This window comes from Apodemus sylvaticus, chromosome X (genome assembly GCF_947179515.1).
Source record: "Apodemus sylvaticus chromosome X, mApoSyl1.1, whole genome shotgun sequence".
NCBI lineage: Eukaryota > Metazoa > Chordata > Mammalia > Rodentia > Muridae > Apodemus > Apodemus sylvaticus.
The window spans coordinates 107109416-107181504 of record NC_067495.1 but is presented as its reverse complement, the minus strand read 5'-3'; positions in this window follow the sequence as shown (position 1 = coordinate 107181504).

The following is a 72089-nucleotide window of genomic DNA, read 5'->3' as shown; positions in this document are numbered from 1 at the left end:
TCCTTAGCTGAAGACTTTCATGGGAAAGTCCCCTTTTATGGTCATTGTTTCTGTTGATAGGTATTCATGCCACATAATCATAGGTCTAGTCCATTATTACAGTGCTGGGCATGTATCTAAGGAGCATGATCATTCCAGGCAAGCACTGTAACAATGAGTTATATACCCTTAAACCTTGTAAACTTACTTGAGGTTGGATCTTGAAGAAGGAAGGAGAGGCGCCTGTTCCTGGAAAGGCTCGATGCAGCAGTGGAGGACAGGGAATTAGGAGGGGTTGATTGGGGAACAGGGGAAGGGAGAAGGCTTATGGGACTTTCAGGGAGGGGAGAGTCAGGAAAGTGGAAGTCATTTGAAATGTAAATAAAGAATATATCTAATAAAAAAGAAAGAAAATTTGTGAGCTATGATACTTTTTCAATGTACCCTCAGTGATAGGATTTTAGACTTGCCCAAGATTCAAACTTATTGGATTTATCTATCTGTCTTTTCTGCTAAGGTTGCGAAAATTCTGACTAAATTAGGTTCAACCAGGTGACTTAATTTTGAGCAGAAATTCCCCCCTTTAATTTAGCATACCTGTAACTGCATTTATTAATTTCTCTTTTCCAAGTAAAATAACATTAACAGATTCTGAGAACAGAGCAGATAGATGACAATGAATAGTTTGGGTTACCATACTAACAGACCCAAGACCAGAGAGCTAGAAAATAATGTAACCACTTTATACAGTTCTTCACTATACAGTTGGTCAATGCCAGTCCAGATACATAACAATCAATTAATGAAATTCTTAAGATATTAAATATCCTCTAAAGGCCATGTACTTGAGCCCAGAATCACATGACTACAACATTTTAGGAACACAAGAATGTGAGGCATAGAGGGAGACCTTCAGGTTTTTGAGAAAGTGGTGTTGACACTATATATGGTACCTTGGTACTTCTACTCTCTTTGTTCATGCCACATGATAATAGTGGTTTTCTCTGGCTATTAAAAACTACATCCAAAATGGTTCTTTTATATAGGGACAAGTTTCCAAGTAAAACTAATTTGTTCCCATTTTTTTTAATATTCAAGGTCATTGATGGAAGACAGTATTAATAAATTATAGCCAGGAATTGATCCATCCTTGTCTCCTTGTACTAAGCTCAAATCCAAATGGATCAAGGACCTCCACATAAAGCCAGACACTCTGAAGCTAATAGAAAAGAAATTGGGGAAGACCCTTGAGGACATCGGTACAGGGAGAAAGTTTCTGAACAGAACACCAATAGCGTATGCTCTAAGAGCAAGAATTGACAAATGGGACCTCATAAAATTACAAAGTTTCTGTAAGGCAAAGGACACCATCAAGAGGACAAATCGGCAACCAACAAATTGGGAAAGGATCTTCACCAATCCTACATCAGATAGAGGGCTAATATCCAATATATATAAAGAACTCAAGAAGTTAGACTCCAGAAAACCGAACAACCCTATTAAAAAATGGGGTACAGAGTTAAACAAAGAATTCTCACCTGAAGAACTTCGGATGGCGGAGAAACATCTTAAAAAATGCTCAACTTCATTAGTCATTAGGGAAATGCAAATCAAAACAACCCTAAGATTTCATCTTACACCAGTCAGAATGGCTAAGATTAAAAATTCAGGAGACAGCAGGTGTTGGAGAGGGTGTGGGGAAAGAGGAACACTCCTCCACTGCTGGTGGGGTTGCAAATTGGTACAACCACTCTGGAAATCAGTCTGGCGGTTCCTCCGAAAACTGGGTACCTTACTTCCAGAAGATCCTGCTATACCACTCCTGGGCATATACCCAGAAGACTCCCCACCATGTAATAAGGATACATGTTCTACTATGTTCATAGCAGCCCTATTTGTAATTGCCAGATGCTGGAAAGAACCCAGGTATCCCTCAACAGAAGAGTGGATGCAAAAAATGTGGTATATCTACACAATGGAGTACTATTCAGCCATTAGAAACAATGAATTTATGAAATTCTTAGGCAAATGGATGGAGCTAGAGAATATCATACTAAGTGAGGTAACCCAGACTCAAAAGGTGAATCATGGTATGCACTCACTAATAAGTGGATATTAACCTAGAAAACTGGAATACCCAAAACATAATCCACACATCAAATGAGGTACAAGAAGAAAGGAGGAGTGGCCCCTGGTTCTGGAAAGACTCAGTGAAACAGTATTCAGCAAAACCAGAACGGGGAAGTGGGAAGGGGTGGGTGGGAGGACAGGGGAAGAGAAGGGGGTTTGCGGGACTTTCGGGGAGTGGGGGGGCTAGAAAAGGGGAAATCATTTGAAATGTAAATAAATTATATCGAATAAAAAAAAATAAAAAAAAATAAATTATAGCCAGTTCACAACAGAAATTTCAAATTGGCTAAATGAACTCTAAATTAAAATCTGAACATCTGGAAGGAATAGTAACGAAGATGTGCCATGTCTCCTGTAAACTAAGCCCTTCAAGAGACTGTTCCATATTATAAAAAAAAAAAGGTAACAATCATAAAAATCAATAAGTCAAGAGGGAATTTATTATTTACTTTCATGTCTATTTCCATTAATTTATTAACTATAAATATTAAATTTAATAAGATTAACTCTGTACATTGATCATATCCAACCACCATTCATTTACTCTTGCCCACCACAACATGCTGACTTCCAGTAATCACTAAGTAATGATATTGTAAAGCACACAAATAGCAGTGATGATATTGCTATACTTCATGTACATAAAACTCTGGGTTTGAGATACTTTAAACACACACCAATATTGTATTAAAATAATCTCTCTCACCCATTTATCTTTTGAGTAGAGGAAGGCTACTGATTTGTTAGAGTGAATTTTGTATCAAGCCACTTTGCTGAAGTTGTTTCTCATCTGTAGGAGTTCTCTGGTAGAATTTTTGGGATCGATTATGTAAACCATATCATTTGCAAACAGTGATATCTTGACTTTTTCCTTTCCAATTTGTATCCCTTCTATCTCCATTTGTTGTATGATTGCTCTGGCTAGAATATCAAGTGCTACATTGAATAGATAGGATGAGAGTGGGTTGCATTGTCTTGTCCCTGATTTTAGTGGGATCGTTCCAAGTTTCTCTCCATTTTATTTGATGTTGGCTATTGGTTTGCTGTATATTGCTTTCTCATTCACAATAGTCACAAATAATATAAAATATCTTGGTTTGACTCAAAACAAGTAAGTGAAAGATCCATATGACAAGAACTTTATATCTCTGAAGAAAAAAAAAAAACAAAGAAGATCTCAGAAGATGGAAATATCTCCCATGCTCATGGATTGGCAGGATTAATATAGAAAAAATGACCATCTTGTAGAAAGCAATCTACAAATTCAATGCAATTCACATCAAAATTCCAACTCAATTCCTCATAGAGTTAGAAAGAGCAATTAGAAAATGCATTTGGAATAACAAAGAATCCAGGATAGCTAAAACTATTTTCAAGGACAAAAGAACTCTGGCAGAATCACCATCCCTAACCTCAAGGTGTATTACAGAGCAATAGTGATAAAAATCACATGGTATTGGTATAGAGACAGGTAGGTAGGTAAATGAAATATAATTGAAGACCCAGAAATGAATCCACACACCTATGGTCACTTGATCTTTAACAAAGAAGCCAAAACCATCCAGTGGAAAGAAGACAGCATTTTCTTTCTTTTTAATATTTTTTGGTTAATTAATTATATTTTTATTTTCCATATTTTTTGTTTACATTCCAAATGCTTGCCCCTTTCCCAGATCCCACCTCCCCATCGGTCTCATAAGCCCTCTTCCCTCCACCCATTTCCCAATCACCCCCCTCCCATTTCCCTCTCCTGGTACTCCCCTACAATGCTGGATCAACTCTTTTCAGAACCAGGGCCCTCTCTTTCCCTCTTCTAGGGTATCATTTGATATGCTAATTTGTCTTGAGAATTCAGAGCTTCTGGGCAAATTAATATCCACTTACCAGTGATTGCATTGCATGTGCTGGCTGACATGAGTCTGATATAGCTGTCTCCTGAGAGATTATGCCAGAATCTGACAAATTCAGAGGGAGATGCTCTCAGCCAACCATTGAATTGAGCTAGAGTTCCCCAATGGAGGAGTTAGAGAAAGCACTGAAGGAGCTGAAGGGATTTGCAACCCGTAGGATGAACAATATCAACCAACCAGACCCTCAAGAGCTCCCAGAGACTAAACCATCAACCAAGGCATACACATGGATCTACGCATGGCTTCAGCCACATATATTGCAGACAATGGCCTTGTTGGGCATCAGTGGGAGAAGAGGGCCTTGGTCCTGTGAAGGCTTGGTACCCCAGTGTAGGGAAATGGGAGGGGAGGGAGACAAGGGTGGGTGGGTGATGGAACACCCTCATAGAAGCAGGAGTAAGGAGAATGGGATAGGGGCTTCTGGGGAGGATGAGGATACAGGATAACATTTAAAACGAAAATAAAGAACATATCCAATGAAAACAAATGACTCAATGAAATTTTTAGGCAAATGAATGGAACTAGAAAATATCCTGCTGAGTGAGGTAACCCAGACACAAAGAACTCACATGGTAGGTACTCACTGATATTAGCCAAAAAGCTCAGATAACCCAAAATACAACCCACAAGCTAAAGAGTTTAAGATGAAGGAAAAGTATGGATGCTTCAATCCTACATAGAAGCAGAAACCAAATAATCTCAGGAGGTAGAGGGAGGGAGGAACTTGGGAGGAATAGAATAGGAAGAGGGAAAGAAGGAGGCAGGATCAGGTATTGGAAAATACAGGAGAGAAGTACCTTAACCACATCATATGATTATCCTTACACTATTGCAAAAAAAAAAAAAAGACTTCTTTTTTTCCACATTTTTCATATATATCCTTCAATAGAGCAGCTCAGTCTGTACATTATTACATGAATTTGTATTCTCAGGGCTGAACATTTGATATTAAATAACCATTTGTTGTCATATTCTTTAAGGGACCATTACTTCTCAAGATCTCTACATTCCTTATTAACTTGTAGATTTTTGTTATAGACTGAGGCCTTATGGGCTTTTCCTCATCCACTTTGGAATGTCTTTATTATTGTCTTGTCCAGCTCATGTTTGGATAGTCTTGATGAGACTTTTTGGATGCAACTTTGACATTAGTTGGAGGCAAAATTTCATAGAAAACTCCCTTATCATCTAGCTCTTAGAATCCTTCTGACCCTTCTACAATGTTTTCTGTGCCATAGAACCAGTAGTGTTTTATAGGTGTGGCAGACTGAGCTGTATATCTATATTTCCATTGATTGTGTTTTTCTCTAACAGTCTCCTTCTGTTACAAAAACAATTTTCCTTGAAGTCTACACTTATCTGTGGAGAAAAGGACAGATATTTAGATTGCTTGTTAGTTAGGGATTATGATGGTCTTGCAAAGTTGTGGTTGTAAGAACTGACTTGAATATTTCCTCCCTGAGGATTATCTTTGATGGTACTGGAAGGTAACCAAGAGTCCTACCAAGTTGTGACACTTGTGAAACACATTGATGACCAGGATGACACACACACACAATCGTAAGGGTACATACACACCTTGTGAATAAGATCCATTCAACACAAGAGAATCCACACCTGGTGCTGGAAACCTAGTTTGTTTCTTATGGATTTCATTTTTCTCCATCATTCTCCCTTCTTTGCCTCCATCCTTCTTTAGTTCCTTCCTTCCTTCCTTCTTTCCTTCTTTGCTTGTGCTTGGGTATTACCTTTTAGTGACTCAGACATGCTCAGAAAGCACCATATTCTTGAATTTAAATTACGCTTCCAGCATACAGTTCTTCATGTACTTTGTACAATGAATTTAAAATGGTGTCAAGAACAATATATGTTCAAAAAGTTATGAAATAATATACTTTAATAAATTATTTTAGCTAAGATAATTAGCATCATTGAAAATTTATGTTCATTATACTTGTGATATAAAATTAAGAGTGCTTCATTTCTTAAATCATTACACTATTCACAAAGTTGGCAGGAAATGATATATTATACTTAACTGATGCTGTAGTATTATATCAGCATAGATCACTTCAAAGTTCACAGGGAATTGAGGAAACCAAAATAATTATGCTCTTGTTTTCCTGGCTGTGTTGTAATTTTTTCTGAGTTAATGACCTGATCATGGGTACAGAAATTATAACAAAGTTGGGATAGTGTATAAAGATACAGGAGGTTTTGACATTTCAATATTTGTGAAAATTGAAGCAAGATAATTTCTCTGAAGCTCTCAACTTCTTCAGCCATAACTACTTACTTCCAACCTCAAGAGACTAGACAGAAGTCATAGCAAATAAAATAATTTCTTCTTATATAACAAAACTACATCCTGGAATATTTCAGTTTATACAAGAATAACTTATTAAGTGTCAACACTTGTAGAATCAGTCACTTAGAATTGTTTTGCAACAAAAAAATCCTTACAATACCAAGCTTTTAATATAGGTTTTCAATTAGCTAACTATTATGATTCTATTTATTCTCAATTCAAATAAAGTATTACAATGATACATATGAGAATTCTAAAATTTTATGAAGTTGATTTTATAAAGAACATTTTCAAAATTTCATAATGAATATTTTAAAATCTCTGAGAGCTAGGATCCGCTTAGCCTTTACCCATTTTTAAGTGACTTACCTACATTTTCTGTAATAATTAGTTTATATTTTATGTTTCAGTTATTGTTATTATTTAGCAAAATTAGAAATACTAGGTTTTGCTTTTATACATGGGAAGCTTTTAATTAAGAATATAATCAAAATCAAAAATGAAAATATCATTATACAAATTTTGGAGCAAATTATAAACTTACATATAGTAATATAGTACTTCATGTTTAATAACACATTACTAAACATAATTCAGAAAGAACACTCTCTTTCAGAATATAGTGGTATCTCAGGTTTTATTTCCTATAATAAATTACTACTTTGCCATCAACTTATGGTGATAAAAGAAATAGCTTCTATATTGGGTGTCATTTGGAAATTGTAACTAGTTTATACAATAACAAACTTGATAATAATTATAATAGGTTTGTATTCTCATAGAATATTATGATAGGCTTCAGACATAAGCCTAAAATTAATAGAGATTGTCGCATGGATAAGAATTCAAATGTAAAGCTTTTTGATGATGCAATATCTAGATATATTAAGTTCAACTTTCATTTAAAAAATTGAATTGTATATATTCCTAAATTAGTAATATGAGTTACAATTTCCTCAATATATTGAGTAGCTGGATCAAGCCAAATGCCTCACAAAAATCACAGGCATAAATATTTGGTGATGTATGCTGTGTTGCCTGTATTTTTTCTTGAAATAGTTATTCCATAAATTACATGAGATAACCAACATTTTTCTATACATACTGCATAAAACTTTTCATAATTACAGTTTAATACAGGTGTTTTGAATATATTTCTAGTAAAAAAATCTATAGTGATATTTTTCCTTATCTATATTAAATGTGTTTTTAAAATATCATGTTTTTAATTCATGATGGATTTATTAATAGCAACATTCATTATAACAAAAAAACACACCATTACATAAGTATTAATGTTTGCTCTTTGAAATATGAATAACAGGTATGCCATGAAATCTTAAGCCTTGGTGACAATTCTATTACTAGTTGTCTTATGTTCTAGATCACAACTGTTCAGTGCTTCCTCTTCAAATATTGGAATTTTCAAATTTTATGTTTTTCTTAATGTTGCCAACAAATGCTGTATTGACTGGAAATATAGGAAATAAGATGACAGTGCAATTTTAATGTGACTCAGAATGTAATGAAAATGCATGAAGTTCATATTCAGTTCCTGTTGTGTGGCCTTTGCTTCAGGATCAGCAGTGCTACCAGCCTCTACCTGGTTTCCCTTGAATTTGCCTACAAAACACACACATAGTTTGCTCCTTTTCAACTTGCATCAAGACACGATTGCTGGGCACAGCTATCTCCCACCTGAAAAAGCTTGCCCTTAAGAATATCTTTATCCTTGTTCCTCCCACATGCTCTAAACATCACAATCTAGTCCCACCTAGTCCCTTTCAAATATCTCTTGCACCAGCCTGTATTAGTGACCATGGGCCTCAGCTCTTCCTGAGACCTCACATGGTTGCTGGCTTTTCCTCTCCTTCCAAAGCATGGCCACCCCCCCCCAAAAAAAAAGCCCAAATCTTCTCTCCTTCCTTGCATCTGCGTTTTCATCCTGGGAACCAGAAATCCCATCTATACCTTCTGCCTAGCAATTGGCCACCAACTTTCTTTACTGATAGATCAAGACCCAATTGGGAAAGAGGACCTTAGAACCATTCAGGTTCCAGATCATGGTCTCTTATTTTACCTCTGTGCTATTCAACACTATTAGTAACAACTTGATATAGCAAGTTAGTATATTAATATAATTTCACTCTCAGGAAACAATAAATTATCCCTGTCTAGAGATGCTCTCATTTTTAGCATCTCATAGCTATATTATATTCCTCATATTTATCTCAAATATTACTCTCTGTATGAAATTTCATGGGAATCCAAAACTATGCTAAAGTTTCATGTGAAGCATAAATTAATGTTTTAGAGGCCTTAATATACAGGTTTATAAATCATATAGTATCTTTTCTTGTGTTATCCTACATGTTGTGGTATATCACAATATTTGAGGCTAGAAAACAATTAGATAAAAATAAATTAAGACAAAATGTGAAGGTCTTTTACTTCTGTGATATTCCTAAGACCAGATCTGATAACTTTTTAGGGACTTCTATATGTAATTAATCAAATTGTAATAAATTATTTATTATTCACAATTGCAATGAGACTAATTTCTACTGTTAAACAAGGTGATACACTAAGAACTGTCTAGACATTTTCTACCACAGTTTTTGGAGAAGGGTATGGGGCCAACTTTCTTTCTGGGAATTACAGAGAGTACATCATTTATGGAATGAGATGACCTTGGATCAAATATCACATTTTTCTACTCTGCCATTTTTATGATAGAGGCATGTTAACTTATTCATTAAGCAGTTATATTTTTTGTTTTAGATGTATAATATTTATATTTTTAAATATGTATTATATATGTCTGTAGTCACTTTTTAAAATTGAAAAATAGGTTTTTATTACAATATGTTCTGATTATGCTTACCCCTCCTCTAACTCCTCCCAGGTTCTCCCTGTTTCACCCAGTTAAATTCAAATGCTTTTTTCTTCTTTCATTAGCAATCAAATAGGCCTATAATGATAATGATAATAATAATAATGATGATTATAATAATAATAATAATACATGCATTAAGTAAAATCAACCATAGTGCTGGGCAATGGTGGCCCATTCCTTAAATCCTATCACTCTGGAGTCAAAGACAGATAGATCTCTGTGTGTTGGAAGCCAATCTTGTCTACAGAGTGATTTCCATGACAGCTAGGGCTATACAGTAAAACCTTGCCTTGAAAAATAAAGGACGAACAAACACAACCAAAAAAAATTAGGTGTACACAAATAAAGAAACAGAAGAAATGGAGCCAAAGAAAAAGCTCAAGAAAAACATACAAAAGTATCCATACACAATTGCACATACAGAAATCCCATAAGAAACAAAACTAGAACCAGAATACATGTGCAAAGGACCTGTAAAAGAGAGGTGAGTATTATGAGACTAAAGAATCCTATCATATTTCTTATTCCAATTAACAGAATAGTTGCAGTTTTACAAAACCAAGTTTGATACTTTAAAAAAATTACAAACAGTAGTTGTGGAAGAGCTAGTTTAGTACAGGAACATCATCTTCTTAATACTTATTTTTATCTATAATATGTCAAGTCCTGTGCAGAGGATGAAAAGATAATTCTTGACATGTCCAGCTTTGATAAACTTTTAAAAACTGTTAAGATTTTCTAAATAAAATATAATTGTGTCACCTTTCCCTCTTTCCTTCTGTCAGACTCTTCTGTATCCTACCCTACTTGCTCTCAGATTCATGGTCTCTTAGGCTTTTAATTATTATAACTACACAATGTGTGTGTATGTGTTTTTGTGTAGGTGTGTGTATATGTATGTGTGTGTAGCCTGCTGAATCTATTTAGTGTTTCATATATGTATATGCTTATAGAGCTATTCATTTGGTATTGGCTAACCAATTAGGGAATTCTTCCCTGGGAAAGAATTTTTTTCTGCCAGAAGGCAGGAATTTCCTGTAGATATTCATCTTCATCTAGGTCTCGAAACTCAAGACTTTCCCTGTTAATATAGGCATGTCACTTAATATTGTCATTGTTCATAAAATTAACTCAAACAAATCAGTAGCCTTCTTCTACTCAAAGGATAAACAGGCTGAGGAAGAAATTAGGAAAATGACAGCCTTCACAATAGTCATAAATAATATAAAATATCTTGACATTACTCTAACCAAGCAAGTGAAAGATCTGTATGACAAGAACTTCAAGTCTCTGAAGAAAGAAATTGAATATCTCAGGAGATGTAAAGATCTCCCATGCTCATAGATTGGCAGGATTAATATAGTGAAAATGCCCATAAATCCCCAATCAAAATTCCAACTCAATTCTTCATAGAGTTAGAAAGAGCAATTTCCAAATATGTCTGGAATAACAAAAAACTCATGATAGCAAAAAACATTACCAGTGAAAGAATCTCTGGCAGAATCACCATCCCTGACTTCAAGCTATACTACAGAGTAACAGTGATAAAAACTGCATGGTATTGGTACAATGACAGGAAGTTAGATTAACAGAATAGAATTGAAGACCCAGAAATGAACCCACACACCTATGGTAACTTGATATTTGGCAAAGGTGCTAAAATCATCAAAAGGAAAAAAAAAAGAAAATCTTTTCAACCAATGGTGCTGGGTCAGCTGGCAGAAGGATGCAAACTGATCCATTTCTTTCTCCCTGAACAAAGCTCAAGTCCAAGTGCATCAAGGACCTCCACATAAAACCAGATGCACTGAATCTAATAGAATAGAAAGTGGGGAAGAACTTGAAGCACATGGGCACAGTGTTGGTTTCTGCGCAAATGTCCTGTCTGCTTGCAGCACTTGCTCGCGCGTGCGTGCCACACCGCACAAGGGGATGCGGTGGAGTCGTGGGCTACAATGAGATACACCAGGCCAAACAGTTCCATATGGGACTTTATTTAAGATAGGGAAGGGGTAGCAGGCGGGAAGGAAGGAGAGAAAGAGAGAAGAGAAAAAGAGAACGGGGAAGAAGCGCTGCCTGGTTATATGTGACATAATTACAGGTAAAGGTAGGCTATGGAATTCTGGGTAAACAGCAGCTGTTGCCTTGGCAACAGACCTATACATTGTCTTAATTGTCGCTTTTATGGCATCACAAGCTTTGCATGCCTCGGGTACCTACACACAAGGGAAAACTTCCAGAGCAGAACACCAATATCCTATGCTCTAATATAAAGAATTGACAAATGGGACCTCATAAAATTGCAAAATTCCTATGTGGTAAAGGACACTGTCAATAGGACAAAACAGCAACCAAGAGATTGGTAAAAGATCTTTAACAATCCTACATCTGATAGAGGGCTAATATTCAATATCTAAAAGAACTCTAAAAGTTAGACTCCAGAGAACCAAATAACCCTATTAAAAATGGGGTACAGAGATAAAGAATTCTCAACTAAGGAATACCTGGTAGCAGAGAAACACCTAAATAAATGTTCAAAATCCTTAATCACTAGAGAAATGCAAATCAAAACAACCCTGAGATTCCACCTCACACCAGTTATAATGGCCATGATCAAAACCTCATGGGACAGCAGATGCTGGACAGGATGTGGAGAAAGAGGAACACTCCTCCATTGTTAGTGGGTTTGCAAACTTGTAAAACCACTCTGGAAATTAGTTTGGCAGTTCCTCCAAATATTTGATAAATTAGTACCTGAGGACCCAGCTATACCACTCCTGGTTATATACCCAGAAGATTTGCATTCCCTGATGACTAATGAAGTTGAGCATTTTTTAAGATGCTTCTCAGCCATCCGAAGTTCTACAGGTGAAAAATCTTTGTTTAGCTCTGTACCCCATTTTTAATTGGGTTATTTGGTTTTCTGGGGTCTAACTTCTTGAGTTCTTTGTATATATTGGATATTAGCCCTCTATCTGATGTAGGGTTGGTGAAGATCTTTTACCAATTTGTTGGTTGCCGATTTGTCCTTTTGATGGTGTCCTTTGCCTTACAGAAACTTTGCAATTTAATGAGGTCCCATTTGTCAATTCTTGATCTTAAAGCATAGACTATTGGTGTTCTGTTCAGGGACTTTCTCCCTGTACCGATGTCCTCAAGGGTCTTCCCCAGTTTCTTTTCTATTAGCTTCAGAGTATCTGGCTTTATGTGGAGGTCCTTGATCCATTTGGATTTGAGCTTAGTACAAGGAGACAAAGATGGATCAATTCCCATTCTTCTGCATGCTGACCTCCAGTTGAACCAGCACCATTTGTTGAAAAGGCTATCTTTTTTCCACTGGATGTTTTCAGCCCCTTTGTCAAGGATCAAGTGGCCATAGGTGTGTGGGTTCATTTCTGGATCTTCAATCCTGTTCCATTGATCCTCCTGCCTGTCACTGTACCAATACCATGCAGTTTTTAACACTATTGCCTAGAAGATGCTCCAACGTGTAATAAGGACACTTGCTCTACAATGGTCATAGCAGTCTTATTTATAATAGCCAGAAACAGGAACAAACCCAGATGTCCCTCAAGAGAGGAATGGATACAGAAAGTGTGGTATGTTTACACAATGCAGTGATACTCAGCAATTAAAAACAATGAATTTATGAAATTCTTAGGCAAATGGGTGGAGCTAGAAACTATCATCCTGAGTGAGATAACCCAATCACAAAAGAACACATATGGTATGCACTCTCTGATAAGTGGATATTAGCCCAAAAGCTCGGAATACCTAAGATACAACTCACAGACCACATGAAGTTCAAGAACAAGGAAGACCAAAGTGTGGATACTTTGATACTTATTGGGAAGTAGATCAAAATACCCATGGCTCTCAGACTGAGCATAGGGTCCCCAATGGAGAAGCAAGAGAAAGGACCCAAGGAGCTGAAGAGTTTGCAGCCCTGCAGGAGGAACAATAATATGTACCAACCAGTACCCCCAGAGTTCACAGGGACTAAACCACTAACCAAAGAGTACACATGGAGGGACCCATGCCTCCAGCTACATATGTTGCAGAGAATGGCCATTTCAGACATCAATGAGACAAGAGACCATTGGTGCTATGAAGGCTTGTCACCTCAGTGTAGGAGAATGCCAGGTTAGGAAAGTGGTCAGGACGTTGGTAAGCAGGGGGATAGGGGTTTTTTGGAGGAATAATGAGGAAAGATGATGCCATTTGAAATGTAATAAAGCTAATATCTAATAAAAAGAAAAAAAGCAATACAAAAATTGTTATTGTTCAGATCTTGTTTCGGCAGCCACATTATTGAGATTTCATGTCAATAATGCCCTGCTTATATTGTCTAGAAGGTGAAATAGTGGAATGGTCTTCTTGGTCTTGTGTTTCTTACATTCTTTTCACTATTATCCTCACCCTTCACTGTCTTCTGCAATGTCCCCAAAATCCTTCATTATTTTAATGGTCATGTTATAGATATACAAACGTGGTTGGTCAATAGTTACGTTCTGTACTTTGGAAAATTGTGCCTTTCTGTAATGGTATCAGTCTTTAAGAATTTTGTTGATGAGGGGTGAGAGTCATTCTTATCTGTGTTTGAAAGAATAAGCATGTAAAATTCAGATAGAAATTATTGTGGTTTTATTAGATTTTGAGAATGTCATATAATATTTTTTGGTCATATTCTCCCCCTACTCAACTCTTTCCAAATCTATGTGCCCCTTCCCTACCCACTAGTTTTTTTATGCTTTTTTCAAAAATAATTGTAGTATAGAATATAGTTTATTCAGGGTATGAGGAGGGCAGTTAAGAAGGTAGTAGAGGCAAAGAAAGGAGAGCAAAAGAGATAGAGAGAGACAGAGACAGAGAAAGACAGAGACACAGAGAGAGACAGAGAGAGACCGAGAGACAGAGAGGAAGGAGGAGGAGGAGGAGAAGGAGGAGGAGAAGGAGGAGGAGGAGGAGGAGAAAGAGGAGGAGGAGGAGGAGGAGGAGGAGGAGGAGGAGGAGGAGGAGGAGGAGGAGGAGGAGGAGGAGAAAAGTAGAGGTTGGCCATAAACATGTGGAGAGAGTGGGGAAGGGAATGGGAGAGAGGGGAACAAGAAAGAACAAGAGGTAAGAGAGAGAGAGAGGCAAGAGAGCAAGAATATTTTTACCATTTTATTTTTAACTCATCAAGACTAATTTCTGATGTCCAGATATTTTTAGATCTCTGGTCTTCTAGTAGAGAGTGGTCACCTTACTGGAGGATACCCTCTTAGAGAAAAAGTTCTCTCCATTTTCCAGAAGCTAAAAAATGCCACTACTTCCACAACTACCAGTGAATTATATATCCAAACCCCACTATATATCCAAATCCTAACTTTGTGTTGGGAACTTATCTGGCTTGTGCCAGGTTTTGGTCATGTTGTCATGGATACTTTGAGTTCATAAGTGCAGTTGTCCTGCTGTGTCTAGAAGATGTTTCCTTGTAGTCATTCACACATTCTCACATTCTTCTTTTTCTTCCAAAATGATTCCTTAATCATGAGAGAAGGGAGGTGAAATATATGTTCCTTTAGGGCAGAGCAATTTGCAATCTCTTATTCTCTACACTTTGACCCAGTTGTGCTGTTATCTCCATCTAGGGGACTAATCACTACATCTGTGTTAATTGATCCTTCTCAGACTAAGTTTGGATGATTCATTGAGCTATAGTTTTAATATGTGTTGAAGAATACATAAGTTATCTGATAATTTGAAATACATTTTTCAATAATGTGTAAGATATCCATGTTTGTAATTTCTGTTCCTGTGTAGAGACATCATGACCAAATAAACTCTTATAAAATACAGTATTTAAATGGTTCTTGCTTACAGTTTCAGAGGGTTAGTCTATTATCATCATGCACTGGAATAGTAGATAGGCACTTCATATCCTCACCCAGAGAGAGAGAGAGAGAATGAGAGAGAGAGAGAGAGAGAGAGAGAGAGAGAGAGAGAGAGAGAGAGAGAGAAGAATAGGTTTTTGAAAACCTCAAAGCCCAGCACCCAGCGTCAGTGACACTTCCTCAAACAAGGTCATACCTACTCCAAGATCACATCTCCTAATCCTTTTAATCATTATTGAAAATCATGTTTTATCACTATTCTGTTGACTTTTAATTCTACTGTACTTTGAGCTTCTCTTTGTAGCTTGACTGAACTATACATGTAGAGATTCTCAGGACATTATTTATACTGATATGCCATTCAGTATCACAGCAGGCCTTACAGTGTATTTTAGAATCTATATCACCACACAAAGCAAGACAACAACTTTATATGTAGCTGCTATGTATGCAAAATTAATGCACTAGGCATAACCTTGAACAAATTGAATGTAGTACTACACAAAAGATATTTCACTACATTAAGAGCTGCATATGTAACAAAAGAGTTATCTGGCATCAATTGGAGGGGGGGCCTTGATCCTTTTATGGCTTGATGTCCCATTGTAGGGGAATTCCAGGGCAGTGTGTTGGCAGTGGGTTGGTGGGTGGGGGAGCACCCTCATAGGAATAGGGGCAGTAGGGGAGGGGACAGTGGGTTTAACTGGGATGGGGGATGACATTTGAGATGTAAGTAAATTAAAAAAAAATAAAATAAAAATAGGAAGCATCACTTGTATAAGACAGTAGTCAACATGCACTTTTTATGAAAAGTATATAACATGGCAAGGAATACAGAATACCTAGCATTTTGAGGAAGAGAATGTAGTATGAAATCTATGGAAGCATGGTTGCAGGTAGATCATAAAAGTGTTATGCTTCAAGTGACTTGCCTAACGTGTGTTATCCCCCCAAATTAATATCTATGGGAATAGTGATGTTTATTTTATACTTGATCTTTCAGCTCTATGGTATAATTTCATCATGAAGGAAAACTTGAAGTCTCAGGTAAGTTTAGTCTCTGCTAAGCCCATAAGTATGATAGAAATGAAATGTGTAATTAGAAAATAAACAGCTTATTTTACAGGCAAAAGAAATGCCAAATCAAAAGTCCACATGGATACTCCCTAGTCAGTAATAAGCATCATCTGAACACTCAGAAGCACATTTCAACACTGAATTTACAAATTCCTCTTTTCCATCAAGAGCAGAAGCAATTCATTTCGTTGACAGAACTGCCATGTAATTGTACAAAGACTTCATGTTTCTCAAACATTATGGGTTATGGATTAGTCTGATCTTCCCATACCTGAATGGATTTAATCTACTACAGTGGCTTAGTATATGCAAAGAGGTAGACTGAGGATAACTCATCATCTGTTCAAATCTTTTCTCATTCCATTCTTTTTCTATCTCAACAAAGTCAAATACACATTTTTTCCTTTCTTAAAACACAGGGAAAAATGACTCAAGCTTCTTTTTAAATGTCAAGGGGAACATAATAGGTGAACACAGTCGACAACTGTTTTCTAGGAACACAAGTAACATATTGCTTGATTTTAAATTTTTGTTGTCTTTAATTCACAGTTTTTACCTTTCTCTTATTACAAATAGACATGTGTCAGAAAGGTATATGTTCAGTATTATATTGTAATTTGTCAGGAAAAATAAAGCAAATAGGCATACATAATTTTATTCACTGCTGTGAGTTAGGAGAACACACAGGCAACACGATATTTAAAGTTCTTTATAATAACATACCATTAGCAGTCTGTGGTATGTTGAAATGAATCGAACTTTGTACTGCAACACTGGTTATTTATTTGAACAATATATGAAAGTACTCTGTTGTGGACTTTTTAACAGAATAGATTCCATATCTCTCATTGCTAAAGGAATAATCTAGAAACAACATTCTCTAACAATATCTTTATTTCATTCAAACAAGTTTCAAAATGTATTTTCAATAAGATGGCTTTGCACTTTGAATTTTACTTTATACCCTTGAATTCTAGGCAGAGAATTAATGAAATGTTTTATATCTTACCCAGAGCTTTTTAATGTATGAATTGATTGGTAGATCTTCTATATCAGGCATTTTTCTGTTCACTGTTGACCTTCCTGTCAAAATTGTGCTATGGTCACCATTTATATTTGTCCAGCTCAGTAATATTGCTACTTTGAGCTGCTATATCTCTACCCTTTAAAAGGTTACAAGTAATACTGATGGCCTAAAAATTAATTATCAGCATCAACATACTTCTCTACAAATAACTGAACATATCTCATAAGCTATCCATTACTTCTATTTTATTTATGCTTGGCGTTTCCAACAAATAGATATTTTAATAGAAAATGATTTCATTGTTTTTTTACATTCTGTGTTAACAAGGGTTATTTGTGGAGAATAAATTGGTGGGCAATATTTGATAAATGACTAAAATGTGTGTGTTCCAATCCTACATCTACACTAAAGAACTTCAAATCTTGATTAAATTTTGCCTTTCTAGAACTTGTTTAGTCTTATATCAGACCACAGTTGTGTTTTCTTAAAAGGTACAGGGATAATGCTAGAGTTGCAGATTAAATTCATATCTCTTCAACTTAATCACATTTATGCAGTGGAGAGGATAACTCCAATACATAGGGTTAGAGGAATGAAAAACTTTAATAAGGAATAGAAAGTTGAACTATAGTATTTACAAAACACTATGAATTAGCTGTACTAATCTTGAAAATCTAATTAATAATCACATATGATTTTGAATCTTCTAATTCTATATTTCACCTTGTATGATTAGGTATAACCTCCTTGACAGTAATGGCTCTTTCAAAGTGAATTGCCAAAGCATTTATTGTAGCAGTTTATAAACTATGTCAGAAAGTAATGCAAATAGATTAAACATATTACAGAAAGAAAAAAATGATGCAACTCTCTATTACCAACTGTTGCCATAAAATTTTTATATAGCAGTTTTTCAAAAGGTTAAAGAAAAATATATAATATCATTGTCAATCAAGATAAGCTGTTTGAAATTGTTGACTGAATTTCACATTCTAATTCCAATTTGGGTATTGACAGGCTATCATGAGCTGAAGTTAAGAGTAACTGAAAGGGTGCTTTAAACTTGAGTGGTAAGTATATTTATTAACTTATTGAACTTTGGCAGTTGAAAAAGGAATGCTTGTTGCATTAAGAAAACAATTTATCAATACATAATAATTCTGACATTTAAAATTCACTTTGTCCACCATTTATAAATACAATTACTTTATGTTTTGGAAACTTTGCATCCTTTTTACAGATTGAGTAGCTGAAAATAGATCTTAGAAAAAGGAATGTCGAAAGAAAACTATAAATCATTCTCTGCCATAACACACCATATCCAAGTGGCGCAGGGAGGTAGCTAAGCACCAAGGAGTGCAGAGAGGACAGTCAGCACAGGTAGGACCTGCCCTGCCGCTCAGAGGATCACATCTGGAGCTCTCTGGCAGAAGCCTTCAGGTTTCTGTCTCCAGCTTGGGACCATCCTCTGCCACAGCATGCCATCCCCAAGTGGCACAGGGAGGCAGCTAATCACCCAGGAGTGCAAAGAGGCCTGACAGTACAGAAAGAAACAAACGTGCCTCTCAGAAGATCACGTCCAGACCTTCTGTCAGAAGCTTTCCTGTTTCTGTCTCCAGCTTGGGACCATCATCTGCCACAAACACACAGGTAGGACCACTCCTGCTCCTCAGAGGAAACAGCTAGGAACCCTGAGGACACAAAAACCTAGGAGCAGCAGCCTGGGACAGGAGTAAGTCTTCTGAATTCTGCCTGCACCCAGAGCAGATCTGGGCCACAGAGCTACATACCCAAATACAACTACAAGAGAGCTAGTCTTACAGAAGTAACTACATACCTGTTTAAACAGGTCTCCTAGGAGCACAGATGCAGAGGATTACAGGACAGACAAGCCACAGTCAGAGATAGCAACACCACCTAACACCAAAGATAACCAGATGGCAAAAGGCAAACACAAGAACATTACCAATAGAAACCAAGGCAACATAGATAACTCCCTTAAAGAAATACAGGGAAACATGTGTCAACAGGTAGAAAACCTTAAAAAGGAAAAACAAAAATCGCTTAAAGAAATACAGGAGAACATGTGTCAACAGGTAGAAGCCCTTAAAGAAGAAACACAATAATCCCTTAAAGAATTACAGAAGAACAAAAACAAACAAGTGAAGGAACTGAACAAAACCATCCAGGATCTAAAAACAGAAGTAGAAACAACAAAGAATTCACAAAGGGAGACAACTCTGGAGATAGAAAACCTTGGAAAAAATCAGGAGTCATAGATGCAAACATCAACAACAGAAAACAAGAGATAGAAGAAAGAATTTCGGGTGCTGAAGATACCATAGAAAGCATTGACTCAACAGTCAAAAAAAATGCAAAATGCAAAAAACTTGTAACCCCAAACATCCAGGATATCCAGGACACAATGAGAAGACCAAACCTAAGGATTATAGGTATAGAAGAGAGCAAAGATTTATAACTTAAAGGGCCAGTAAATATCTACAACAAAATTATAGATGTAAACTTCCCAAACCTAAAGAGATGCCCATGAACATACAAGAAGCCTACAGAACTCCAATCAGACTGGGCCAGAACAGAAATTCTTCCTGTCACATAATCATCAGAACACCAAATGCATTAAACAAAGAATGAAAATTAAAAACAGTAAGGGGGGGAAAAAGCCAAGTAACATATAAAGGAAGACCTATCAGAATTACAGCAGACTTCGCACCACAGACCATGAAAGCAAGAAGATCTGGGCAGGTCTCATACAGACCCTAAGAGAACACAAATGCCAGCCCAGACTACTATACCCAGCAAAACTCAATAAACATAGATGGAAAAACCAAGATATTCTTTGATAAAATCAAATTTACACAATATCATTACAAAATCAATTTACACAACAACTTTACAAATAAATTTACACAACATCTTTACAAAATATATTTACACAATATGTTGGCTAGGATATGGAGAAAGAGAAACATTCTCCAGTTGCTGGTGGAATTGTGAACTGATACAACAACTTTGGAAATCAATCTAGAGATTCTTCAGAAAATTGAAAATAGATCTACCTGAAGAACCAACAATACCACTCTTGGGAATATACCTAAAAGATACCCCAATATGCCACTGAGGCACATTTTCAACTATGTTCATAGTGGCCTTGTTTGTGATATCCAGAAGCTGGAAACAACTCAGATGTACTGAGACAGAAGAATAGATACAGAAAATGTGGTTCATTTACACAATGGCATACTACTCAGCTATTAAGAAAGAGGACATCCTGAATTTTTCAGGCAAATGGCTGGAACTAGAAGGAAAAGTTCCTGAACAGATCACCAATAGCTTATGCTCTAAGATCAAGAATTGACAAATGGGATCTCATAAAATTAGAAAGTTTCTGTAAGGCAAAGGACACTGTTAAAAGGACAAAATGGCAACCATCACATTGGGAAAGGATATTCACCAACCCTACATCTGATAGAGGGCTAATATCCAATATATACAAGGAACTCAAGAAGTTAGACCCCAGGGAACCAAATAACCCTATTAAAAAATGGGGCACAGATCTAAACAAAGAATTTTCACCTGAAGAAATTCAGATGGCCGAGAGGCACCTTAAGAAGTGCTCAACATCATTAGTCTTTAGGGAAATGCAAATCAAAACAACCCTGAGATTTCACCTTACACCAGTCAGAATGGCTAAGGTCAAAACCTCAGGAGACAGCAGGTGTTGGCAAGGATGTGGAGAAAGAGGAACACTCCTCCACTGCTGGTGGGGCTGTAAGATGGTACATCCACTTTGAAAATCAGAAAACTGGACATGACACTTCCGGAGGACCCCGCTATACCTCTCCTGGGCATATACCCAAAGGATTCCCCGGCATGCAATAAAGACGCATGCTCCATTATATTCATAGCAGCCTTATTTATAATAGCCAGAAGCTGGAAAGAACCCAGATGTCCCTCAAAGGAGGAATGGATACAAAAAATGTAGTATATTTACACAATGGAATACTACTCAGCAATTAGAAACAATGAATTCACAAAATTTTTAGGCAAATGGTTTGATCTGGAAAATATCTTAAGTGAGGTAACCCAGTCACAAAAGAATACACATGAAGTACAATCTCTGATAAGTGGATATTAATTAGCCCAGAAGCCCTGAATACCCAAGGCACAAATCGCATAACAAATGACTCCCATGAAGAAGTATGGAGAAGGTCCTGATCCTGGAAAGGATTGATCTAGCATTGGAGGGGAATTTAAGGACAGAGAAAAAGGAGGGAGGTGATTGGAGAATGGGTGGAGAGAAGAAGGTTTATGGGACATATGGGGAGGGGGGATCTGGGAAAGGGGAAATCATGTAAACAAAGAATATAGAAAATAAAAATATTTTTTAAAAAAAGAGAATATCATCCTGAGTGAGGTAACTCAGACCCAAAAAGACATGCAGAGTATGTAGTCACTAATTGGTGGATATTAGCCAAAAAAAAAAAAAAACAGAATACCTAAGATACAGTCCACAGAACTCAAAAAGTCAAGAAACTGAAGGGTTCAAGTTAGTACACCTCAGACCCATTTGGGAGGGAAAAGAAAGCAATCATAGGAGGGGAAGTGGACAGAGGGAGGGACCTAGGTGGGAAATGGGACAAGGATGGGAAGAGGGAACATGATGAGCTATTGATTGGGTTAACAGGATTGAAGCCCTGAAGGCCAGTAGAAAGAAAAGAGTCATTTTAGGGATTGGGTTGCCATCCCACAGTCAAAAACTCTGACACATAATTGTTCCTGTCTGAAAGAACTCCAGGAACAAAATTGGGGAAGAGCCTGAGGAAAAGGAGGTCCAGCAACAGGCCACAAATGGGATCCAGCTCAAGGGGAGCACACAAGGCCTGACACTATTACTGAGGCTATGAAGTGCTCACAAAAAGTGGCCTAACATACAGCAGAGGACTGCCAGTCTGGACTCAGTCAGAGGAGATGCATCTAACCCTCAGTAGACTGGAGGCCCCAGGGAGTGGGGAGGTTTGGAAAGGTGGGAGTTGGTGGTACGGACATCCTTGTGGAGATGGGGGCGGGAGGCATGTGATCATCAGAGGGTGATCCAGGAGGGAGATAATATCTGTATTGTAAAAAAAAAAAAAAGATTAAATAAAATTTATGTATACTAAACTAGGAGAAAATGCTATTCTGTATGAATAAAGAAAATGCTTTCAATCTTCTTTTGCAATTTACTGTCACAATTTCCAGACTAACTCATCTGAGATCATTTAATCTTACATGCATATCTTGATATTTTCAATCATTCTGACTTAACCTATATTATACATACATGAAATTCCCTTAAGAAATTCTCAAACTAACATTAGAACTAAATTAGATAAGAATTTGTACCACATAAGATTTTATCATTTTTCTGTTTGGGTTAAAAAACTATCTCTCTAATCTCCATTTTAAATCATATATTGCAAAACTATATTATATCAATTGGAATGGGAAGACTTAGGAAATGAAAGTAAAGTTTATTTCTGTGTCAGAAAAGCTTAACAGGGAACCATTGTTTATTCTGAGGACCTGTGTAAGTTGAATCTTTTTCTTTTTGTAGCTGCCAATATTTCCCAATGTTTACATTTTCAAATGTAGCTACATTTTCATGCAATTTGAGTGAAATATAATTAGCATCAGTAAAGAGCAAATATTCAAAGGATATAATTTAATAAATGTTGGCATTGATATATTCCTGTGAAATTAAAATTACAATCAACAGAACAATGAACACCTGTAAAATATTGTCAGACTTTTAAAATCCATTTTTTTTTAACTTTTCTTCTATTGACATCAGTTTCAGGCAGCTAGTGATCTTATTTTGTTGCAAAGTAGAGTTATATATTAATTTATATAAATAGTATTGTAAATAAATATCTTCAACAAAGAAATATTTTAGATTATTTAAAAGCATAATAATTTGAAAATTAATAAACAATGGCATATGGTTGTATCAATAATACACTCCCATTTTATTACTGAGTACTATTCTATCATAAGGATGCTGAATATCTTTTGGGAAAAAATATATTATGTCAAATTAAGTATATTTTAAATATGAAAATGCTATGGAAATTTGAATAAAATTTGTATGTACCTATGAAACAAAATTCTTGATGAAGAATGTTTGATATATATAAGTAACTCCATTAGAACCTGCAAAATTTTATTTTTCTATTGAAAGAATATAATCTTTTCAGTTGTTACTCATTAATAACCATACTTTTCATGGTTTAAGTTATTAATTTTAATGAGTTTTCCTAGTTTGACTTCTTGAATGCTTGGTGTTATATTGTAGTTAATTACTTGAAGTTTCATGGTAACTAGTGGCATTGCATATTTTAATAATAGGCTTATTAATTTATATATTATCTCTGGTATAATGACATTGTTAATCCATTTTAATCTGATTATATTCTGGTTATTAAATTTTGGTGTTCTTTATAGTTACTATTTAAAAATAAAAATATATGTGTGTATGTTATCTTTATTTTCTTCTAAAGGTTTATAGGTACCTCTGTGGTCTATGAAAATAAATTCATATATTAATGTCACATTGACTCCTTTTTTCCTCTATTCTATTTGCAGCTTTAAGTGCTATTCATTGCATGTATTATAACACACATGTCCATGCTCTATATTTCTTTGAGTTCTGTGTGAATTCAAACCAGTTACAGAAAACTTTAGTTTCAACATTCAACTACATGATTACCTTGATCAGAACTGGTTTAGTGTGTGTGTTTGTGTGTGTGTGGTGTGTGTATTTATAGACTTTATTTTCTATAGTAGTGACATATGTGCCTTTCAGTTTAGCTGCAACGGAGTTTCTTGTTTAATACAGACTTATTGTAACTCTTATTATTAAGGAATCCTAGTACCTTTCCTTTCAAATTTCTTTACTTATTCTACTGTAGGATAATCACAGATACTGGTAATGAAAGAAAGGTTATGTGGAAGAAAATAGTGTACTGTCATGTAATTTTTTAATATTCATTGAAGATACCCAAAAATGAGTAATTCTTAAATATTTCGCTTTGAATTGCAATTTATTCAACATCTATAGTCACAAGAAACATTACAAAACAATGGAAATGACTTTGAGTCTCCCTTTAAAAACAGCTGGCATTACTAATCTATTTGCAAAGCCACTAATGCATAATATTCCTTAGGAGAAGAATTTTATTATATGATTTGGGAGTTTGAATATTCAATTTATGCCAGGTAATGATATGCCTTTAATCCCAGAACATGGGAAGCAGGAGCAGTTGGATCTCTGAGTTTGAGGCCAGCATGATGTACACAGTGAATTCCAGTACAGCCTGGGCTACACAGAATAAACCTATCTCATAAAACAACCACAAAAAATGTATGAAATAAACTGACAATATACACTTTAATTTAAGGAGAGAATATAAATTTATTGCTTATATTAGGCAATACTGCATGAAGAAGAAACAAATAACACAGACCTTATAGAAATATACAATTTTTTTAATAGTAAAAGGTACATTATTTTTGACAAAAACAACAGAAATAGCCTGTGACAAAGAGAGTCTGATCATGATGTCAATCTTCTGCATTCTCCTATGATGCAATTAATCTCTAGCCAATATTATTTCTTAGGAGGTGATTCATGGTTTTATTCTTTTTGTTTTTGCAAAATTTAGGAGAGTTAAGAGAATTTCACCAGAGGCACATCCAGGCTTATATACTTCCTTATGTTTGCAGTTTGAAGTCATCAGCACCCAATAAATGGCCTATTTACAGAGGCATGTTTAAAACTGCTTTGCTTTTTCTTAAGTTCAGACTTCTGTATATATTTCTATTGCTACCTCAAAAACCATGTTCTCCTCTTTCTTCAAATGAGTAATTCCTACATTAAGCCAATGTAAGTCAGGATATCAAAATAACAGTCTTCTACAGCATGTAAATTTCTATCACAGCATGTAACTAATACATTAATTTCCTATCTTTATTTTCTAATTTAAATGATTCAATTAGGAAAATCACCCAAGTAGTCAGGTTACTCAAAATGAAGTTATTTGGTAAAAAAAAAAAAAAAAAAAAAAAAAAAAAAGTCTGATTGGAAGAACAAAGGGAGTACACATGAAGGGACCCAGAGCTCTAGTTGTAGCAGAGGTATTAATGGGAGGAGAGGCCCTTGGTCCTGCGAAGGCTCGATGCCTCAGTGTAGGGGAATGTGAGCATGGGGAGGCAGGAGTGGGTAGGTGGATGGGGAAAACACCCTCATAGAAGCAGGAGGAGGGGGATTGGATAGGGAGTTTCATAAGGGGACACTGGGAAAGGGGATAACATTTGAAATGTAAATGGATAAAATATCCAATTAAAAAAGAACAGGGAAAATTAATCAAAAATTAATAGAGATTTAGGGGTCTGTGAGTTATAACTAGATATTTTTTAAAAATATCTTAAGTGTGAATGATAATATATACAGTAATAAACTCCAAAAGCATTACATTGACATATTATGATTTGAAATTACAGGTACCCATTAACATCATGATTTGAGTGCTCCGTTGCAAACGGGTGATGCTGTTATGTGAGGACCTCTAAGATTAGAAGTCTGCCTTGTGGGAGTAGGGATATAGGGGAGGGGACCTGAAGCTTATAGCCTGTCTCTGCTTCCCGATCTGTCAAGAAATGAGAGGAAACTTAGGTGCTGGACGATGTCTAAAATACCTTGATAAATTTGTCTTTTCAGAGTCAAAATAAATCCCCTTTAATGTGTTCCTGTGATGTGTTTGGTCACAGCAATAGTAACAAGTACAAGAGTAAAAGGCAAGTCACACACAAAAAAAATGTATTATTTTTCTGAAATTTCTGAATAAGCAAAAAAAATCTATTGTGAAAAGAAAATATACTATGCATATGTTATTATTTTTATATTAATAAAAGTTACTCTAACAATAGGATTATTATTTATACAACTGAATCACACCAAGTAAAAATAAAACATACTTATATAAATATGTATATGATAATAGGTAAAGGTGACCAGGCAGAAAAACCGTGAACACACCTCAGTGTCAGAGACAAACACTATCTTAGATTAAAAAACTGGAAGACAATTTTACAAGCAAATGGTCTCAGGAAACAAGCTGGAGTAGCCATTCTAATATCAGATAAAATTGACTTTCAACCCAAAGTCATCAAAAGAGACTCTGAGGGACACTTCTTGCTGGTCAAAGGAAAAACTCAACAAGAAGAACTCTCAATCCAGAACATCTATGCTCCAAATACAAGGGGACCCTCATGCATTAAAGAAACTTTACTAAAGCTCAAAGCACACTTTGCACCTAACACAACAATTGTGGATGACTTCAACACTTCACTTTCCTCAATGGACCGATCAGGAAAACAGAAACTGAACAGGGACACTGTGAAACGAATTGAAGCTTTGGACCAATTAGATTTAACATATATATATATATACATATATATATATATACATATATATATATATACATATATATATATAACATTTTATCCTAAAGCAAAAGAATATACCTTTTTCTCAGCACCTCATGGTACCTTCTCCAAAATCGACCATATAATTGGTCACGAGACAGACCTCAACAAATATAAGAAGATCACACTAATCCAATGCCTCCTATCGGATCACTATGGAGTAAAAGTGGTCTTCAATAGCAACAAAAACAACAGAAAACCCACATATACGTGGAAACTGAACAATATTCTATTCAATGATACCTTGGACAAGGATGAAATAAAGAAAGAAATTAAAGACTTTTTAGAACTTAATGAAAATGAAGACACAACATACCCAAATCTATGGGACACAATGAAAGCAGTGCTAAGAGGAAAACTCATAGCCCTGAGTGCCTCCAAAAAGAAAATGGAGAGAGCATACACTAACAGCTTAATGACACACCTGAAAGCCCTGGAACAAAAAGAACCTATTTCACCCAGGAGGAGTAGAAGACAGGAAATCATCAAACTCAGGGCCGAAATCAATCAAGTAGAAACAAAGAGAACCATACAAAGAATCAACAAAACCAGGAGCTGGTTCTTTGAGAAAATCAACAAGATAGATAAACCCTTAGCCAGACTGACCAAAGGGCACACAGACAGTATAAAGATTAACAAACTTAGAAATGAAAAGGGAGATATAACAAGAGAAACTGAGGAAATTCAAAAAATCATTAGATCCTACTACAAAAGCCTATACTCAACACAACTGGAGTATCTGGAGGAAATGGACAGTTTCCTAGACAGATATCCAACACCAAACCTAAATCAGGATCAAATAGATCATCTAAACAGTCCCATAACACATGAAGAAATAAAAAGGTTCATAGAAAGTCTCCCAACCAAAAATGCATGGGACCAGATGGCTTCAGTGCAGAATTCTATCAGACCTTCATAGAAGACCTAACACCAATACTCTTCAAACTATTCCATAAAATAGAAACAGAAGGAACACTACCCAATTCCTTCTATGAAGCCAAAATTACGCTGATACCAAAACCACACAAAGATCCAACAAAGAAAGAGAACTTCAGGCCAATTTCCCTTATGAATATTGATGCAAAAATACTGAATAAAATTCTTGCCAACCGATTCCAAGAACACATCAAAATGATCATCCACCATGTTCAAGTAGGCTTCATCCCAGGGATGCAGAGATGGTTCAATATAAGGAAATCCATCAATAATATCCATTATATAAACAAACTCAAAGAAAAAAAACATATGATCATCTCATTAGATGCAGAAAAAGCATTTGACAAATTTCAGCATCCTTTCATGCTAAAAGTCTTGGAAAGAACAGGAATTCAAGGCCCATACCTAAACATCATTAAAGCAATATACAGCAAACCGGTAGCCAAGATCAAACTAAACGGAGAAACTTGAAGCAATCCCACTAAAATCAGGGACTAGACAAGGCTGTCCTCTCTCTCTACATATCTTTTCAATATAGTAGTTGAAGTTCTAGCTAGAGAAATTTGACAACTTAAGGAGGTCAAGGGGATACAAATTGGAAAGGAAGAAGTCAAATTATCACTATTTGCAGATGACATGATGGTCTACTTAAGTGATTCGAAAACCTCTACCAGAGAACTCCTACAGTTGATAAACAACTTCAGCAAAGTGGCTGGTTATAAAATCAACTCAAGCAAATCAGTTGCTTTCCTGTACTCAAAGGATAAGCAGGCTGAGAAAGAAGTTAGGGAAATGACTCCCTTCACAATAGCCACAAACAATATAAAGTATCTTGGTGTGACTCTAACCAAACAAGTGAAAGATCTATACGACAAGAACTTCAGGTCTCTGAAGAAGGAAATCAAAGAAGACCTCAGAAAATGGAAAAATCTGCCATGCTCGTGGATCGGCAGGATTAATATAGTTAAAATGGCAACCTTGCCAAAAGCGATCTACAGATTCAAGGCACTCCCCATCAAAATCCCAACTCAGTTCTTCACAGAGTTAGAAAAAACAATTCTCAAATTCATCTGGAATAACAAAAAACCCAGGATAGTTAAAACTATTCTCAACAACAAAAGAAATTCTGGGGGAATCAGTATCCCTGACTTCAAACAATACTACAGAGCAATAGTGTTAAAAACTTCATGGTGTTGGCACAGTGAGAGACAAGTTGACCAATGGAATAGAATTGAAGATCCAGAAATGAATCCACACACCTATGGTCACTTGATCTTCAACAAAGGAGCCAAAAACATCCAGTGGAAAAAAGATAGCCTTTTCAACAAATGGTGCTGGTTCAATTGGAGGTCAGCATGCAGAAGAATGTGAATTGATCCATTCTTATCTCCATGTACTAAACTTCACTCCAAGTGGATCAAGGACCTCCATGTAAAACCAGACACACTGAAACTAATAGAAAAGAAACTGGGGAAGACCCTTGAGGACATGGGCACAGGGGAAAAGTTCCTGAACAGATCACCAATAGCTTATGCTCTAAGATCAAGAATTGACAAATAGGACCTCACAAAACTACAAAGTTTCTGTAAGGCAAATGACACTGTCAAAAGGAGGGAGGGCATTGGAGAATGGATGGAGAGAAGAATGTTTATGCGACATATGGAGAGTGGGGATCTGGGAAAGGGGAAATCACTTGGAATGTTAACAAAGAATATGGAAAATAAAAATATTTTTAAAAAGTTACTCTAACAATAGGATTATTATTTATACAACTGAATCACACCAAGTAAAAATAAAATATCTTTATATAAATATGTATATGATAATAGGTAAAGGTGACCAGGCAGAAAAATCGTGAACACTGGGTGATTACATGTTTCAAAGGAGGCAAAAATGATTCATAATGCCCAGAAATATATAAGGTGACCAAATACAAAGATAAAATTAACCTTTCTATTAAAACCAAATTTATGGCCATTCTTAGGGATAAGATTAGGTGCTGAGACATCTGCCAGTAGTTTTTTTTTTTTTTATTTGACTAATGGCTATCTGAGTGTGCAACTAGTAATTGTGTTTAGAGTATGTACTGGCTAGTTTTGTGTGTCAACTTGACACAGACTGGAGTTATCACAGAGAAAGGAGCTTCAGGTGAGGAAGTGCCTCCATGAGATCCAGCTGTGGGGCATTTTCTCAATTAGTGATCAAAGGGGAGGGCCCCTTGTGGGTGGAGCCATCCCTGGGCTGGTGTTCTTGGGATCTATAAGAGAGCAGGCTGAGCAAGCCAGGGGAAGCAAGCCAGTGAGGAACATCTCTCCATGGCCTCTGCATCAGCTCCTGCTTCCTAACCTGCTTGAGTTCCAGTCCTGACTTCCTTTAGTGATGAACTGCAATGTGGAAGTGTAAGCTGAATAAACTCTTTCCTCCCCAACTTGCTTCTTGGTCATGATGTTTGTGCAGGAATAGAAACCCTAAGACAGAATACTAGTTACATCAGCTAGTAAATATTTTTAGAAACATACCCTTCAGTAAAAACTAGTCCTATTTTTCTTTTAGAATGTTTTTGTTATTTAGAATCTTGTACACATTGAATATTCAATGAGTATTTTCCAAGTAGGAATGAGTGAATGAAGTCAGCAAATATTCTTTATGTGTTCAACATTTACTCAGAAGCCATTGTCAATGAGTTGTGTTCAAAGAGCTGGGCACCTTATCTGAGAGCAGTAGAAATCCCTGGGACAAACAGATGACAGGAGATTCAAAACAACTTTTCATTTATTTTTCTTTCCCAAGGTCATGAACCACTTGATACATTTTATTTTTCTCTATATTAAATTGATATTGTGAAAATTTCCATGCTGCTAGGATGTATTAACTCTAGCATTCCAGACTTGTATACATGAGAACCTTGTTTTACAAAGAACCACCTCCTATCACATCACTATAGGTGTATTGCTCTTTTTAAATAATTATTTACTAATAGTTCTGCTAAATAACACTAATAAATGAAAAGCACTAAGAAATTAAGCAATTTGTAATTAAAATATAAATATGTTATCATCTCCTTACCCAAAATATAACTTCTATTCCTTTCTGGATCCCTACATGTATTTGCCTTCAGTAAAAAACATTAAAATAGATGAGAAAAATATTTCCAGTAGAATATTGCCTATAAATTATATAAGACTTGCTATCACATCCTTCCCCTCCCTTAAATGTTGCTAACACAATCTCTATAATAACATTTTGCAGTAAAAGTGTGGCAAACATCACTGTAGAAGATAGAGACTAAACATGTAACAAGATGGTAAGAATAAAAATGTTTACACAATAGCTTCTTAATATACTTTTAAAATAGGTTTTTCACAGAGTAGCTTCTTATATTTATAATAAATTATAAAGCTTGAAGTTAGAGAGGAAAAATCAAGTGTTCTCAAGTATATTTACATTTCAGTGAACAGCTTTCTGTAAAACAAGCAACAATAAAAGTAACATTATGAACAAGAAATATAATGATAGTGTTTTAGAGCTCTACTTAAAGTATTGTTTGTATGAGAATCATAAAAGTTAAACACAGACTGGCTTAATTCCTCCTCATTAAATGTCAATATTATATAATTTTATACAAAAATGTATTTTGCAAAAATCAAACCCTCAAGTTATCTATCTTCCTAGATGAATGGAAGTTCAACATTTTCTTTTTTTTATTCGATATATTCTGTATTTACATTTCAAATGATTTCCCCTTTCTTTGATTCCACTCTACCTGAAAGTCCCATAAGTCCTCTTCCCTCCCCCTGTTCCCCCATCTACCCCTTCCCAATTCCCTGTTTTGGTATTCCCCTACATTGCTGCACTGAGCCTTTCTAGAACCAGGGGCCACTCCTTCCTTCCTTCTTGGACATCATTTGATGTGTGGTTTATGTTTTGGGTATTCCAAACTTCTAGGCTAATATGTGCTTATGTGCCTTGGGTATTCCAAGCTTCTAGGCTAATATTCACTTATCAGTGAGTGCATACCATGATTGATCTTTTGAGACTGGGTTATCTCACTTAGGATGATGTTCTCCAGATCCATCCATTTGTCTAAGAATTTCATGAATTCATTGTTTCTAATTGCTGAATAGTACTCCATTGTGTATATATACCACATTTTCTGTATCCATTCCTCCGTTGAGGAACTTCTGGGTTCTTTCTAGTTTCTGACTATTATAAATAGGACTGATATGAACATAGTGGAGCATGTGTCCTTATTGCATGCTGGGGAATCCTCTGGGTATATGCCCAGGAGTGGTATAGCAGGGTCCTCTGGAAGTGTCATGCCCAGTTTTCTGAGGAACTGTCAGACTGATTTCCAGAGTGGTTTTACTAGCTTGCAGTCCACCAGCAGTGGAGGAGTGTTCCTCTTTCTTCACATCCTCACCAACACCTGCTGTCTCCTGAGTTTTTAATCTTAGCCTTTCTGACTGGTGTGAGGTGAAATCTCAGGGATGTTTTGATTTGAATTTCCCTAATGACTAATGATGTTGAACATTTCTTAAGGTGGTTCTCAGCCATCCGAAGTTCTTCAGGTGAAAATTCTTTGTTTAGCTCTGTACCCCAATTTTTAATAGGGTTATTTGGTTTTCGGGGGTATAGCTTCTTGAGTTCTTTGTATATATTGGATATTAGCCCTCTTTCAGATGTAGGGTTGGTGAAGATCTTTTCCCAATTTGTTGGTTGTCAATTTGTTCTTTGAAGGTGTCCTTTGCTTTACAGAATCTTTGTAATTTTATGAGGTCCCATTTTTTTTCAATTCTTGATCGTAGAGCATAAGCTATTGGTGATCTGTTCAGGAACTTTTCCCCTGTGCCTATGTCCTCAAGGGTCTTCCCCAGTTTCTTTTCGATTAGTTTCAGAGTGTCTGGCTTTATGTGGAGGTCCTTGATCCACTTGGAGTTGAGCTTAGTACAAGGAGATAAGAATGGATCAATTCGCATTCTTCTGCATGCTGACCTCCAATTGAACCAGCACCATTTGTTGAAAAGACTATCTTTTTTCCACTGGATGTTTTCAGCTCCTTTGTCTAAGATCAAGTGACCATAGGTATGTGGGTTCATTTCTGGGTCTTCAATCCATTGATTCACCTGCCTGTCAGTGTACCAATACCATGCAGTTTTTTACACTATTCCTCTGTATTACTGCTTGAGGTCAGGGATACTGATTCCCCCAGAAGTTCTTTTACTGCTGAGAATAGTTTTAGCTATCCAGAATTTTTTGTTATTCCAGATGAATTTGAGAATTGCTCTTTCTAACTCTATGAAGAACTGAGTTGGGATTTTGATGGGGAATTGCGTTGAATCTGTATATTACATTTTCATTTATTATCTAAATCGTTTTTATTTCATGCCTTTGCTATAAACTTTAGGTAAGATTTTTTGTTTGTCTTTTTGTAATGATTCATGTCTATGGGTGCTTTGACTGAATTTAAGCTCAGCAATGCTTCTAATCTAATGGTAGAGTCTCAGGCAAATCATTTCTCTGACCCTTTATTGTCTTGTGTTTTTCAAAGGCCCTCTAACAGCTGATTTCATGGAATAACATTCACACACATTCATTATTAAAGCAAAAACAATATTGGTCCTTAGTAGAACTGTCAACTCTTTTTCTTTCGGCAGTTTTTTTTTTTTCCTCTCCACTTGTCTACTATAAACTGAAGGACAAATAATCATAGTCAATGCAAAGCTAGCAACAGCAACCAATCTTTATTTCATACAGGTCTAAAATTTAATTTTAAACATATCCTGCTTAGTATTCTTGTATTTAAAATATAAAAGTAGATTCAGCAATATGCTTAACATTGTTAAGCATGTGTGTCCACTTTACTGATATCCTAATGGGTCTTCTTGGAATATAAGAAAGCCCTCTTAATTTAATAGGGATCTTGAGTCCAGAATAATGTATGTATTAGCTGTGAAAGAATGAAAAAGATACTTTAGCACTTTGTCTCTGTCTTCCTGTCTGTCTGGTATGAGGACATGGAGACTAACAAAGGTATCTAAAGTACATAGCACAAACCATGGCACCTAACATATTCTACTCAGGTAATACTCCCATTTCTCCTTGAGCTCTTCCAGTTGTAGGCCAGATATTAAATAAAACATTCTAGTGTTACATATGTTCATAAAGGTTACATAAACCTTTTACTATTACATATTCTTCATTTCACTAAAATGTTACAGTGATTCTGTATCTGGGCTTTTGTTGATTTGAATAAGTTTGGCTTAAAAGGCTTCTGTGTCTGAATGCTTGGCCTCTATTTGGTGAATTTCTTTGGCAAGGAGTAGGAGGTGTGGTCATGTTGAAGTAGATATGTCACTGGGGTGAGCTTTGAAGTTTTAAAGCCCTGTGCCAGGCATAGGCTGTCTCTCTGTCTCAGCCTCTCTGTCACTGTCAGTTTGTTTGTTTCAATCTTTCTTTCTTTCTTTCTTTCTTTCTTTCTTTCTTTCTTTCTTTCTATCTATCTATCTATCTATCTATCTATCTATCTATCTATCTATCTATCTATACCTCTTTTCTTGCTGCCTATTGATTAGAATGCAAAACTCACAGCTACTACTCCATCATCATGCCTGTCTGATTTTCACCACAATGATCATGAACTAACCATTTAAAACCATGAACAAGTCCTTGATTAAAATTTTCCATCTAAGTGTTGCCTTGATCATGGTGTGTCTTTGCAGCAAAAGATCAGTGATTGAGACAGGGTTCTATGCTATTCTTGTTGACTAAAATTCTTTTTGGGTGTAACTCCTGTAAATCCTTTTCTTCTATTTCTCAACACATTTAAAACACCGTCCTGACTATACCTTGTCTACCTTAGACTACTTTCACCTGTACTGAGACTATCCAGTACCTTAGGATATCTCAACAGTATGTTTTTCCTTCATTATGAGGACATGGACCTCAGTCTTTTACATATATAATGCACGTGCTTTGGCACTGCCCTACATTCGAACATCTACATACTGACACTATTTTATTTTATTTTTCAAAGAAGTCTTTTGAATTTTTATTCTACTTTTAAAATTCTTTTAGGGATTTAAAAAGAAAACTTGAAACAAAAAGTATTCACAAATCTCTCTGTGAGGATGCAGTAGTTGACCCTCAGGAAAGAGGAATGCTTTCTCTCAGGGATTATGCTCCCCATTCTTGCCACCTGGGCAGCTGTCAGAATGGAAAAAAAAAAAACAAGAAATTAAAATGAAAAAGCTTTATAAAATGGAAGACTTGAATAGCTTCCAGGAGTAGCAGAGAATTGTTATTCAGATGGAAGGATCTGCTTCAATCATCTGGGAAACGACTTTTTTTGACAATAAGTATAAAACCTCACAGCAATTAAACTTATCTTACTAGCTTGCTACAGCAATCTTTCTTACATTGTGATTCTGAATTTACTATTCCAGTAGCATCCTCTATCAGGAGCTAGTGATTATTGAGGCAGTCACTGCATTAAGGAACCCTTCCTCAGCTGTGCAGAAACTCAATATTATGTTCCTCTTTATTTAAACAGAGTTTTGATCTGGGCTAAGAAAAAACAACAATGAAAGTGTATTTAGCCAAGAAGATACCCATAGCTATCTCTTTACCCTTCATTTCTCCTGCAAGTATTGTGACAAGGCTACTGAAAGGACACAAAATGTTAGGCTCACAGTCTGATAAGGTAACAATGAATAATTCTATGATCATTAATGAATTGCTAAAGATCTGTTTCATTTACTATGTAGACTTTGTCTACATAAAAATTTCAATGTTCTTAAATATATGATAAAGTCACTGAAGTGTACTGAAAGTATAGAAATACAATTAAAAATGTTAAAATTTATAAAGAGGCAGGACCCATGTTTCTCCGAGTCAGGGTGGGTGTAGAAAAGAAGAGACTTAGCTGGGAAAGGGAAGGAGAGATCATTTTAACCATGATAACAAAGAATCTACAGAGAGCAGCTTTCCTACTAGAATATCATGTCTATGAAACTTCATCTAGTTTGCTATTTCTCCAGTATGACATATTATGTGCTTTCACCAGATAAGCCAAATTAAAATTACCTATATACTGTCAGCCATGCAAAGTAACTATGGAATGGTTTTTAGAGTGATAAAATTAGGTTCACTCTCAATGAAATCCAACTGCAGATGAATGGGAATTTTAATGACTTTCAAAACAAAATGAACTCAAACTTTTACTTTCCACAAGTGCACTAACATGGTCATAACTATCAAAATGCAAATAGGTGGATAGAACGTTCAGTATTTGTTTTAAGCAGCAGTTAAGAGTTGGATAATGTTCTGTTTACTACAAAGAAGACTTGTGTATAAATAACAGTTTTTTCCTAGTTTACATTTTATGAAATGAAAAGGAACTTTATACTTTTGATCCCAACTGCTACCAAAACATGCTCAAATTATGTATGAAAAATATGATGAAACCAAAATCATAACTGAAAATGATATTCTGTCTTCTGTAATAGTAAAAGGATATGAATATAAGAACCACTGTGAGTTTGATATTTTGAGTTGTTTTCTTGCACTAAAGCATGATGCCTGTTGGAATGCTCTATTATCTTTAATATATATAGTGGCCCATGGAAAAAAGTATTTATAGGCAAAGATTCCATTATTGTTGAATACAAAATTAAACAAATGCACTTATTTTTATGTAAGCCCTCACTACGTAGTCCTAGCTAACCTAAGCTCACCGTATAGGTAGCGACATCCAATGTGTTCACATCTTAGTGAGTAGAAAGTCAAAACAAGCACTACCAAAACATTACAGGAATATTTCCTTTCTTGTTGTCAACAGCCAAGGAGAACATGAGAACCATTTTCAAAACAATGCCCTCTTTAATGAAAGAAAAATGGGGTATTTATTTGGGAAGTCTATAGGATTTTATAGGGGAGTTGGCCCATTCCTGAGTATACTCAGTTTTTGGAGTATACTCAGTTTAAAGTCATGGAGGCTATCTGTAAAAGATTAACGTGATGGCCATGAATGCCCCTGGACCTGATGAGCTGATACCATAAAGTTTCAGCTGAAAAGGAAAGGATAATTTGAAAATATCTCAATACAGAAGTCTGCCCTTAAAGGTTCCCAAGTCACTTAGTAATGGACAAACTCACCCATGACACCTTTTGTTCTCTTCTCTTGAGAAAATTGGGGTGGTGGCTATTTTCTGAACGTAATTCCATCTGGATGAGGGCAGTTTATATGGATAAAGTGAAATTCTCCGATGCTAAAGCAAAATATGTCTTATAAACCCTGGAGCAAGCAGTTTAATACTATAAGTTAAAGATGTGTGTGTGAGAGAGAGAGATGGCGGAGGGGCCAGGGAGCGAGAGAGAGAGAGAGAGAGAGAGAGAGAGAGAGGAAGGAAGAGAGGAAGAGAGTGAAAAAGACAAAGAGAGGGGGCAGGGAGGAAGGGAGAGAGGGAGGGAGGGAGAGAGGGGAGGGAGGGAGAAAGGGGAGGGAGGAAGAGAGGGGAGGGAGGAAGAGAGGGGAGGGAGAGAGAGAAAGAGAGGAGCAGGGAGAGAGGGGGAGGGAATGAGTGAGGGCAGGAGAGAGAGAGAGGGAGTAGGAGAGAGAGAGAGAGAATGCCTGTTTGTAGTTCAGAGGTCAGCTTTTGAGACTCTAGACTCTATTCACTTATCTACCATATGGACCCCATGGATCTAACTGGATCACCCTGATTGGCACCAATTGCCTCTACTTTCTTAGCCCTCTCAACACACCTACATAATTCCCTTGTAAAAAATTGTAAAGTAAATCTAACTATGGCATATTGTGAATAATGTCAGTTTTATTGATACTTAAATGTTATGTATTCCTAAAATATAGATTTAATGTTCAAGGGAAATCAGGCCAAAATGTGTTAAGGGAATCGAACAGTAATAATAGAAAAAAAAAGTATACTTATGCCTATTATTCTACAGTTATATGAAATGTGAATTTAAGCTTTTTATTATAGCATTAAAAAATCCTGAATGAATAGGGAATTAAATGTATATGTACAAACAAGCCAACCAAGATACTAAGGCAACTATACTCATTTGCTACTTTAATTTTCTTATTATTTGAAGTTTATTTTTAGTATGATTCCTAATCTCTCTCTTTTGAAGTAAATGTTTGGTGGCTCATTTTTTATCTTTTCATATATGTGCTCTGTTTACTCAAGTACAGAGAATTCAAGAGTTATTTAAGAAGAGCTTGGAGCTGATAAAGTCTTTCTGAATCAGATTAGGTCAATTCTAAAGATGCTTTTCCATCTCACATTGAATACTCTTAATCCCCTTGGTGACATGAGCAAAGCCATTTCTGTCATGTATCTGTCCCTCCTCTGTAAGACAGTACATATACTATAGCCCTGATTCCAGGTTAGGAGAATCGCCTGTTAGGACAGAAAAGGTACTTTCAATGTGAAAGAGGGACTTGAGTTCCTCTTTTCTTCTATAGCAGTATTATCTTTTGTACTTGTAAACTTAATTTATCTGATATGAGTGTAGGAGGACAGACCCAGGGTTGAGCTTCAAAAAAAAAAAAAAGCATAGAAAGTTTCTATCTTAAACCAAAGGTCAAGATAATATATGTAGTGGCAAGGGACTCTGGCCATGCCAAGAACAGATTAAGAAATTCTCATCTCCCTCTCACAACAGATATTTTTATCTTTTGAAAATGAGAGATATTGAAAAAATAATATTGACTGTCTATTTTCCTTAGGCCAGATTTAGTTCAAAACTGTCTTTAATAAAATGGAAGAACCTGGGGCCCATTTAGCTGTCTCCCTCAATGGACTTGTAAGACTGTTTCACAGCTAAATCTAGGCATCTTTTGACCATCTTTTCATAGGTTCCTGTGGATTGTAAGACTTGTAGGGACACTGGGTCCTTTCTGTGTTTTTCTCTGGATTTTACCATTAGAAAGTGTCACCAAGAAGGCATAGCTTGCATCCATTAATGCCTTCCTTTTCTTAATTTGAGTGTGTAATTAAGAAATAAGAAAAAAAGTTCCCAAAAAGGTAACATTCAAATATTGTCTTCTATTTTGAATTTTTGTATATAGAAGGAAATATATGTATGAGTATGAGTGAAAAGAAAAATGTCACTAATTGGGGTGCTGAAGAGATCAATCAGTATTTCAGAGTACTTGGATCAAAACCACAGAGGACCTGGTTTCAATTCCCAGCATCCACAACTTGGCTCATCGCCATGAGTCACTCTAATTACAGGGGATCTGACACTCTTTTCTGACTGCCACCCGAACCACCCAAGCATGTGCTATAATACATAAATCCAGGCTGAAGATATGGATATAAAATAAAAATAAACAAAAAGTATTTAGTTACAGTTATTTGTAGTAAGAACTCTAGAGGAAAATAATTTTTAATTATTAACTATATATAAATAAGTCTGTAATAGTTTCATATTTACAAAAAACATATCTAAAATTATGTCATTCTTTTTACAGATTTTAAGAAGCTTAAATTAAAGGAATTATATTTGTTAACTAACGATTCAGTATTGTAATTAAACATAACTGATAATTTATTACCTAATACATAAGTTTTAAAAATCTGGAGGGGACAGGATCTCAACTACCTTAAGATATTATGCAAGACAAGGTAGCCTCACATTCAATGTATAGATAAGGATGCCCCTACTTCCACCTCCAAGATAGAAAAAAAATAGCATGTACTAGCATGGTCAATTCTACTATATCTTGTGGATATAGTTCAATTAACACATGAACTTCATTTGCAATCTGCAATTCTTGTTTTAATTTGCATGAAGAATACAATTGAAAATTTTATTGTAATTCATTTTATTGCTTTAATACATACTATTTTATTAATTCTTGGAAAATTTCATAAAATATTTCTAATAGTCACCTTCACTTTTTCCCATTACTTCTTTCAATTCCCCTTTTACTTTCCCTCAACTTTGTATCCTCTTAAAAAAAATAACTCAGAGTTCAATTTGTGATACCTGTATATTCGTGGATATAGGGCTGTCCATCTAATAATGGTCGCAACACTATAAATAAATGCATAGACAGACAGATAGATATAGGTATACAGATAGATATTTCTCCCCTAAATCCCATCAACTATCAATATCTCCTCACTGAAGGATGTCTCCTGAGCCTTTCTCACTCCATTCTAGAATACTGACAGGCTTGATCATGTGCATATCTTATGAATGCAACCACAACTGCTGTGAGTTCTTAAGTGCAGTGCTCTAGAATTTATGTCCTCACTATCCATAGATATTTGGCTAAGTTAACAGCACCAGGCATGATTTCCCTCTTGATGCGTGAGCCATAGTCCAACCATACCTCTACTGGTTACCACTAAAATCTAAGTGCTACAGAGCTATAGCAGGGTCCTCTGGAAGTGTCATGCCCAGATTTCTGAAGAACCGCCAGACTGATTTCTAAAGTGTTTGCACCACTTTGCAATCCCACCAGTAGTGGAGGAGTGTTCCTCTTTCTTTTTTTAAAATTTTTATTTTATTTTTTATTTCATTCCATATATTTTTATTTACATTTCAAATGATTTCCCCTTTTCTGTTCCCCCACTCCCCGAAAGTCACATAAGCCCCCTTCCCTCCCCCTGTTCTCCCACCCACCCCTTCCAAATTCCCTGTTCTGGTTTTGCCTATACTGCTTCACTGAGTCTTTCCAGAACCAGGGGCTACTCCTCCTTTCTTCTTGTACCTCATTTGATGTGTGGATTATGTTTTGGGTATTCCAGATTTCTAGGTTAATATCCACTTATTAGTGAGTGCATACCATGATTCATCTTTTGAGACTGGGTTACCTCACTTAGTATGATGTTCTCCAGCTCCATGCATTTGCCTAAGAATTTCATGAATTCATTGTTTCTAATGGCTGAATAGTACACCATTGTGTATATATACCACATTTTTCACATCCATTCTTCTGTTGAGGGATACCTGGGTTCTTTCCAGCTTCTGGCTATTATAAATAGGGCTGCTATGAACATAGTGGAGCATATATCCTTATTACATGGTGGGGAATCCTCTGGGTATATGCCCAGGAGTGGTATAGCAGGATCTTTTGGAAGTGAGTGCCCAGTTTTCTAAGGAACCGCCAGACTGATTTCCAGAGTGGTTGTACCAATTTGCAACACCACCAGCAGTGGAGGAGTGTTCCTCTTTCTCCACATCCTCCCCAACATATGCTGTCTCCTGATTTTTTGACCTGGGCAAATACCCAGAGGATTCCCTGGCATGCAATAATAATACATGTTCCACTATGTTCATAGCAGCCATTTTTATAATAGCCCGAAGCTGGAAAGAACCCAGGTGTCCCTCAACGGAGGAATGGATACAGAAAATGTGGTATATCTACACAATGGAGTACTATTCAGCCATTAGAAACAATGAATTTATGAAATTCTTAGACAATTGGATGGAGCTGGAGAATATCATACTAAGTGAAGTAACCCAGACTCAAAAGGTGAATCATGGTATGTACTCACTAATAAGTGGATATTAACCTAGAAAACTGGAATATCCAACACATAATCCACACATCAAATGAGGTACAAGAAGAACGGAGGAGTGGCCCCTGGTTCTGGAAAGACTCAGTGTAGCAGTATAGGGGAATACCAGAACAGGGAAGTGGGAAGGAGTGGATGAGGGAACAGGGGGAGGGAAGGGGGCTTATGGGACTTTCTGGGAGTGGGGGGCCAGAAAAGGGGAAATCATTTGAAATGTTAATGAAAAATACATCGAATAAAAACTAGCTTTTCTGGTCTGATTATTTTCTACATAGTTCTAGGCAATCCTTATTTTTAAATGTTAGAAAAAGTAAAAGCAAAGCAGACAAGTTGTATCTTTAAAGAGTAGCATTTAGCCTTAGTGTGATTTGTTTTAAAGTGCAGTAAAAGCAAAACGTCAAAAGGATTGCACTGCAGACTTCATATCTGATGTTAATATTCATTTTAACAGCTAATTAGCTAAAAAGGGGAGATGCCCTTATCATGAGAAATTCCTTCTGTAATGAGTTTTGAAATGCTTAACTAAAATTAGGATTTATGTTTTGGAGACCTATCTGGGCCTACATCCCTTTGATATAACTTGCCAAAGAAAATAATCCAAGGATATGAGAGTTCATGTATATGACCAGGAAAACATGGGAGACCTACAACTACAAGCACTTCTTTGACTTGAATAACTAGAACAGGCCTTTATGTGACAGATCCTACTAAAGCATGCCCTTATCCATCCTACCTCTTATCAGAAAGGGCATAATATGAAGTCATTCAAACCTGAGAAGTGTACAAGAGGAAGATAAAAAGAAAAGAAAGATCTTAGACAAATTATATATACACACACACACACACAAACACACACATATGTGTGCAGAACCATGTTGGGGTGTCATGCCACATGGTTGGAACTTGACATTGGCCAAGGACAATCCCTGTCTTCGGGCAGGTATCTTTTGTTAGGGCATAATAGGGAAGGAAGTTACAGCAGGAATTTTTATCCTAGGGTGGAGTGCTAAGAGTTCTTGTTGGTCAAGGTGTACTTTTCCCAGCCTTTGCTGAGCAGGGAATCCCATGATAGTCAGGATCCTGCTCTACCTAGGGTGGAGCACTCAGAGTGAAGGATAAGCTCATTGTTCATGAATTCCTGAATTAAGCAGGTGACCCACCCAGCTGTCTGAGCAGTGGAGCCAAGGACTGCCAGACAACTTCCCCAGAACTCAGCCCAGAGTCTGGGGGAGGGACGTTCCCAAACTGTTAAAAGGTCTGACTGCCATTAAAGTTGGGGCCTCAATCACTAAAGAATTGTCCTGGCCTCGTTCTTTTCGCACCTTCTCCATCTATCCCGCAGCTTCTGTTCCAGCAACCCAGTTCGTAGTAGCTGCAACAGCTAGAGAATACAACGCATATGCATAGTCATAATTTTTTGCAACCTACTTTTAAGAAGGATCAACTGCTCCTCTAGGCCACCATTCACCAGAGGCAGTTGAAGGAAAAAAATACTAGTAATTTGGGAAAATGGACCTGTTCAGCAATAGTTCTTTGGGGGCAAGCTAGATCTTCTTTGGCAGCAACTCATTCCAGAAGCAAACACTGAATACAATTAATTTAGCAGCTGCAGACCAGTCCTCTAGGCAGACAGACACCAGACATAAACCTTCAACTACAGTCCAGTCCTTTCAACAAGCAGACACCAGGCAGCTGTAGGTCAATCCTGAAGAAAGCACCAGGCTTGCCCACTGGCCTAAAGTGAGGCACCTGAAGTGGCAAGCTGCAACAAAATTCACAAGCAGTTCTTGTGTGAGGGTCTCTCAGTTGCAGAATTACCACAAGTTGAGCTCAACAACAACACTACGTAAAACAAACCAATACATGCATGTCTTTAGTGAAGAATACTAAGGTGGAGCAAACCAAACCAAAGCTCAGTGCTCCTCTCCCACTTTGTGTGGGGTCATATTTATACTCCTTCATCTAGGGTCCTTTCATGTGTTTGCTATACCCAAACATCCTTTCACCCATGTCTGATTCAGGAAAACAGCTTTTCATGTGTTTGCTTTAGCAAGACATCCTTTTACCTGTGTGCCCCAGAAACACCTCATTTGTCATAACTAAGTTTCCAAAGAACTAGATGCTTCCACTTCATATATGTAAGTCCCAGTTGATGCATGAAACTTTCTACAAAAGTCCCTATGGGGCCTGAGGCTTTCAACTCCTTCTTAAAAGCACCAGGAACATAGTAGAAATTTGTCTTAACTTTCCTGAAGTAAAAATTTGGAAGGGTTTATTTAAAGAACAATTTATAAACAAGCTTGCTTCAAATATTTTCACCCAGCTAGAAATTTGACGTTGGTTTTTCACAGCACTGAAAGTGTAAATCCCACATCTGGGAGCTCTGGTATTTAAAAACAAAACCAATAAAACTAATGAAGAACCCACATGTGTCTCTGGGGGCATCTTTATTTTCCTGTATATCTATAGGATGGAAAGAGCACTTTTAACCTCCAAATCTTTAAACTGTTCACAGTTAGGTTCAGTAAGTTTGTATCCCAATCTCTCAAGACCTGCCTCTGATGCTTTCATAGTCAGATGTCTCAACATTCTTTATGAGGTAGAGGTTGCTCTTAACCTCCTGAATCTCTGGTGTCATCATGGACATGATTACTTTGTGACTCTTCAAATCCTATTATCACAATGTAATTTCAAATCTATTACCAGCCATTGTAAATTCCCTAAATTTCTGGACCTTTGCTCGCTCTGTTAAGAAATTCTGTTATCAAACTCGGGGTCTTACAACATTCAGCAGTCATTGGAAACTTCCAAAGATTTGGAGTTGTCACAAGATTTCCCAGGATCATAGAACCTGGGAGAATTCGATGCTTTACAACAGGTGTGAGAGGTAATGCTATGGTCTTAAGAGGTTCTTTTTCCTAGAGTATGACTCAACTAAATCAGTGTAGGAGGTCAAGTGTGAGATCCACCTCCTTTGTTTAGAATTTATGCTCATCCCACTGGAAGCTAACAGGCAAGAACCTTTGACCCATGAAGGGCAAAGTACAAACTGTGTAAATACTGATTTGTATCTAGGAGAAGTTTTGTTTCATGAAAACTGCAAAACAGAAATAAGCACAGTCAAGGTATAAAACAGTGTAAGAAAAGGTTTATTACCTGCAAGCTGGTAATGATATGAGAGCATGGAAGTCACTTTCAAAACAATGCTTTACTTTCTTTACAAAGAAAGCGTGAGGATTTTATTCAAGGAGTCCATACATATTTATATGGTGATAGATCATTTCTGAACATGTGTGGCTGAAGAGCACAGTCTTGAAAATGCTCTGCTTAAAGTCATGGAGTACATGTTTAAATGATGGATAAGAATACCTCTAGGTATCATCAGCCCAGAATACTTATTTTAAGTAAAAGCTGAAAATAAAGCAAAGGGTAAGTGAAACCTCTGCATCAGAGGATGGCTTTATTGGGCTTCATTGGGAAGGGAGTCCCTTGGTCCTGTGGAGGCTTGATGACCCAGGGAAGGAGAATTCTAGGGTGCCCAGGCAGGAGTGGGTGGGTGGATATGGGAGAACTATCATAGAGGCAGAGGGAACTGGGAGGGAATAGGGGGTTTGTGGAGGGGAAACTGGGAAGGGGATAACACTTGAAATGTAAATAAATAAAATAACTAATAAAAGTGGGGGGAAAGTACAACAAAAAAAGAAAGAAATCTCTGCATCATCACATAGCTATACTCAGGGAAAAGTAAATGACATGCAGAAAATGGAAGTGAGAAAAAGATACACTCTAATTGTTTAGACCTAATTCTGTCATATTGCATATAATATATACATTTGACTGCTTTTGATTGGATGAGACTTAGAAAATTGCTTTTTAGGAGTAGATAATGTTCTATTTGCAGAGACAGAAGGAAAGACCATCCAGAGACTGCCCCACCTGGGTATCCATCCCATATACAGTTACCAAACCCAGATACTCTGGATGCCACGAAGCGCTTGCTATCATGAGCCTGATATAGCTGTCTTCTGAGAGGCCTGCCAGTACCTGACAAATACAGAGGTGGATGCTCTCAGCCAACCACTGGACTGAGCACAGAGTCCCCAATGGAGGAGCTAGAGAAAGGACCCAAGAAGCTGAAGGATCTTGCAACCCCATAGAAGAAACAATAATCAGAACCACCCAGTACCCCCAGAGCTCCCAGGAACTAAAACACCAACCAAAGAGTACACATGGAGGGACCCATGGCTCCAGCTGCATATGTAGCAGAGGATGGCCTTGTTGGACATCAAAGGGAGGAGAGGTCCTTGGTCCTGAGAGGCTGGATGCCCCAGGATAGGGAAATGCCAAGACAAGGAGGCAGGAGCAGAGGAAGGGGGAGGAGTTAGGGAATTTTGGGAGGGCAAATGAGGAAAGGGGGTAACATTTAAGATGTAAAAAGGAAAATATTTAATAAAAATTACTACAAAAAGATAATGTTCTATTTGCAGATCAATTTCACTTACATTTTATTATGCAGGGATCAACTTTTCAGCCTGATTAAAATGCAAGAAAGCAGTTTTCATTCAAATGTAAGGTACTCAATTGTATGTTCTTGATATTTTCCCCCTTGGCCATTCTTTGTTATTATTATTATTATTATTATTATTATTATTATTATTATTTAATCCTTTTGTCATGGTCAAGACTCCTAGTCTGATGCCAGACTGCGCCCCATCCTATACCTTCCCCCAACCCTGGTCTTTAAGAGGATGTCCCCACGCCCACCCCACCAGGCCCCTGACACCTTGGGGCCTCAAGTCTCTTGAGGGCTAGGTGACTCTTCTCTCACTGAGGCAAGACCAGGCAGTCCTCTGCTGTATATGTGTCGCGGACCTCATGTCAGCTGGTGTATGCTTCCTGGTTGGTGGTTATTTATTGTGACTTTCTAAAGTATTTAAATAAGTTCATCCATAAAAATTTATACCATTCCTCCAAAAGGTATAGTCAAGGGACTTTTGGCTTATTCTCAAGTTGTTCTAATGAAGTAGTGTCCTGAGTAATTGGTATCTAGGTTATTTGCTGTAATTTCTGACATTTGACTTAAAACATTTTTAACTTACATACCTAGAACAACTTTTTCAAAATATTTAACGTTAGTTGCCTAGCAGATATGCCTCTTTGTCTGCTGAACTTCCCTATTATTACATTAAAATTTTGTTTTAATTTTGACCTTGTATATTTGGTCAAATATATTTTTTTAAAAACCATCTACCATTAACGGTTACCTGCATAAGATCTTTCCAGATTAAGCCAGTCAACTACTCGCTGTGGATATGGAATGGACTCATAGAACTACAACCTTTAGGTATTGTCAGTTGTAGATAGCTGAGGGATGGGAAAAAATATTTCTTCTGATGTGGCTACTATTAGGTTGCAGGGAACACTAAATTCAGAGGGTAAATTTAAAATAAAAAATGAAGGTGGGAGGGCGATGCATTTTTTATTACATACTTTCTTTGTTTACATTTCAAATATCATCCCCTTTCCTCATTTTCCCTCCAATAAATCCCCATCCCATCCCCCTCCACCTGCTCACTAACCTACCACTCCAGATTCCCTGATCTGGCATTCCCCTACCCTGGGACAATGAGCTTTCAGGGTCCAAGGGCCTCTCCTCTCATTGATTTCTGACCAAGCCATCCCCTGCTACCCATGTGGCTAGAGTCATGGGACCCTCCATGTGTAGTCTTTGGTTGGGGCTGTAAACCCCTTCCATTCCTTTGGTCCTTCCTTTAGCTACTCTATTGGGGATCCTGTGCTCAGTTCAATGGTTTGCTGAGAGCAACACCCTCTGTATTTGTCAGGCACTGGCAGGGCCTCTCTGGAAACAGCTATATCAGGCTCCTTTCAGTAAGCACTTCTTGACATCTATAATAGTGCCTGTGTTTGGTAACTGAGTGTGGGGTGGATCTCCAAATGGGCCAGCTACTTGATGGTCTTTCTTTCAGTCTCTGCTCCACACTTTGTCTCTGTATTTCCTCCCATGGGTATTTTGTACCCTATCTATGAAGTACCAAAATAACGATACTTTGATCTTCCTTCTTAAGGTTCATTTGGTCTATGAATTATATCTCGGGTATTCCAAGCTTCTGATAATATCCACTTATCAGTGAGTACATACTGTGTGTGTTCTTTTGTGATTGTGCTACCTCACTAAGGATGATTTCTAGTTCCAATCATTTGCCTAAGAATTTCATTAATTCATCGTTTTTAATAGCTGAGGAGTACTCCACTGTATAAATGTAACACATTTTCTGTATCCATTCCTCTGTTGAGATACATCTGGGTTCTTGGCAGCTTCTATTATAAATAAGGCTGAAATCAACATAGTGGAGCATGTGTCCTTATTATATATTGGAGCATCTTCTGGGTATATGCCCAGGGATGGTATAACTGGGCCCTAAGGTAATACAATGTCCGATTTTCTGATGTACTGCCAAACTGGTTTCCAGAGTGGTTTTATTAAGTTGCAATCTCACCAGCAATGGAGGGGTGTTCCTCTTTCTCCACATCCTCTCCAGCATCTGCTGTCTCCTGAGTTTTTGATCTTAGCCATTCTGACTGGTGTGAGGTGGAATCTCAGGGTTGTTTTGATTTGCATTTCCCTGATGACTAAGGATGTTGAACATTTCTTTAGGTGCTTCTCAGCCATTCAGTATTCTTCAGTTGAGAATTCTTTGTTTAGCTCTGTATCCTGTTATTTAATAGGGTTATTTGGTTCTCTGGAGTCTACCTTCTTGAGTTCTTTGTATCTATTGGATATTAGTCATCTATCAGATGTAAGATTGGTAAAGATCTTTTCCCAGTCGCTTGGTTACTGTTTTTTCCTATTGACAGTGGCCCTTACGTTTTGCAACTTTATGATCATTTGTCATTCTTGATCTTAGAGTGTAAGCTATTGTTGTTCTATTTAGGAACTTTCCTCCTGTACCCATGAGCTCAAGGGTCTTCCCCATGGTCTTTTCTATTAGTTTCAGTGTATCTGGTTTTATGTTGAGGTCCTTGATCCACTTGGACTTGATCTTTGTACAAGGAGATAAGAATGAATCAATTTGCATTTTCCTACATGCTAACCACCATTGAACCAGCACCATTTGTTAAAAATGCTGTCTTTTTTCCACTAGATGGATTTAGCTCCTTTGTCAGAGATCAAGTGACCATAGGTGTATGGGTTGGCCTTGTACATTTGGTCAGCTTTATTTTTACAAAACTTAAAAAAACATCTACCATCAATGGTTGCCTACATGAGATCTCAGATGAAGGCAATCAGTTATTCACTATGGCTATGAAATGGACTCAGAACTCCAACTTCAAGTGTTGTCAGTTGTAGATAGCTGAGGGAGGTGAAATAATATTTCATGTGATATGGGTATTATTAGGATGCAGGCACCACTAACTAAGTTCACAGGGTGAATTTAAAATAGAAAATGAAGGTGAGAGGGGGATATATTGTTGAAGGTCCAGGAAGAATTGGAGTCAGCGATCTGGATACATTCAGCATGTATCACTTTGACACAGAATGAATTGTATATTCTTTCCAAAAATTTTACTGTTAGTGGAAGAATCTTTTTTTTTTATTTTTTTTATTAATTAGTCATTTTGTTAACATCCCTTGAACTCAAGCCAAAAGTAGATTCCTCAAGGCTTCTCTGAATTTATTTCAATCCTACACCAGGAAACTTAATGGAACATATAATGTTTTCTTAAGCACAGCAAGAAGGAATGCCCTGTGTTAATTCTCAAACTTAGTAGGTGAACATTCTGGTCATCATAAAGCCAGTCCCATGTGGTTTCCATGGAAAACACCAACTGTTTCTCCTATGTGCATTTATAGGTTGAATGAGACATCTTCTCTGGGGGAAAAACAACAGTTTTACATTCTATGATTTTAATCTAATCCACCAGACTGGCTGTTTTCTTAGGAATAACCTTCTAAGTGTCTGGAGCACTTGCAACCATCTGTGATTGTTTTATAGTGAGCTTTGAATTGACATCAACCCGTACGTGATCTTCCACTCTGTTGCACTTAAAAATGAAGAAAGTGTTCCTAAATTAGTTACTCGAACAAAGAGTTCAGTAAACCACGCTAAGGAAACTAATGATACCAACATTCACCAGGACACAATTTCTTTGCATTAGGTCCTTAAGTTTGAATTGTTTCTTAGTTCTGGCCTTCACAACAAGTCAATAGTTTTCACACATCTTTAAGGTATTTTCTCTTATCCCCGCATAATTCTCCCTGACAGAGCCTGAAGACTGATGAGAATTCTCTGATAGACTGAAATCTGAACTTAGTTTAGCATCCAGGTCTAAGTCAGCTCTTTGTTTCTAAATGTTATTTTAATTATGTGTAATAAGCACTCTGTATTACAAGCAGAGGGGTCGGGGAATGCAAAGGGTGGTTAAGAAGGTTACATCAACAAGAGTGCAAACTCAGAAGATATCCCTTAGGTTAGTCTAGGTTCTCTGCCATTTAGTTCCTGCCCGGCAACACACTGAGGGTCAGTAAGGCTGAGGCTGTCACCATTACAGACTTCAGTTTTAACACCTTTGTGGGATACATATGTACACCTAAACAAAGTTATACCACAACTTTGTCAAGAATGTACAGTAATGGTCTGGAATCTTTGATATGATTTTAATATATTCATGTACCCATACAGTCTCAATTCACTCAAATTAGCTTATAGAGTGCCACTCTTTCTTTTCCCAGGAGGATTTCATTTGTCAGTCCTTGTAACGTGTAGGGCACTAGAGTGAGGGTATTATCTACATGTCTACCTAGATACCCAACTTGCATTTTCAAAATGGAGTTAAAAGCTGCTTGTAAATATGGGGTCTCTCAGGACAGAGCACAGTCTGAAAATTCATTGTTTTAAACAATATGGATTCATGTAAAAAGGTACAGCCTTTTCTCAATATTGTTACATATAAACAGCAACTAACACACTATATAATTTGCTTTTCTCATATTAGCTTATGTTCCATTATGCATCCAATGGTAAACTGACCTGATAACTGGCTGCATCTCTTAACTGGTAGCTTTTCCTTTTCTTAACTTATACTGTAGATCACCACCTGATCTTGGCATCCAAAATGTTTTTGTTCTGTAAAATGGCATGAAAGGCCTTTCGATTTTTTAATCAAAATATTTTTGCAGAAAAAAAATCAGTATGTAGGAAGTGCTAATGTAAAAGGTTTTTGAATAAACTCTGGTCATCAAAAATGAAGATGGGTGCTTAAAATTTCAAAAAATTAAATTGAAAAGAAAAAATACTATGGCTATTAAGATGATTAAACTCAATAGTCAGTTTCATCGGAATTTGAATTCCACAGGAGACATATCTCTGTAGATCCCTATACTATATTTTCTTGTGTAGGTTAATTGAAATGGAAACACCCACCAATTGTTGGTGACATCGTTCTGGAGATTGGAATCCTGAGTTTTATAAAATGGAGAGAGTAAACTGAGGACAGACTGTCATCACTTTGTGCTTACAGCTCTTGCCTCAAGTGTTTTCCCACTCTAATAGACTTTATCCCCAAACCGTGATCCCAAATAAACTCTCTCTTCTGCAAGTTGCTTTTATTGGGATATTTTATCACAACAGGAAAACAAGGGAATTCAGTTCCTTGCCTGTGAAACAGATAGTATCAGTTTTATTCAAAACTGGCCTTGAAAAATACAAGGGGGATTTGATACATTATAGTAGTGTCTTTGGGAACTATGTGACATATAAGCTTTGTCATCCTATAGTCTTTTTAATAATATCAAAACGGATGTTTTTGCTTGTAGCTAGCTGACTAGAACCTTTGAAAGAAATTCCATTGACCAACAAGGATAAGAGAGAGGCAGAAAGCCACAAGAAGAAAGGTAAAGAAGAGACATATTTAAGAAGGTCCTTGATACATTTGGGCATAATTTAGAGTCCAACCTAACTCTTTCATCAAGTTTTTAGTATATCATTTAAAATGTTAGTTTACTTATTTTCAAACACTCATTTAAGGAGGCAGATTAAATCAATTTAGCTTTTTACATACCACTGGGAACCAATTAAGAAAACATCCTCTTGTCTTTCAGCAGCTTTTTTAAAAATTATTGACATTTTGCATCCTGCATGGTTCCTTTTTTTCCAAAATGTATCTTGGAAATAATCAATTTTGTCCTAGTGAAACATTTTGTATTATGGCAAGTATAGTCTATTTCCTTTGATAAGGTGAATCCAGTTCCTCAACCATTTACATAAAGTTTAACTTTGGACTAAAGATGTATCTCAGATGTTACTTAAAGACTTAGCCCTATGTAGGGAGCTCTGACCAAACCTGACATATAAATAAACTTTAACCAACTCTTCAAACAGTATTTGATTTCTGTTTTGTCTTATCCAAACAGAAGCCTCTTATATGACATAGTCTTTTTTCTGCCACCAATTCTGAGCTTTATATATCTTATCTCAGTTACTTTTCTACTTCTATGAAGAAATGCCTTGTCTGGTGTATTTATAAAAGAAAGTGTTTACTTAGAGTCTCCTTAAAGTTTAAGAGGGAGAAATAGAGTCTCTGACTATCATAGCAAGGCATATGCAGTAGACAAGCAAGCATGGAGCAGTAGCTGAGAGCTTACATGTTGAGACAACTGTCAGGAAAAAGAGAAAGGCAGAGAGAATGCACTAAAGTAGTGAAACTTCAAAGCCCACCCTCTACATCATACCTCTTCTAACAAAGCTATACCTCATCCAGTCTTGAACCTTTCATCATTCAAACATGTCCTCCCTATAGAGGTCATTAACATTCAAAATATTACACATAACTTCATTGTAAAATAACTCTGTACTCAAAACCCAAAAGACAGCAGACTAATGTGAAAAATCAATCTCTAATTAGAAGGGAACTTTACTAACAACCCTAACTAAGGAAAATAGGGGACCTCAGTGGGGTCAACTATATCTTTTTCTGCTCCTGAAGACTTTTAGAGAGATATTGTCTGCACTACATAAAGTCCCTTCATTGTATACCATATTTTTAGAAGACAAAATTCTTTTACCTACAATTAATTTTTGAAGATTTAATTGGCTTTGTTGTGGTTCTGGAATCAGGTCACATGTCCAAAAAAAAAAAAAAAAGAAGATTCAGATTTCCCCCATACCATCATATAACAAAATTGTATCTAAAGCAGGAGTGTGTGTGTGTGTGTAGTGTGTGTTTGTGTGTGTGGTGTGATATTTTAGGAAACAATGACCAAGAGAGATCAAGTCCCTCAATTAGCCATAATTTAACTGGAAGGCACTTAAAGACATTTACTTTATCTCGTGAATGAGAAGGAAAATGCCAATTCTTTTAATTTTTCTAGAATATTCAGCGAGACTATGAATTAATGTGACATAAAACAGTGTATATATTCAACCATATATGCGTATATTTATACACATGTATGTGTCATGATCTTGTTATATTTTTCATTTTCTTTGACCAATATATTAATTTCATCTATCACATCTTCTACCCTTGACAGTCCTTGACAGTCTCTCTTCCATCTCCTGTATTCTGTTGGTGATGCTTACATCTGTAGCATCTGTAGTTCCTGTTATCTTTCTTAGGTTTTCCATCTCCAGGATTGTCTTGAGGTTGTGTTTTCTGTATTCCTTCTCTTTCCCTTCTCAATGTTTGTACAGTTTTATTCATATCCTTCACCTGTTTGATTGTACTTTTTCCTATATTTCTATGTATTTATTTGCTTTTTTCTTTATCCATTTTTTCCAGTTGAGCGACATCTAGGTTGTGTCCAGTTTCTGGCTATTACAAATAAAGCTGCTATGAACATAATTGAGTAAGTGTATTTGTGGGATGTTGATGCATCTTTTGGTTATATGCCCAGGAGTGGCATAGCCGGGTCCTGAGGTAGAACTATTCCTAGTTTTCTGAGAGAATGCCAAATTGATTTCCAAATTAGTTGTACAAGTTTGCACTCCCACCAGCAATGAAAAACTGTTCCCCTTGCTCCACATCCTTGCCAGCATGTACTATTTCTATTTGATCTTAGCCAACCTGATGGTGTAAAATGGAACCTCATAGAGGTTTTGATGTGGATTTTCCTGATGACAAGGACTTTGAACATTTCTTTAAGTGCATCTTGGCCATTTAAGATTCCTCTGTTGAGAATTCTGTTTAGTTCTGCACCCTCTTTTTTTTTGATAATTGCATTTTCTATTTATTGATTTTTTTGTCTTTTTTTTATTCGATATATTTTTTATTTACATTTCAAATGATTTCCCCTTTTCTAGCCCCCCACTACCCGAAAGTCCCATAAGCCCCCTTTTCTCCCCCTGTCCTCCCACCCACCCCTTCCCACTTCCCCGTTCTGGTTTTGCCCTATACTTCTTCACTGAGTTTTTCTAGAACAAGGGGCCACTCCTCCTTTCTTCTTGTACCTCATTTGATGTATGGATTATGTTTGGGGTATTCCAGTTTTCTAGGTTAATATCCACTTATTAGTGAGTGCATACCATGAGTCACCTTTTGAGTCTGGGTTACCTCACTTAGTATGATGTTTTCTAGCTGCAACCTCTTTTTTAACTGGATTATTTGGGTTGTTGAAATCTAACCTTTTGATTTCTTTTTAAATTTTGGATATTTGCCCTCTGTTAAAAAGTAGGGCTGTTGGAGATCACTTCTGAATCTGCAGGCTGACATTCTGTCCTATTGGCATTGTCCTTTGCAATATAGAATCTTTGCAGTTTCCTGAAGTGCCGTTTAAGAATTGTTGCTCTTATAGTCTGAGCCATTAGTGTTCTTTTTCAGGAAATAATCTGTTCATATTCGTTCAAAAGTGTTTCTGACTTTCTCTTCTATGAGATTTAGTGTGCCTGCATTTATGTTGAGGTCATGGATTTGAATTTCCTTCAGGTTGATAAGTATGGATCTATTCTCATTCTTCTACCTGAAGACATCTAGTTAGTCCAGCATCATTTCTTAAAGATGATCTTGCATTTTTCCATTGAAAGTTTTCAGCATCTTTATCAAAAAATCAAGCATACACAGGTGTGTGGTTTTATTTTGGGGACTTTAATTTTATTCCATTGATTGACATGTCTGTATCTGTACCAAGAACATGCAGTTTTAAATGCTATTGCTTTGTAGTACAGCTTGAGGTCAAGGATGTTGATTCTTCCTGAAGTTTGTGTGTGCGTGTATGTGTGTGTATATGTGTGTGTGTGTGTGTGTGTGTGTTGTATAGACCCCAACTTAAGAAATACTCTAAAACAGCCCAAAAAGGAAAAAAATGGTGCTTAAAATTTTCTATCTCTATGGAGAACTTAGGAAATAAAATTATTGAAAAGCTAATTTCCCATGCTCGTGAACCAGGAGAATTAGCATGCTGAAAAGGTCCATTTTAGCAAAGGCAATTTACAGATTCAATGCAACTGCCATCAAAATTCAAAAACAACTTTTATAGACCTTGAAAATGCAATTTTCAAATTTATATGGAAAAAAAACACGACAGGGTAGCCAAAACAATCTTAACAATAAAAGAACTTTGAGAGAAGTTATCCCTGACCTCAAGATGTATTTCCAAATTTTGAATCTAATAATTGAGCTAGTGAAATATGTCTGTGCTTAAGGATTCTTGGTATCAAGCTTGACACACTACATGCTGAAACTAGAGGACTGACTCCAACAAATTGTCCTCTGTTCTAGACACACACACATTGATAAACATGTGACCGGATCCCACTCACACAAAAGAAACAAAAACAACAAAAAGGAAATCAAAAGAAACAGAGGGTTTATAAAACTGAAAGAATTTATCTGTGCCTAAAATATATACACATATAAAAATAATAAAATTTACCTAGAAAACCATTCACTGTGCTTTCTGTTTTTATAGATATGCTTTCTGGTAGATGATCTTCATGCTTGACTACTTTTTAAAAAAATTCTTATTTTGTTCCTTCAGGAGAGATCAATGAATGTAAGAGGCACATTTTCTGAAGTGGCATACTTGAATTTTCTCACATCCTCTCATCAGACGAAAAACAACCATTATTGATGGATGACTCCTGTGCTCTGTGAAACATTAAGTCCAATTAGTCACATTTTTTGCAATTTAAATGCTAGATTTTGTTTTTCTGGGCCACAGACTCATTCCCAAAGAGGACCCAGCTGTTACTCTTTTGCTTCAGGGACATTCGCTGTGAATTCAATAGAATCAGTTTCAATTCAAAAAAATGGAAAGCATTGGATTTGTAACAATAATTATATATCTTTCCATGGCTCTTATGACAGCAAGCCAAAGAGAAGAGTAGTAGTAATTGGTCAGATTCTTCAAAAGGGTAAATTTATTCTCAAAACATCTTTTTGCAGTGGGCAAGTATCCATTAAACAGATGGGCCAATAGAGACAGTGTTAAGAATAATATGAATTCCTATCATTTGAATGGTAATGACAAAAAAATATATTGGAAAACCACCTTCTCTAAATTCACATTCAAAAAGCTCAGATCAGATAAGTCCAGTGACCCAAAGTTTAGCTCAATAATAACACCTACTTCTTTCACTAAGTATTTTCCTCTCAAATTTGTAGCAGTATAAGATATATAATTAATGACGGATACTGACTCCTGAGGACTTCTTGCCTTAGAAGAAAAAGATTCTACTTTGCTGTACTTTTCTGGTAATGTATATTTAATCATCCTAACTTACTTAGAGAAAATATGGGATTTTCCCTCTCTCTTTAAATTGCTCCATGTGTCCAGGTTAACTGTACACTGTCTAAAGTGTTACTGTGATTTTAAGGAAAAATTACATTTCCAATATCCCAACAATATAGCATCTATATATATTATCCTTCCAAGTATTACCAGGGCCTGAACATGGACTATTTCCTACTCCCCTGTCCTTGTGATTACTATTTAAAATATTTCATGAGAGTTTATTGTATCAACCCATATTGTTAGACAGACTATACGCTAGTTATAAATGTGCCTGTACCAGGAAGCTTCCTTGGAAATGTTTCATATTCAAGTGATTTAACTCACAAGTCAGGAAGCAGTGGTATTTTTCTTTTTCAGAAAACCTCTGGAGAGGTAGAAATCCTATGAAGATTAGGGGTAGTTTAGAATGTCATGTCCCCATCCAGAGACAGAGATATGATTCAGATCCTTGCAACATTGTTGTTTTACTGGCTGGTCTTACAGACTGCTAATTAAGAAGACAGTTCTCTTTCAATGACTTTCATGTCTACTTATATCTATCTTGTTACCTCATACATACCATACATACAGAGACCTGTAGTTACAAAAGACAAAGAATAATATAAATTTACACAAAACAGACTTCAAGCATTTCCTTTATACATGTATAGTACTTCTGATTTTCTTTTTCTTTTTCTTTTTCTTCTCATACAATACCTACCAACTGCAGACTCCTCTCCCTCCACTCCTGCTAGTGCCTGCCCACCACCAACCTCTTCTATCCCCCAGATCCACTCTTCCTATTTCCCTTTAAAAAAGAGCAGAACTTCAAGTGATATCAACTGAACATGGCACAAGATGCACATACATATGTTCACTATCAATGTGCCAGGTACCCAGGAAGGTGAGAAGAAGGCATCAGGTCCCCTGGATAGGGAGTTATAGATAGTTGTGAGCCAACATGTAGGTGCTCAGAACCAAACCCAGGTTGTCTTCAAGAGGAGTTAACCATTGAAGCATCTCTCTAACCCCAATCAAACTTTTGGTGACTAAAGGAAGGAGTACCTTTGAAGAATTAAAGCAGATATGTTGACAAATCCTTTGTAGAGAGCTCAGAGTGTCCTGAATTGGTGATGTTGTAAGTGAATGTCTAATTTCACATGGCCACAACCATGTTGGTGATTCATTCCTAAGGCCTCAGACATATAGAACAGTTGAAGAAATCATTACCTGTATGGGGCCATTAATCAAGAGAATCAAAATGTTCTTTTTGAGAAGTCTGAATGTTTATAGATGATTGATCAGTGTTTGTAAAGAAGAGAAACTGCTGATTTCTCCTTCTAGATGTTTACAAACAGAGACTGCTTGTATATAGTGACCTCCTACAAAACTAGCTAAGCCATCCACTGTGCTGTATCTAAAGTTCCAGGTTGCCATGGTAGCATCACTGTTATAGAACCATACTTGATCCTAGGTATATTGTATGTGTGTCCTACCTCTTTTCATTCGCTCAATTCCCCTAGGCAGTATTCAGGGACCTAGGTCAAATGGAACTTGCCAGTTTTTGTTTTCTATGTGTTAATGTCTATAAAATTTACTCTTTTGATTGAGTGTCTATGTATGTTTGTGTGTGCATGTATATATGGATTCTTGTTAATGTGTGGAGAAGGCAGAAGTCAAAATCCATCTGATACCATCCACTATATGTCTTTATTTGTATTATTTACTATTATTATCATTATAATTATTATTTTCTGAACAGAACACCAATACCGTATGCTCTAAGAGCAAGAATTGACAAATGGGACCTCATAAAATTACAGAGTTTCTGTAAGGCAAAGGACACCATCAAGAGGACAAATCGGCAACCAACAAATTGGGAAAAGATCTTCACCAATCCTACATCAGAGAGAGGGCTAATATCCAATATATATAAAGAACTCAAGAAGTTAGACTCCATAAAACCAAACAACCCTATTAAAAAATGGGGTACAGAGTTAAACAGAGAATTCTCACCTGAAGAACTTCGGATGGCAGAGAAGCATCTTAAAAAATGTTCAACTTCATTAGTCATTAGGGAAATGCAAATCAAAACAACCCTGAGATTTCACCTTACACCAGTCAGAATGGCTAAGATTAAAAATTCAGGAGACAGCAGGTGTTGGAGAGGGTGTAGAGAAAAAGGAACACTCCTCCACTGCTGGTGGGGTTGCAAATTGGTACAACCACTCTGGAAATCAGTCTGGCGGTTCCTCCGAAAACTGGGCACCTCACTTTCAGAAGATCCTGCTATACCACTCCTGGCCATATACCCAGAGGATTCCCCACCATGTAATAAGGATACATGCTCTACTATGTTCATAGCAGCCCTATTTATAATTGCCAGATGCTGGAAAGAACCCAGGTATCCCTCAACAGAAAAGTGGATGCAAAAAAATGTGGTATATCTACACAATAAAGTACTATTCAGCCATTAGAAACAACGAATTCATGAAATTCTTAGGCAAATGGATGGAGCTAGAGAACATCATACTAAGTGAGGTAACCCAGACTAAAAGGTGAATCATGGTATGCACTCACTAATAAGTGGATATTAACCTAGAAAACTGGAATACCCAAAACATAATCTACACATCAAATGAGGTACAAGAAGAAAGGAAGAGTGGCCCCCTGTTCTAGAAAGACTCAGTGAAGCAGTATTCAGCAAAACCAGAACGGGGAAGTGGGAATGGGTGGGTGGGAGAACAGGGGGAGGGAAGGGGGTTTATGGGACTTTCGGGGAGTGAAGGGGCTATGAAAGGGGAAATCATTTGAAATGTAAATAAAAATATATCGAATAAAAATATTATTATTAATTGTACACAAAGATCTCTCATTGGCTTCAAACTCCACAAGGAAGCTATATTGGCTAACCAGTGAACCCATGGGTCCATCAGACTCTGCCTTCCATAAATGTCAGGCTTTGTGTTAAAACTTGGGACCCCATGCTTGCAAAGCAAGCACTTAATTGACTGAGCCTTCTCCCAGCTCTGTTTATCTGTATTGAAGCATGAAATACTTTAATACTTAGAACTCATTGTTTACATTAAATGATAACAGTTTCATAACTTTTTGTGCGCTGTGGTATGGATTAGTTCCCCAAATGTTTTCTGGGCACTTCTGCATGCTGAAGTTCCTTGAAGTGAGAATTGAGAAGATGATACAAACAACATGTGTCTTTTGATACTCTTTCATCCACTTCTTCCAAACAGGCCCATAGTAGGATTACTCTTCTTAGGAAGATTTGAAGACAGTAAAGGAGATATTAGAAGATTAAACATAAAGTTGGATATATTAAATACTCTTCAAGTGAAAGTTGACAATTGAATAGAGAGTTCTAGAAAAATGTTTTAGCATTTTAAAGAAGTTTAATCAAATTTATGATCCTAAAGATGAAAATGGAGATAAATTATTATTTATTAAGAATGAAATAGTGTTTGCTGAAAGAGTTCAAGAAATACTACCCCCTAGTAGGCCCCGTTGGCATGCTGATGTCTGCAAACAGAGGGGTCATGAACCAGAGCCCATAGGAGGGACTGTTTTTGAACTTCATTAATCTGCCTAAAGATAGAGCCTGAATTCCCTTTCTGGGAATAGCATAAAGTATGCTATAGCACAAGAAAGGATTCTCCTGCCCAGACAGAATATCATAGGCTGCCACCTGACCTATGAGCTGCTCAGACTCCTTTTATAACCTGAGAGACTTCACCAGAAGAGGAAACAAGATCTATTCACCATGCATTTCCTTCTTTATACTCTCCCATAGCTTATCTTCTCACTCCTTTTACCAGAAACCTTTTGCCTTCATTCATCTGTAGCTCAGGATTCTATATTACTTCATCTTCTTTGAGTTCCATATATTTTCACACTACTGCCCATACATAATTAAATGTGATTTTTCTTCATGTTAATCTGTCTACTGCCAGTTTCTTTCAGACAAATTATCAAAACTTCATTAGATAGAGGTAAAGTTTTTTCTTCCTTAGAGTTCCCAGCTTGCATATATTTCATCTCATTCTTTCATCAAAGAAATACAAAAAGATAAAGGCAGAATGAAGGAGGGTGAATTTTAAATTTTATTTATTTTTGCCAACAACTACATATCCAAAGACATGATCAAATTCCTGAAATATTTCCTGACTATCATTCTCTATTAGTAGAAAGACAGACTCTCCATTAAAATCAAACTTACTGAAGTGATTATAAAGTTACATATTATTTTTATTGATATATTTTTATTTACATTTCAAATGATTTCCCCTATTCTGGGTCCCTACTCCCCACAAGTCCCATAAGCTCTCTTCCCTCCCCCTGTTCCTCCATCTACCCCTTCCTGCTTCCCTGTTCTGGAATTCCCCTATACTCTTGCACTGAGCCTTTCCAGAACCAGGGGCCACTCCTCTGTTCTTTTTGGACATCATTTAATATGTGGATTATACCTTGGGTACTCAAAATTTCTAGGCTAATATCCACTTATCAGTGAGTGCATACCATGATTGATCTTTTGAGACTGGGTTACGTCACTTAGTATCATGTTCTCCAGCTCCATCCATTTGTCAAGGAATTTCATGAATTCATTGTTTCTAATGGCTGACTAGTACTCCATTGTGTAAATATACCACATTTTTTGTATCCATTCCTCCGTTGAGGGACACCTGGGTTCTTTCCAGCTTCTGGCTACTACAAATAGGGCTGCTATGAACATAGTGGAGCATGTGTCCTTATTGCATGCTGAAGAATCCTCGGGGTGTATGCCCAGGAGTGGTATAACAGGGTCTTCAGGAAGTGTCATGCCGAATTTTCTGAGGAACCGCCAGACTGATTTCAAAAGTGGTTGCACCATCTTGCAATCCCACCAGCAGTGGAGGAGTGTTCCTCTTTCTCCACATCCTCGCCAACACCTGCTGTCTCCTGAGTTTTTGACCTTAGCCATTCTGACTGGTGTGAGGTGAAATCTCAGGGTTGTTTTGATTTGCATTTCCCTAATGATTAATGATGTTGAACATTTCTTAAGGTGTTTCTCAGCTCTCCGAAGTTCTTCATGTTAAAATTCTTTGTTTAGCTCTGTACCCCACTTTTTAATGGGGTTATTTGGTTCTCTGGGTTCTACCTTCTTGAGTTCTTTGTACATATTAGATATTAGCCCTCTGTCAGATTTAGGGTTGGTGAAGATCCTTTACCAATCTGTTGCCTGACATTTTGTCCTTTTGACAGTGTCCTTTTGCCTTACAGAAACTTTGTAATTTTATGAGGTCCCATTTGTCAATTCTTGATCTTAGAGCATAAGCTATTGGTGTTCTATTCAGGAACTTTCCCCCTGTGCCCATGTCCTCAAGGGTCTTCCCCAGTTTCTTTTTTCTTTTCTATTAGTTTCAGTGTGTCAGGTTTTATGTGGAGGTCCTTGATCCATTTGGAGTTGAGCTTAGTACAAGGAGATAAGAATGGATCGATTCACATTCTTCTGCATGCTGACCTCCAATTGAACCAGCACCATTTGTTGAAAAGACTATTTTTTTTTTCCACTGGATGTTTTCAGCTCCTTTGTCGAAGATCAAGTGACCATAGGTATGTTGGTTCATTTCTGGGTCTTCAATCCTATTCCATTGATTCGTATGCCTGACATTGCACCAATACCATGCAGTTTTTATCACTATTGCTCTGTAGTAAAGTTTAACGTCTGGGATACTGAATACCCCTGAAGTTCTTTTACTGTTGAGAACAGCTTTAGCTATCCTGGGTTTTTTGTTATTCCAGATGAATTTGAGAATTGCTCTTTCTAGTTCTATGAAGAACTGGGTTGGGATTTTTATGGGGATAGCATTGAATCTGTAGATTGCCTTTGGCAAGATGGCCATTTTAACTATATTAATCCTGCCAATCCACGAGCATGGAAGATTTTTCCATTTTCTTAGATATTCTTTGATTTCCTTCTTCAGAGATCTGAAGTTCTTGTCATATAGGTCTTTCACTTGTTTGGTTAGAGTCACCCCAAGATACTTTATGCTGTTTGTAGCTATTGTGAAGGGTATCATTTTCCTAATTTCTTTCTCAGTCTGCTTGTCCTTTGAGTATATAAAGGCTACTGATTTTCTTGTGTTGATTTTGTAGCCAGCCACTTTGCTGAAGTTGTTTATCAGCTGTAGGAGTTCTCTAGTAGAGTTTTTAGGGTCACTTAAGTATATTATCATATCATCTGCAAATAGTGATAGTTTCACTTCTTCCTTTCCAATTTGTATCCCTTTGACTTCCTTATGTTGTCTAATTGCTCTAGCTAGGACTTAAAGACCTATATTGAAAAGATATGGAGAGAAGGGGCAGCCTTGTCTAGTCCCTGATTTTAGTGGGATTGCTTCAAGTTTCTCTCCATTTAGTTTGATGTTGGCTACTAGTTTGCTGTATATTGCTTTTACTAAGTTCAGATATGGGCATAGAATTCCTATTCTTTCCAAGACTTTTAGCATGAAAGGATGCTGAGTTTTGTCAAATGCTTTTTCAGCATCTAATGAAACGATCATGTGGGTTTTTTTTCTTTGAGATTGTTTATGTAGTGGATAGCATTTATGGATTTCCTTATATTGAACCATCCCCGCATCTCTGGGATGAAGCCTACTTGATCATGGTGGATGATCGATCATTTTGATGTGTTCTTGGATTCGGGGGGCAAGAATTTTATTTAGTATTTTTGCATCGATATTCATAAGGGAGAGTGACCTGAAATTCTCTTTCTTAGTTGGATCTTTGTGTGGTTTTGGTATCAGCGTAATTGTGGCTTCGAAGAAGGAGTTTTGGTAGTGTTCCTTCTGTTTCTATTTGGTGGAAAAGTTTGAAGAGTATTGGTGTTAAGTCTTCTTTGAAGGTCTGATAGAATTCTGCACTGAAACCATCTGGTCCTGTGCTTTTTTTGGTCGGAAGCCTATCTATGACCCCTTCTATTTCTTTAGGGGTTATGGATCTGTTTAGATGGTCTATTTGATCCTGGTTTAATTTTGGAAATTGGTATCTGTCTAAGAAATTGTCCACTGTCTCCAGATTCTCCAGTTGTGTTGAGTACAGGTTTTTGTAGTAGGATCTGATGATTTTTTGAATTTCCTCGGTTTCTGTTGTTATATCTCCTTTTTCATTTCTAATTTTGTTAATTTGGATACTTTCTCTGTGCCCTTTGGTTAGTCTGGTTAAGGGTTTATCTTTCTTGTTGATTATTTCAAAGAACCAGCTTTTGGCTTTGTTGATTCTTTGTATGGTTCTCTTGGTTTCTACTTGATTGATTTCAGCCCTGAGTTTGATGATTTCCTGTCTTCTTCTCCTCCTGGGTGAAATAGCTTCTTTTTGTTCCAGGGCTTTCAGTTGTTCTGTTAATCTTCTAGTGTATGCTCTCTCGAATTTCTTTTTGGAGGCACTCAAAGCTATGAGTTTTCCTCTTAGCACTGCTTTTATTGTGTCTCATAGATTTGTGTATGTTGTGCCTTCATTTTCATTAATTTCTAAGAAATCTTTGATTTCTTTCTTTATTACTTCCTTGACCATGGTATCATTGAGTATTGTTCAGTTTCCATGTGTATGTGGACTTTCTGTTGTTTTTATTGTTATTAAAGACCACTTTTACTCCATAGTGATCTGATAGGAGGCATGGGATTATTTCAATCTTCTTATATTTGTTGAGGTCTGTCTTGTGACCAACTATATGATCGATTACGGACAAGGTACCATGAGGTGCTGAGAAAAAGGTGCATTCTTTTGCTTTGGGTTGAAAAGTTTTATATATATATATATATATATATGTATGTATATGTATATGTGTGTGTATGTATATATATGTATATATGTGTATATGTATATATATATATATATATATATATATATATATATATATATATATACATACATATATCTGTTAACTCCAATTGGTCCAAAGCTTCAATTAGTTTCACTGTCTCCCTGTTTAGTTTCTGTTTTCCTGATCGGTCCATTGGTGAGAGTGGAGTGTTGAAGTCACCCACAATTATTGTGTTAGGTGCAATGTGTGCTTTGAGCTGTAGTAAAGTTTCATTTATGAATGAGGGTGCCCTTGTATTTGGGGCATAGATGTTCAGGATTGAGGGTTCTTCTTGTTGGATTTTCCTTTGACCAGCACGAAGTGACCTTCCATGTCTCTTTTGATGACATTAGGTTGAAAGTCAATTTTATCTGAAATTAGAATGGCAACTCCGGCTTGTTTCCTGGGACCATCTACTTGTAGAATTGTCTTCCAGCCTTTTACTACTCTAAGGTAGTTTTTACCTTTGACACTGAGGTGTGTTTCCTGTATGCAGCAAAACGGTCCTGTTTACATATCCAGTCTGTTAGTCTATGTCTTTTTATGGGGGAATTGAGTCCATTGTTGTTAAGAGATATTAAGGAATAGTGGTTATTGCTTCCTATCATTTTTGATTTTAATTTTATACTTGTGTGGTTATCTTCTTTGGGTTTGATGAAAGAAGCTCAATATCCTGCTTTTTCCAGGGTATAGTTTCCCTCGTTGTATTGGTGTTTTCCCCTATTATCCTTTGTAGGGCTGGATTTGTGGAAAGATATTGTGTAAATTTGGTTTTGTCATGGAATATCTTGGTTTCTCCATCTATGGTGATTGAGAGTTTCGCTGGATATAGTAGTTTCGGCTGACATTTCTGTTCTCTTAGAGTCTGCATGAGCTCTGCCCAGGATCGTCTAGCTTTCATGGTCTCTAGTGAGAAATCTGGTGTAATTCTGATAGGCCTCCCTTTATATGTTACTTGCCCTTTTTCTCTTACCACCCTAAGTATTTTTTCTTTGTTTAGTACATTTGGGGTTTTGATTATGATATGACAGGAGGTAGTTCTGTTCTGGTCCAGTCTGTTTGGAGTTGTGTAGGCTTCTTGTATAGTCATGGGTATCTCTCTCTTTAGGTTAGGGAAGTTTTCTTCCATAATTTTGTTGAAGATATTTGCTGGCCGTTTAAGTTGTAAATCTTCACTCTCATCAATACCTATAATCCTTAGGTTTGGTCTTCTCATTGCGTCCTGGATTTCCTGGATATTTTGGGTTACAAGCTTTTTGCATTTTGCATTTTCTTTAACTGTCGAGTCCATGGTTTCTATGGTATCTTCAGCATCTGAGATTCTTTCTTCTATCTCTTGTATTCTGTTGTTGATATTTGCATCTATGGTCCCTGATTTCTTCCCAAGGTTATCTATCTCCAAAGTTGTCTCCCTTTGTGCTTTCTTAGTTGTTTCTACTTCTGTTTTTAGATCCTGGAAGTTTTTGCTCAGTTCTGTCATTTGCTTGTTTGTGTTTTCCTCTAATTCTTTAAGAGATTTTTGTATTTCCTCTTTCATTACTTCTGCCTGTTGATCAAAGTTCTCCTGTATTTCTTTAAGTGATATTTGCGTTTCTTCCTTATTGGCTTTTGTATTCTCCTGAATTTCTTTCAATGAGTTTTGTGTTTCCCTTGTAAGGGCTTTTAATTTTGGTCCATTTTCTCCTGAATTTCTTTAAGTATGTCCTTCATGCGTTCCTGTACCAGCATCATGGCCAGTGATTTTAAATCCAAATCTTGTTTTTCTGGTGTGTTGGGGTATCCAGGACTTGCTATTGTTGGAGAATTGGGTTCAGATGCTGCCATAATGCCTTGGTTTCTGTTAGTAACGTTCCTACGTTTGCCTTTAGCCATCTAGTTCTCCCAGGTGTTAGATGGTCTTATTGTCACTGGCTGGTGCTTCAACCTACTGTGGATCTTTAAGGTTATTTCTGCAAACACTGGATGACTGGGTTTCCTCTGGCACAGATTACTGATATGCTGCCTTTCTCTTTTGTGCCTTTGGAGCCCTGCACATTCTTGCCTCAAGCAATGTGATATGTAGGTTGTCAAGGTCAACCAGGTGTTCTCTGTCTGCTCTGTTATGGAGCTAAGATGGTGTGGTGAGGGTCACTCCCTCTGTTGATTCTCACTTAGAGCACAGGTCCCACGATGGACTGGCTTGCAGATGAACCCTCTATATGCTCAGTTTCTGAGTGCAGGCAGACCCCTGGAGATTTTGCCATAATACAAGTGGACCCAGACAGCTTTAGTAGTACAAATATTTCTTTAACTGATGAAAGCCAATCGACAATAGGAAACACTACAGCAAAATATGTCAGTGAGAAATATTTCATTCAGACTTTTAAAAATGACCTCATTATTTATAAATAACAGTAAACACATATTTGATTTCCAAAATTAGGACAGCACCTGGGCTATACTTAGATTTTATCATAATTTTGGACTATAAGGAGGTAATATATGGTAAATGAACATCAAAGCAACAGAATTTCTTTGTAATTTTAAAAGACATATCCATTTAATGTTATGTTTATGATTGTTTTTCACGGTTTAATGGATGGGTACCATGTGCAGGGCCAACGGAAATCAGGGCATGTTATCTGCTAGAAGGAAATTTAGAGAGAGTTGTGAACCATCACAACTGATGCTGAGAACTGAGGCCAGATCTACTGTAATAAGTCCTCTTAATGGTTCAGCTATCTCTCTAGTCCCAAGCCAGTCAGTAATTTGTGAAGAAAATTATGCTTAGATATTTTCAGAAATCCTGCCAGAGCCATTATCAATCTGAATTTTATTTCATTTTGGGATTCCCCCATTAATACTTAGTATTTGCGTATTTAATCAATAACACAGATTTGATTGTACTCAGGTAAAACAAAGTTTCTAGAAGTGACATCCTTTGTAATAACTAATGGTTTTATTTTCCCACCCTCTAAATAAGATTGTTTCCCCAGTGGAAATGACAGTAGCTCTTACATTGATATATTGCCAGAGGCTTGCTCCAGCTGGGGAATGATCTGACATAGAACAGAGACAGAGGAAGGCTAAAGACTGATGATTCCCACCCTCACAATCTTATTATTTGTGCCTCAATAAAGTGCTGGTTTCCTACTATTTGTGCTTTAATAAGCACTGGTTTCTTACTCTGTTACTCTCTTACTAATTGTGCTTTAATAAGTACTTATTTCTTACTCTGTTACTCTTACTATTTGTGCTTTAATAAATACTGATTTCCTTTCTCTCTTACTTAAGGACCTCTTTCTGGCCAAGCCAGAGTCTAGAAACTCATTGACGCCTTGTGAACTAGAGAGTAAAGAGAAAAATTGAATTAAAATCTTTTGCACAGGCAATATGCACAGATTCACACACATTCTGTCCAAGTCCTGTCTCGTCAAGTCTATAAGAGTCCATGCATACTTATATATACACTTGCCTATACTTACATGCCATAAGCATATATATATATATATATATATATATATATATATATATATATACATATATATATATATGTGTGTGTGTGTGTGTGTATATATATGTATATATATACATATATATATATATACATATACATATACATACACAGACACATACATATTTGGTGAATAGTGCAAAAGCACCCATAAAACTTTCCATTCAAGCAGTGCCAGAACAGAAAGAATTCATTCATTCTGAATGAAAAAGAAGCTCCAAACTTTATTCCTGAGAGAAAGAAAAATCTTCAACAATTTTATTGCTGAAAGTATTAAAAGGCCCAAAGTAAGACAAAATCCAGGTCTCTCTGTTGGTGAAAGAAAGAAAAATGTGTCTTCTTCTTTATTGCTGAAAGAAAAAACCTCTCCTTTATTGTTGTTCTTAGTTCTTATACTTTCTCAGCATAAATATCATATGGTTTTACAAACATCATTACAATCTCAAAGTTTATAACAAGTTTGATACATAAATTCAAATCATAAACCAAATAAGGAGTTACAGCAGAAATGTTTACATGTGCTTTTATTAAGATTAGAACCTTACTAAACTTTAAAAATCTCTTCTAGATCTATAAGTTCATTAAAACTTTAAAGCAATGATTTTTATTTTACAAGTCAGCACGATTTTGTCAAAAGGAAAATTATCAACTATGTGTCTTATTAGTTTTGAAGCTTTTTATAGGTGAGTCCAGTCAATATTTTAGTTTTTTTGCGTTGCACCTACAATAAACTCCCCATCCCTAGTTTATAACCCTTAGTTTTCAGATAATGGTTTCACTGCTAGCCTAGAAGGAATGGTTTCCCTGATCGTAAATTTGTTCCAAGCCTGATTTCTTATCCTAATACAATTAGCCTGTAACAACACATGAAGGTTTGCAAAGCCCTAATTATAGCCTTCACACTATAGAGGGCTCAAAAATTAATTGTATAAAATTAGGAATTCTAGAAAAATCACCAATTTGTTCGCATAGTGTTACTACAAGAGAGTACATCTTCATTGGTCAGCAGGAAATCTGCCCAATAGGGTGGGTTAATGCCAGGAGTTGTTAGAATATGTAATAATGACCCGAAAGGCATATCAACAAGAACCAAATGAGATCTCTGAAGGCCCTGCAGTTCAGAGTTTAACCATTGCAGCAATGCAAAATGAGGGCCATTCCAGACATGTCACCTGCTTGTCTTTAGCCTTTCCTAATAGCTCCTGACCATTTATCAAGAATATTTATAAATGTTGCAAAGGATATGCTTGAAATCTTTCAGTAGTATTATATTTGGATGATCCCTCAACTCCAGTTATTTACTGAGAAACTATTCAAATTTCTTGCCAAGCTTCTGGTTTCAAGTGAATAATGACATTACTTTAAATATATGACAATCTTTTTGTTTTCTTTCTAGTTGGTATGATGTCAGAGTCAGTGTAATGACAGGCAATGGATAATGTCAAAATTGTAGATAGAAGTTGTTTATTAATGTAAGTGAAACAATAAGACACTAAGATAACCAAAGAATTGAAAACCCTATGTGGATATATATAAGGTTAAGATCAGTAATTTTGGAACAATCCTGATGTATATGTGAAGGTTGGTGTAAATGTGTATGACTAGGACAAATGGGTATGACTGTATTATACTTGACTGGGACATGTGAAATATTCCCAGGTCTAGCTAAAGGATTCAGATAGCAAAAAGCATTTGTTTTGGGCACTATGTGTTAATCTTTGCTGTTCAGTCCTTTTCAGCCCCTTACACTCTAAAACTAAGTATGCTGATTATAAAAAGATAAGTTTAATAATAAACTTCATAGTTTACCTAAAATTTGATCCAAACAAGTTAGTGTGGTCAGAGTAGACATTTCATATTTATCAACTCAGTAATTAGAGTGCTAGTTCTTTCTTTTATAGATTTTTATTATGTGATCAAATCAAATCACAATTTTGATTGATGCAACATCATGATTTATATATAATCTCTGTCTCTGTCACTCTCTCTCTCTCTCTCTCTCTCTCTCTCTATATATATATATATATATATATATACATATATATATATATATATAAAATTGTAGATAGAAGTTGTTTATTAATGTAAGTGAAACAATAAGACACTAAGATAACCAAAGAATTGAAAACCCTATGTGGATATATATAAGGTTAAGATCAGTAATTTTGGAACAATCCTGATGTATATGTGAAGCTTGGTGTAAATGTGTCTGACTAGGACAAATGGGTATGACTGTATTATACTTGACTGGGACATGTGAAATATTCCCAGGTCTAGCTAAAGGATTCAGATAGCAAAAAACATTTGTTTTGGGCACTATGTGTTAATCTTTGCTGTTCAGTCCTTTTCAGCCCCTTATACTCTAAAACTAAGTATGCTGATTATAAAAAGATAAGTTTAATAATAAACTTCATAGTTTACCTAAAATTTGATCCAAACAAGTTAGTGTGGTCAGAGTAGACATTTCATATTTATCAACTCAGTAATTAGAGTGCTAGTTCTCTCTTTTATAGATTTTTATTATGTGATCAAATCAAATCACAATTTTGATTGATGCAACATCATGATTTATATATAATCTCTGTCTCTGTCTCTGTCACTCTCTCTCTCTCTCTCTCTCTCTATATATATATATATATATATCACATAATATATATATTATTAGATAATAATTCTATCATCTCATCAGAATGGCAGAATTGAAGGACAGGTAAAATGGAATAAGAATGAAGGAGCCTGCATGCATCTGACCCAGGCCCTGTGCATATATGTTATGGTTATGTAGCTTGGTATTCTTGGGGGATTCCTAAAAGTAGAAACGAGGGCTGTCTCTTCCTGTTTTGCCTGTTTTCAGCACCAATCTCCTCCTACTGGGTTGCCTAGCCCAGCCTTCATACAAGAGGAGGTGCAGTGTTTGGTTGATATCTCTGGGCATCCTGAACTTTTCTGAAAGGTAGTGGTGAAGGAGTAGATTTGGGGAAGAGGGAGGAGGAGGGACTTGGTGGAGGGAAGAAAGTAGAAGCTGTGTTTGACGACTAATATATGATAGAAGGATAAATAGAAAAATTACATAAGAGTTCTCGTTATTTCTAAATACATGCAAATGTCTTCTTCACTCATTCAGTGATTTTTAAAAATCACTTAAAAATTATTTTAAAAAAAAAACCTGCTCAAAGAACTACAGTCAACAGAGGAAAGCTGATAGCAAGAGCTCTACAGGGAAAAGATCACCAATTGGTTGTTCAATGTTAATTGTTTAGCCTTGAAAACATATACAAATAATAAACATTACACAGATAGGTGTTTTATATATATATATATATATATATATATATATATATATATATATATATATATATATATACATATATATATATATATATATATATATATATATATATAATACCAATTAATGAAAAACAAGCCATCAATTAGAAAATAGATTAAGGAAGGGTATATGGGATGGTTTGGATAGGGAGGAAAGGAAGAAAAAATGTGACCATAATCTCAAATGTAGAAAAAGTAAAACAAATTTTCATTTTATACATACACATATACATACACATATACATACACATACACATGCACATGCACATACACATATACATATATGTATATATATGTATATGTGTATGCATATGCATATGTTTATGAGTATGTATATATTACTTTTATAATTTACCATTCAGCCCTTGCCCTTCTCTTGGTCCTCCACCCCACATTTCCTTTCCCATTCCTCCTCTCCCCTGTCTTTAAGAAGATGTAAAAAACGTGCTCTCATGCTTCAAACTATTTCAACTTGATTGTAATCTTCACCACGGGTTTGAAAAAAAAAAGTCTAAACAGAAGAAAAGCTCAGAAATAAGAAAAGTTGATCAAGGTCAATGTCTAATGTTTTCAGGCATACTTTGGAAGTAAAAGTGATTATGGTAAATTATAACACTAAAAGGATTACTGTAAGCAGAATGTTCATCAAATATTAATAAGACCCTCTAAACTACTCATAATAAGGATAGATGATAAAATTAAAGTGTTCCTCTGGAAACTGCTCAAATTTAACTTCAGCATTTAATTTGATTTCAAATATAGAGATAATATAGTTTAACACTGAAAACAAATTGACTGGCTAATAGATGAGGTTTGTGTGAGAATAAAATAAGTTACCTTTAGTTATTAAGGTCCTAATTTTATCCATCTGGAGTGAATTTTTCTTGAAGCAAAATGTGATTAAGCCAATCATGCTTCCTGACACCTTTAACATCAGTTTCATAGCAATAAGGACCATTGAAACACTAAGAATCTGCTCTTCAGAAAAATAACAGTATGTTTAAACAAAGCTAAAGAGCATAAGTGAGACAAGATTCCTCCCACAAAGTTCAAATCTATGGACACTACATAAATAAAATGTACAAAAGTGGCTACAGAAGTTTAAGAATTCATTAATTCTTTATGAATTGCATATGCCTTTTGATATTATTTATAACCTCTCCCTCAGCTCTTCCCAACTTAGTGTCCCCTTCCCTAACCCATTCAACTTAGTGTGCTATATTTCAAAGCTGATGAGATACTGTTGTATGCTGCCCAAATATTCTTGGATGCATGGTCTTCCACGTGTGAGTGATCAATTAACTAGGGGCTACACTCAGAGAAAAGAGTTTCTTTCTCTCCACGCTGCAAACAATTAGGAATAACTCCTTGGCTAGAGGTAAATCTCCATGCCTATACTCCCACTCCATGTGGGTATTCGGTCTTTCTTGACCTTTCAGTGAGCTTGTGCATATTGTTGC